This window comes from Dendropsophus ebraccatus, unplaced genomic scaffold, assembly GCF_027789765.1.
Source record: "Dendropsophus ebraccatus isolate aDenEbr1 unplaced genomic scaffold, aDenEbr1.pat pat_scaffold_590_ctg1, whole genome shotgun sequence".
In the NCBI taxonomy this organism is placed as follows: domain Eukaryota; kingdom Metazoa; phylum Chordata; class Amphibia; order Anura; family Hylidae; genus Dendropsophus; species Dendropsophus ebraccatus.
This window is the reverse complement of record NW_027210189.1, coordinates 23,952-96,040: the sequence shown is the minus strand read 5'-3', so window position 1 is coordinate 96,040 and position 72,089 is coordinate 23,952. Positions and strand designations below refer to the sequence as shown.

The window sequence follows — 72,089 nt, the reverse complement described above, 5'->3', positions numbered from 1 at the left end:
TGTAACACCATGCTTAGAGCTCTATAAATCATCAACATAGCCTCAAGCAAATGCATCTTCTCCCACCCAACCTATACCTAAGTAGGACATGTAGCAGTAACACATGGCTCAGCTTTATACACTTAAAGGGCTGTCTGGTTTACAAAACCCTTTGTGATACCTTTTTTCTGGAGGGCCCTATGTTAAAACGATTTTGTTTTCACCGATTAATGATAAGCAATTGCAAAACGAGCGCTTTTGGGAAGGAACTGAAATCGCTCAACAGAACAATAGTCGTTAGTTACGATCATTTGTATACTTGTAGTAGTAAGAGCGATCGTAATACTGAACGCACAATGTGTACATACACCAAATGATTAGCGAACGATTAACAATGATTTTATGGTCAGCTTAAAAGATGCGATCAGCAAAACACAACGATTTTTCCATCGTTGCCTGCACTCACATGGAAATATTATAGTTTAAATTTGATATAACGATAACGATTTTTCGAACGATAATCGTCCTGTGTAGTGGGCCCTTAGTAATTGTGAGTTAATAGAGGTGTTCCCTGTCCCAGATCCTCAGCTGAAGTGAAGAGCAGTTACACAGAGTGTCTCCCCCTGTGGAGGACCTATCCTGTCCTGCATTACATAAAAACAGAACGTTGGTTTTGAATAGGCACATTGTAATTCTCTCTTTCCCCTTTGGAGGCACTGCAGCGAAACTGAACGTTTACTGCTTGGTCTCCCCATGGATAACAGATTTTGAAGTAGGCCACATTGTGATCCACTTGTAAAATAAAAGCAGAAGTCCAGCTAAATGAAAAAGGATGGACACGGGGTGGGGGAACATGATAAAGAGCCTTTACTTAAGGCCCTATTCCCCAACAGATCTGACGACAGATTATCTGCAAAGATTTAAAGCCAAACCCAGGAGTGGATTTGAAAAGAGGAGAAATCCAGTCTTTACTTTATGACCTGTTTTCTGTTTATAGTCTGTTCCTGGTTTGGCTTCAAATCTTTGGCAGATAATCTGTCGTCAGATCTGTTGGTGGAATAGGGCCTTTACCTGTCCCTGACCCACCTCCCCTCCTGCTACATCACCACCTGACTGATGGATGCCCCACTCAGCCAGTCAGTGACTGGGGTGGGACATTGCTGCAGTCACGGACCAGCTGAGCGGGCTATCTCCCACTCTTTCCTGTCGTGCCATCACATAGTAAAACATCGAGAGATGACATCCAGCAGGATACGGGAGCTCAGTGATGCACCACTGCAAAGACATGGGAACTGGTAAGTAAAGGTTGTTTATTATGATCACCCCACCCCCCTGCCAGCCCTGTAGTTTAGAATTTTACTGGACTTCTCCTTTAAGGACTTTCCAAAGTGAAGAACCCCTTTAAACAGCTCTTAAAGGGGTTATCAAAAACTGGACAAAACATAGCTACTTTTTTGCAAAAAGAGCACCACCCCTGTCCTCAGGTTGTGTGTGTATTACATTTCAACGCCATTCACTTCAATGGAACTAGGCTGCAAAACCCACACCCCAAACAGAGGACAGGAGGTGCTGTTTCAGTAAGAAAGAAGCCATGTTTTTCTAAGGTTGGGCCAACTGTGGGTTGGATGGATTTCTTTAGTGCCACGACACCACATTATAATATCTGCAGGAAGTGGAAAGGGTGCATTGAGTAATGAACACGTAGGACTGGCCATCAACATGTGATCAATGGGGGTCCAACAGCTGGGACCCCCAAAGATCAGCAGAATGAAGGGGATCAGCCACAGCACCTTAACAGTGAGAGCCCAGGAGCTCGGATGTCCAAGCACTGACTGCCTATTCTTATTGCCCTCCAAAAGTTATACAAATCCCCAATATACACTTATTATGGGAAATGCTTATAAAGTGCTTTTTTCCCTGCACTTACTACTGCATCAAGGCGTCACTTCCTGGATAACATGGTGATGTCACTTCCTGGATACATGGTGATGTCACTTCCTGGAAAACAAGGCAATGTCACTTCCTAGATTACATGGTGATGTCACTTCCTGGATAACATGGTGATGTCACTTCCTAGATTACATGGTGATGTCACTTCCTGGATAACATGGTGATGTCATGACCCGACTCCCAGAGCTGTGCGGGCTGTGGCTGTTGGAGAGGATGATGACAGGGGGACACAGGGCACTGATGGGACACTGAGCATTCCTCTGCCATCATCCTCTCCAGCAGCCACAGCCCACACAGACTCTGGGAGTAAGGTCCTGACATCACCATATTATCCAGTAAGTGACATCACCATGTAATCTAGGAAGTGACATCGCCTTGTTATCCAGAAGTGACATCACCATGTTATCCAGAAGTGACATCACCATGTTATCCAGAAAGTGACATCACCATGTTATCCAGGAAGTGACATCCCCATGTTATCCAGTAAGTGACATCACCATGTAATCTAGGAAGTGACATCGCCTTGTTATCCAGAAAGTGACATCACCATGTTATCCAGGAAGTGACATCACCATGTTATCCAGAAAGTGACATCACCATGTTATCCAGGAAGTGAAGCCTTGATGCAGTAGTAAGTGCAGGGGAAAAAGCACTTTATAAGCATTTCCCATAATAAGTGTATATTGGTGATTTGTATAACTTTGGGAGGGCAATAAGAATAGGCCGTCAGTGCATGGACATCCGAGCTCCTGGGCTCTCACTGTTGAGGTGCTGTGGCTGATCCCCTTCATTCTGCTGATCTTTGGGGGTCCCAGCTGTTGGACCCCCACTGAGCACATGTTGATGGCCAGTCCTACGTGTTCATTACTCAACGCACCCTTTCCACTTCCTGCAGATATTATAATGTGGTGTCATGGCACTAAAGAAATCTATCCAACCCACAGGTGGCCCAACCTGTAGGTTGGTGATATATTGGTGTATATTGGTGATTTGTATAACTTTTGGGGCAATACAATACTTAATATAAATTTTCGCCAGATTTCTCCTTTAAGGCCGTGTTACACAATATAAGAGGGAAGCGAGAATTGACCTGTCAGCTCAGAGCTCACTTCGCCCCTCATTCCCCATTCACAGCCTGTGCTAGTACACGCACAAACAGCGAGAGGGGAACAGCGGGAGGGGTTGCCTAGATGATCCTTAGATCGTGTGTGCTGCCCATTGAAGTTAGTGGTGGTCTGCTGCTCCTATTACATGAAACGATGAGCAGCAGACAGTAGCTGACATGATCTGGATTTTTCAACAATTTTTCAACGTTGTGCATGTCAGCTGATCGTGGTCTTTTAACTTGAGCTATTACACCAAACGATTAACGGCCAGAACGGCTGGTGATCAGCCAAGTACAACCGATAACCGCTTGGAGTAATAGGGCCTTTAGTATAACATTCTGGAAAAGCCCTTTAAATTGGCACTGTCATGGGTAAGTGACAAGTGAAAGGAAGCGTAGGTGAACACACAAATGTTTTTTGGCGATGAAGTTGTCTTATGGAAGTAATCAATAAAATGTCCCTTTAAGTGACATATTCGTCACTGCTCCATCTGTATATACAAACACACGATATCCATAGACCGCGAACATGCCCAGACACTAATACACAGCAATAAATTGCCAATTCATCACTGAGAGAAAGATCTCCAGCACCAGTATATACACTGTATCCCAGCAGCGTATCCATCACTACCCATAATGCATTGCACATTCATAAATAAACATTAAAGCAAGGAGTCAGCCGTGTATGAAGCAACCATAAGAGTATACAGAGAAAGACAAGGAAATGCAGAGGCCAAGATGACTCCTAGATCCCAGAATGCATTGCAAAGGACAGGCCTTTATGACCCACAATGCATCTCTCCTGCATCCACATTATGATGCAATGGTTTCCTAGCAACAGCTACTAGAGAAAGTGTGTGTGATAGCCAGGCCTCTCGCCTCTCTAATCTCTCAGCCAATCAGAAGGGGTGGCCAGAGTCATGTGACATTCTTCCCTGAAACCCTGGATTCCTTAATAAAGAAAGAATGGCATTTTCAGGAGACTTTCTAAGGTCCCTGATAAGTATAAAGAGATATATCGCAGTCGACCACAAAAAATTTTTTATAAGCCACAATACAAATTCCAAAATGTTAACACAGATATGGTGACACCGTCTCTTTAATTAAAGGGGAGTTCCATAAGAGGGTTATATGACAAAATTAATAGATCAGTCTCTGCTGTGAATTGTGCTTGACATCAACTTCACAATACTATGTGGCAAAACCCCTTTAAGGGCTGCACAGATTTGACAACACTGTTTAACCCCTTTAAAGCTATGTTCACACTTTGTAAAAATACGGCCGTTGCTGCCATCGGCAACAACAGGCGTACTTTGTATGGGTGAACAATACCCTTTGTTCTATGGGATCCCAGCCGGAGCGCAAACACATCGTATACGCTCCGGCCTGGATCCTGCACGAGGCCGCAAATAACTGACATGTCGGTTTTCTGCGGCTGCAATTCAATGAATTGCGGCCATAGGAAACCCTGTCAGTTTACACAGTGAAGCGAGTGGCTCCGGCTTGCTTCACTGTGTGCTATGGGAGGTTCTGATGCGGGCGCGCGTTGATGCGCTCGCATCAGAACCCTGCGGCCGGAAAGATCATCCGGCTGGTACTTAAGTACCGGCCGGGATGATCCGGAAAGAGACCAGCCGTTCCGTGACCCGGCCGGGTCACGGAACGGCCGGTCTCTATACTTAGTGGGAACAAGCCTAAGACTGAAGGGTCGTTACAGAATCGTGAAAAGTTTTATGGTTCTAGAACAAAAAGATTGACAAAACCAATACTGTCAGGGCGACTCCTCCTAACAGTATTGCAATGGTGTACACAGCTATAGGACGTGAAGGAGGATATATGGAGTAATAGGAGGAGATATAGGGGGTTATATGGAGTAATAGGAGGAGATATAGCGAGGATATATGGAGTAATAGGAGGAGATATAGGGAGGTTATATGGAGTAATAGGAGGAGATATAGGGGATATATGGAGTAATAGGAGGAGATATAGGGGAGGATATATGGAGTAATAGGAGGAGATATAGGGGAGGATATATGGAGTAATAGGAGGAGATATAGGGAAGGTTATATGGAGTAATAGGAGGAGATATAGGGGAGGATATATGGAGTAATAGGAGGAGATATAGGGGAGGATATATGGAGTAATAGGAGGAGATATAGGGAGGATATATGGAGTAATAGGAGGAGATATAGGGAGGATATATGGAGTAATAGGAGGAGATATAGGGAGGATATATGGAGTAATAGGAGGAGATATAGGGAGGATATATGGAGTAATAGGAGGAGATATAGGGAGGTTATATGGAGTATTAGGAGGAGATATAGGGAGGATATATGGAGTAATAGGAGGAGATATAGGGAGGTTATATGGAGTAATAGGAGGAGATATAGGGAAGATATATGGACTAATAGGAGAAGATATAGGGAGGATATATGGATTATTAGGAGGAGATATAGGGGGATATATGGAGTAATAGGAGATATAGGGAGGATATATGGAGTAATAGGAGGAGATATAGGGAGGATATATGGAGTAATAGGAGGAGATATAGGGAGGATATATGGAGTAATAGGAGGAGATATAGGGAGGATATATGGAGAAATAGGAGGAGATATAGGGAGGATATATGGAGTAATAGGAGGAGATATAGGGAGGTTATATGGAGTAATAGGAGGAGATATAGGGAAGATATATGGACTAATAGGAGAAGATATAGGGAGGATATATGGATTATTAGGAGGAGATATAGGGAGGGTATATGGAGTAATAGGAGATATAGGAGGTATATGGAGTAATAGGAGGAGATATAGGGAGGATATATGGAGTAATAGGAGGAGATATAGGGGGTATATGGAGTAATAGGAGGAGATATAGGGGGTATATGGAGTAATAGGAGGAGATATAGGGAGGGTATATGGAGTAATAGGAGGAGATATAGGGGGTAAATGGAGTAATAGGAGGAGATATAGGGAGGATATATGGAGTAATAGGAGGAGATATAGGGAGGATATATAGAGTAATAGGAGGAGATATAGGGAGGATATATGGAGTAATAGGAGGAGATATAGGGGAGGATATATGGAGTAATAGGAGGAGATATAGGGAGGATATATGGAGTAATAGGAGGAGATATAGGGAGGATATATGGAGTAATAGGAGGAGATATAGGGGAGGGTATATGGAGTAATAGGAGGAGATATAGGGAGGATATATGAGTAATAGGAGGAGATATAGGGGGATATATGGAGTAATAGGAGGAGATATAGGGGGGATATGGAGTAATAGGAGGAGATATAGGGAGGTTATATGGAGTAATAGGACATATAGGAAGGTTATATGGAGTAATAGGAGGAGATATAGGGGAGGATATATGGAGTAAAAGGAGGAGATATGGGGAGGGTATATGGAGTAATAGGAGGAGATATAGGGAGAATATATGGAGTAATAGGAGGAGATATAGGGGGTATATGGAGTAATAGGAGGAGATATAGGGAGAATATATGGAGTAATAGGAGGAGATATAGGGAGGATATATGAAGTAATAGGAGGAGATATAGGGGATATATGAGTAATAGGAGGAGATATAGGGGGATATATGGAGTAATAGGAGGAGATATAGGGAGGATATATGGAGTAATAGGATGAGATATAGGAGATTATATGGAGTAATAGGAGATATAGGAAGGTTATATGGAGTAATAGAAGGTGATATAGGGGGGGATATATGGAGTAATAGGAGGAGATATAGGGAGGATATATGAGTAATAGGAGGAGATATAGGGAGGATATATGGAGTAAAAGGAGGAGATATAGGGAGGATATATGGAGTAATAGGAGGAGATATAGGGGGGTTATATGGAGTAATAGGAGGAGATATAGGGAGGTTATATGGAGTAATAGGAGGAGATATAGGGGGGATATATGGAGTAATAGGAGGAGATATAGGGAGGATATATGGAGTAATAGGAGAAGATATAGGGAGGATATATGGAGTAATAGGAGGAGATATAGGGAGGATATATGGAGTAATAGGAGGAGATATAGGGAGAATATATGGACTAATAGGAGGAGATATGGGGGAGGATATATGGAGTAATAGGAGGAGATATAGGGAGGATATATGGAGTAATAGGAGGAGATATAGGGAGGATATATGGAGTAATAGGAGGAGATATAGGAGGATATATGGAGTAATAGGAGGAGATATAGGGGAGTATATATGGAGTAATAGGAGGAGATATGGGGGAGGATATATGGAGTAATAGGAGGAGATATAGGGAGGATATATGGAGTAATAGGAGGAGATATAGGAGGATATATGGAGTAATAGGAGGAGATATGGGGGAGGATATATGGAGTAATAGGAGGAGATATAGGGAGGATATATGGAGTAATAGGAGGAGATATAGGGAGGATATATGGAGTAATAGGAGGAGATATAGGGAGGATATATGGAGTAATAGGAGGAGATATAGGAGGATATATGGAGTAATAGGAGGAGATATAGGGGAGTATATATTGGGTTAACATTAAGAGATATAGGTGAGACTTATGGAGAAATAGGAGGAGATATAGGTTATACAGTATTATAGGGAGACATATAGGGGAGATATATGGAATAATATAATGAGAAATAGGAGAGGATATATGAAGTAATAGGAAGAGATATAGGGATGATGCATTGTATTATAAGGGGAGATATAGGAAAGGATATATTGTTTTACAGGGGGACATATATGAGAGGATATAAGGCATAACAGAGGAAGATGTAGGGGAGGTTACAAGGAGTAATAGGAGGAGATACGGGAGAGGCTCTACTGAGTATTATAGGGATTGCAGGGAGGGGACGTGTTTATACCTATGACAGGTACATATTAAACACACATATGTGATACATGTAGGTACGGCCACGTAGAGGAGGGGGAGGGGAGGGGGAGTGAGCAGGATGGAGGGAGGAGTAGGGCTATAGGGTGGCAGTGAAGATATGCCAGCACAGGGAAATGATGGAGCATTACAGTAAATCCACCAGGAGATCTGAGACTTGCTCAGTAAAGTGATGGCCAACAATACCCACAGAGCAAAAAGTCTAAGAAAGGGAAGCCAGGGGCAAGCACTGTACCTGCAGCCTCCTGCGTCTGATGATGGCAGAATCATCCATGTCATATGGAGAGTGCGGAACAGAGAGAATGAGACAGGGAGGGGGAAGATACAGGCAGGAGAGAGGGAGAGAGAGCGAGGGAGGAGAAGAGAGGGGAGGGGGAGGAGGGAAGGAGGCTGGAGCAACGCTATACTAATACATCAACACAAAAGATCAGCTACCTTCTATGTCACTGAGGGAGGGGAGACCCCGGCTACTAACACTGAGCAAACCTACAGGCCACATACTGGAATATAGGACAGGTAGAGAGCAGAGAGAGGAGCCGCAGGGAGCTGTCCACAGTGCTGATCCCATATCCTCAGGACTGGCTGCACCGATGTCCGTGCTGCACTGGGGAACAATACCATGTACACCGATAGTACCCAAACTGCACCCATATACACTGACAGTAACCACACTGCACCCAATAATACCATGTACACCGATAGTAACCACACTGCACCCAATAATAATAATACCATATACACCGATAGTAACCAAACTGCACCCAATAATACCATGTACACCGATAGTAACCACACTGCACCCATATACACTGACAGTAACCACACTGCACCCAATAATACCATGTACACCGATAGTAACCACACTGCACCCAATAATAATACCATATACACTGACAGTAACCACACTGCACCCAATAATAATACCATATACACCGATAGTAACCACACTGCACCCAATAATACCATGTACACCGATAGTAACCACACTGCACCCAATAATACCATATACACTGATAGTAACCATACTGCACCCAATAATAATACCATGTACACCGATAGTAACCACACTGCACCCATATACACTGACAGTACCCACACTGCACCCAATAATAATACCATATACACTGACAGTAACCACACTGCACCCAATAATAATACCATATACACCGATAGTAACCACACTGCACCCAATAATACCATGTACACCGATAGTAACCACACTGCACCCAATAATACCATATACACTGATAGTAACCATACTGCACCCAATAATAATACCATATACACTGATAGTAACCACACTGCACCCAATAATACCATGTACACCGATAGTAACCACACTGCACCCATATACACTGACAGTAACCACACTGCACCCAATAATACCATGTACACCGATAGTAACCACACTGCACCCAATAATACCATGTACACCGATAGTAACCACACTGCACCCATATACACTGACAGTAACCACACTGCACCAAATAATACCATGTACACCGATAGTAACCACACTGCACCCAATAATAACATGTACACCGATAGTAACCACACTGCACCCAATATAACATGTACACCGATAGTAACCACACTGCACCCACATACACCGATAGTAACCACACTGCACCCAATAATAATACCATGTACACCCGATAGTAACCACACTGCACCCAATAATAATACCATGTACACCGATAGTAAACCACACTGCACCCAATAATAATACCATATACACTGATAGTAACCACACTGCACCAATAATAATACCATATACACTGATAGTAACCACACTGCACCCAATAATACCATATAAACTGATAGTAACCACACTGCACACAATAATACCATATACACTGATAGTAACCACACTGCACACAATAATACCATATACACTGATAGTAACCACACTGCACCCAATAATACCATATACACTGATAGTAACCACACTGCACCCAATAATAATAATACCATATACACTGATAGTAAACCACACTGACCCAATAATACCATATACACTGATAGTAACCCACACTGCACCCAATAATACCATATACACTGATAGTAACCACACTGCACCCAATAATACCATGTACACTGATAGTAACCACACTGCACCCAATATTAATACCATATACACTGAAGTAACCACACTGCACCCAATAATACCATATACACTGATAGTAACCACACCCTCACCCAATAATACCATATACACTGATAGTAACCACACTGCACCCATATACACTGACAGTAACCACACTGCACCCACATACACTGATAGTAACCACACTGCACCCAATAATACCATATACACTGATAGTAACCACACTGCACCCAATAATACCATATACACTGATAGTAACCACACTGCACCCAATAATACCATGTACACCGATAGTAACCACACTGCACCCATATACACTGACAGTAACCACACTGCACCCAATAATACCATGTACACTGACAGTAACCACACTGCACCCAACAATACCATGTACACCGATAGTAACCACACTGCACCCACATACACTGATAGTAACCACACTGCACCCAATAATAATACCATATACACTGACAGTAACCACACTGCACCCAATAATACCATGTACACCGATAGTAACCACACTGCACCCACATACACCGATAGTAACCACACTGCACCCAATAATATCATATACACTGATAGTAACCACACTGCACCCAATAATAATACCATATACACTGATAGTAACCACACTGCCCCCAATAATACCATATACACTGATAGTAACCACACTGCACCCATATACACTGACAGTAACCACACTGCACCCAATAATACCATGTACACTGATAGTAACCACACTGCACCCAATAATACCATATATACTGACAGTAACCACACTGCACCCAATAATACCATGTACACCGATAGTAACCACACTGCACCCATATACACTGACAGTAACCACACTGCACCCAATAATACCATGTACACCGATAGTAACCACACTGCACCCACATACACCGATAGTAACCACACTGCACCCAATAATATCATATACACTGATAGTAACCACACTGCACCCAATAATAATACCATATACACTGATAGTAACCACACTGCCCCCAATAATACCATGTACACTGATAGTAACCACACTGCACCCATATACACTGACAGTAACCACACTGCACCCAATAATACCATGTACACTGATAGTAACCACACTGCACCCAATAATACCATATATACTGACAGTAACCACACTGCACCCAATAATACCATGTACACCGATAGTAACCACACTGCACCCATATACACTGATAGTAAGCACACTGCACCCAATAATACCATATATACTGACAGTAACCACACTGCACCCAATAATACCATGTACACCGATAGTAACCACACTGCACCCATATACACTGATAGTAACCACACTGCACCCAATAATACCATATATACTGACAGTAACCACACTGCACCCAATAATACCATGTACACCGATAGTAACCACACTGCACCCATATACACTGATAGTAACCACACTGCACCCAATAATACCATATACACTGACAGTAACCACACTGCACCCAATAATACCATATACACTGATAGTAACCACACTGCACCCAATAATATCATATACACTGATAGTAACCACACTGCACCCAATAATAATACCATATACACTGATAGTAACCACACTGCCCCCAATAATACCATGTACACTGACAGTAACCACACTGCACCCAATAATACCATGTACACTGATAGTAACCACACTGCACCCAATAATACCATGTACACCGATAGTAACCACACTGCACCCAATAATACCATATACACTGATAGTAACCACACTGCACCCATATACACTGACAGTAACCACACTGCACCCAATAATACCATATATACTGACAGTAACCACACTGCACCCAATAATACCATGTACACCGATAGTAACCACACTGCACCCATATACACTGATAGTAACCACACTGCACCCAATAATACCATGTACACCGATAGTAACCACACTGCACCCACATACACCGATAGTAACCACACTGCACCCACATACACCGATAGTAACCACACTGCACCCAATAATACCATATAATCTGATAGTAACCACACTGCACCCAATAATAATACCATATACACTGATAGTAACCACACTGCACCCAATAATACCATATAAACTGATAGTAACCACACTGCACCCAATAATAATACCATATACACTGATAGTAACCACACTGCACCCAATAATACCATATACACTGATAGTAACCACACTGCACGCAATAATAATACCATATATACACTGATAGTAACCACACTGCCCCCAATTATACCATATACACTGATAGTAACCACACTGCACCCAATAATAATACCATATATATACTGATAGTAACCACACTGCACTCAGTAATACCATATACACTGATAGTAACCACACTGCACCCAATAATACCATATATACTGACAGTAACCACACTGCACCCAATGATACCATGTACACGATAGTAACCACACTGCACCAAATAATATCATATACACTGATAGTAACCACACTGCACCCAATAATACCATATACACTGATAGTAACCACACTGCACCCAATAATACCATATACACTGATAGTAACCACACTGCACCCAATAATACCATATACACTGATAGTAACCACACTGCACCCAATAATACTATATTTAAACTGATAGTAACCACACTGCACCCAATGGGTGCAGTGTGGTTACTATCAGTATATATGGTATAATTATTGGGTGCAGTGTGGTTACTATCATTGTATATGGTATTATTGGGTGCAGTGTGGTTACTATCAGTGTATATGGTATTATTGGGTGCAGTGTAGTTACTATCAGTATATATGGTATTATTGGGTGCAGTGTGGTTACTATCAGTGTATATGGTATTATTATTGAGTGCAGTGTGGTTACTATCAGTATATATGGTATTATTGAGTGCAGTGTGGTTACTATCAGTGTATATGGTATTATTGGGTGCAGTGTGGTTACTATCAGTATATATGGTATTATTATTGGGTGCAGTGTGGTTACTATCAGTATATATGATATTATTGTGTGCAGTGTGGTTACTATCAGTATATATGGTATTATTATTGGGTGCAGTGTAGTTACTATCAGTGTATATATGGTATTATTGGGTGCAGTGTGGTTACTATCAGTGTATATGGTACTATTATTGGGTGCAGTGTAGTTACTATCAGTGTATATATGGTACTATTATTGGGTGCAGTGTGGTTACTATCAGTGTATATATGGTATTATTGGGTGCAGTGTGCTTACTATCAGTGTATATGGTATTATTATTGGGTGCAGTGTGGTTACTATCAGTTTATATGGTATTATTGGGTGCAGTGTGGTTACTATCGGTGTATGTGGGTGCAGTGTGGTTACTATCGGTGTACATGGTATTATTGGGTGCAGTGTGGTTACTGTCAGTGTATATGGTATTATTGGGTGCAGTGTGGTTACTATCAGTGTATGTGGGTGCAGTGTGGTTACTATCAGTGTACATGGTATTATTGGGTGTAGTGTGGTTACTGTCAGTGTATATGGGTGCAGTGTGGTTACTATCAGTGTATATGGTATTATTGAATGCAGTGTGGTTACTATCAGTGTATATGGTATTATTGGGTGCAGTGTGGTTACTATCAGTATATATGGTATTATTAATATTGGGTGCAGTGTGGTTACTATCAGTGTACATGGTATTATTGGGTGCAGTATGGTTACTATCAGTGTATATGGTATTATTGGGTGCAGTGTGGTTACTATCAGTGTGTATGGTATTATTATTGGGTGCAGTATGGTTACCATCAGTGTATGTGGTATTATTGGGTGCAGTGTGGTTACTATCAGTATATATGGTATTATTATTGGGTGCAGTGTGGTTACCATCAGTGTATATGGTATTATTATTGGGTGCAGTGTGGTTACCATCAGTGTATATGGTATTATTATTGGGTGCAGTGTGGTTACCATCAGTGTATATGGTATTATTATTGGGTGCAGTGTGGTTACTATCAGTATATATATGATATTATTGTGTGCAGTGTGGTTACTATCAGTGTATATGGTATTATTGGGTGCAGTGTGGTTACTATCAGTGTATATATGGTATTATTGGGTGCAGTGTGGTTACTATCAGTGTATATGGTATTATTGGGTGCAGTGTGGTTACTATCAGTGTATATATGGTATTATTGGGTGCAGTGTGGTTACTATCAGTGTATATATGGTATTATTGGGTGCAGTGTGGTTACTATCAGTGTATATGGTATTATTGGGTGCAGTGTGGTTACTATCAGTGTATATATGGTATTATTGGGTGCAGTGTGGTTACTATCAGTGTATATGGTATTATTGGGTGCAGTGTGATTACTATCAGTGTATATATGGTATTATTGGGTGCAGTGTGGTTACTATCAGTGTATGTGAGTGCAGTGTGGTTACTATCAGATAATAAATATCCAGTGTGGTCGATAGTGGTACAACCAATATGTTTACATGTGCGTTTCCTGGACATGTTACTCTGCTTTAGAGAAAAAAACATACTCGTTTTGAGGATAAACTTCTCCTTCCTCATGTGTAAAGACGCAGAGAGTGGGTGCACCATATTTATATCCCCGCAAAAATTACCACTAAGGCCCAGATTTATCAAAGAGTGTAATATATAGGCTGGTGTAAACTGCCCACAGCAACCAATCACAGCTCAGCTTTCAGCTCTGGTAAAATGAAAGAGGAACTGTGATTGGTTGCTATGGGCAGTTTACATCGGTCTATATATTACACCCTTTGATAAATCTGGGCCTAAGTGCTACATTATATTATATACAAATACTTAATAATCCTAATACATTAACAATAATTTAGCAATAGAAGCAAGAACTATGTTACATATATCAGATGCATGATACAAAATAAGAGGAGAATACAAAAATGCCTTACAGGGAATGTACTGGTGGCGCAGTTCTTTTCTTGAATTGCCACCCAATTCTTGTTCTCAACACCAGTGTTTTCCCGAGCACCAGGGAAAGGCCCACCGGCCCCCATTGTGACGAAACCCCCTCCCCTCTGTGACGCAGCTCCATTAGAATCAATGGAGCCGCGTTACAGAGTGGAGGGGATATCGCCACATTGGAGACTGACGGGCCAACCCGCAGTGCTACGGGGCGGGCCGTTATTACGGCCGTTATTTGCCATTAAATGACAGCCATCTACTCAATTTCAACAGAGTGTGAACATAGCCTTTCTGTGTTTTCAATCCACTCCGGGTTTTGGTTGAAAAATACTGAGCAAAAATACTGTGGGGGAACATAACCTAAACTGTATACCTCATTGAGCCCCTTTGAGCTTAAAGGAGAAGTCCAGCAAAAAATTTTATTTCAGTATTTTATTGCCCCTCAAGGCTATGTTCACACTACGTAAGTTTCCGGCCGTATCGCGTTCCGTGAATAAGGGGCCGGAGATTTACGTAGTTTGCGTACAATGCAAAGTATACGATCTACGGCTGCACAGTTCACACTACGTAAGAACTTACGCCCGGATCGTACGCGGTGCCGTAAAAAAATGAACCAGACCATTGTTTCAGGACGGAAATGCTGTAACTTACGCCCGTAGCGTAACATGCGGTCCCGTACGGAGTGGTGATTTCTTCATTTTTGCACTTTGATTTGCCGATCCAAAAGGTTCTGTGGGGTGTCCGGGGCTAGCCGAAGATTTCCAAGTAAAAGACCGCTGTCAGATCGCTACGTACGCCGCTCGGGAAGTGTACGTACATTACGGGCGTAAGTTCGCGGACCGTACGTAGCCGGCCGCAACTTATGTAAATCCCCGGCCGGCGTTTCACACGTATATGTCCGGCTGCGTAAAATATGCGGCCGGACATATACGTAGTGTCAACATAGCCTAAAAGTTATACAAATCATCAATATACACTTATTACGGGAAATGCTTTGAAAGTGTTTTTCCTGGCACTTACTACTACATCAAGTCTTCACTTCCTGGCAGGAGGACACTGAGGGACACAGAGCACTGGGGGGACACTGAGCATAACCCTGCCATCATCCTCTCCAGCAGCCACAGCCCGCACAGCTCTGGGAGTCGGGTCATGATATAAACATTTTATCCAGGAAGTGACATCACCATGTTATCCAGGAAGTGACATTACCATGTTATCCAGAAAGTGACATCACCATGTTATCCAGGAAGTGACATCACCATGTTATCCAGGAAGTGACATCACCATGTTATCCAGGAAGTGACATCACCATGTTATCCAGGAGTGAAGCCTTGATGCAGTAGTAAGTGCAGGGAAAAATAATTTTTGGGGTACAATACAATACTTTAATAAAAATTTTCGCGGGAGAAATAGTTTCCGGTTCTCCTCAGCATCACCATATCCCTCAAGCTGCTTGATCACCTGCCACCTCAAATCACATTTATTATGCCGACATTCGTAAATATGTCTGACTACTGATGTTTCACCATACTCCTTCCCCTATTCTGTTTCCCTGACTCCACTGGATTTCCCGATAGCCCCTATATGCTTTTTGTCTGCTCGTCTGTCCGACATAACCTACCCCCACGTGGGCATTTCACTGGGTAAATTACATTTACATTTTGGTCCCTTTTGTTGGTCGGTGGATGTCAACCTGGTATCACCTTATTTCACCTCCATCAAAGAAATGGATGGCATTCTGATTACACAGGTCAACAGCATTTTTGGGGCCAAAGATATTTCAACGAATTTAGGGTAACTTTGGGGTGCTGATTCTGAATATGTCATCAGTTTTGCCAGATTGGCTCAAGTTTTTGAGAATTTTCGTGAAATGTGTAAAAAAAAAAAGACGTAATTTGCTACACACGCATTAATTTTATTGCTATTGTCATGAATACAATAAATTTTACAAAGTAAATGTTGATTTTAGTTTATTTTAACTAGTTTTAGAAAGTAATCTTCAAAAATGAACAAGACATGAAAAAAAACTTGAGCCAATCTGGCAAAACTGATAGCATATTCAGAATCAGCACCCCAAAAATACCCCAAAATCATTCAAATATTTTGGACACCAGTAAAAAAAATTTTTTTGTTGACCTGTTATATTCCAAGTAGAATATAATAGATGGAGGACACATATTCAGCTGATTAACGTAATGTAAGGGTGCGTTTATACAGAGACATTTATCTGACAGATTTTTTAAGTCAAAGCCAGAAACAGACTATATACAGAGACAGAGATTTCTCCTCTTATCAAATCCATTCCTGACTTTGGCTTCAAAAATTTGTCCGATAAATTTCTGGGTGTAAACGCACCATTAGATTTCCTTCTGTCTCTGTGCACAGCAGGCACACTCCGTCCATGTAGCGAAGCCATGTGGTCAACGTGAGCATGCCACCATTGAGAGAGGGTCCATGAAAGAGGAGGAGAAATCCCAGAGATGCAATTTGGGCTCGACTTCCTGGGGGTTCTACCCCCAGTAGACTCTTCAACATTGCGGTAGAACTGCTCATAAGGAAGCCATGATCCGGATTTGAAGCAGGGTTGCTGCTGCCACAACGCAGAGTACTAACCACGGCAGCAGTATCAAACCAGGTAGGCGTCGAACCTACAATCTTCTGATGCCTGGGGGGGGGGGGGGGGCGCGATTCATCTTTAGTTTCGCCAAAAAAGGCAGTCCTCCTCTACATAAATCTCTGTAGTGCCGGTAGGCGCGGTAGTAATCTGACATGTCAGTTTTCTGTGGCCACTATTCATTGATTAACGGCCGCAGAAGACCCTGTCAGTGCACACAATGGAGCGAGCAGCCACAGTGTGCTGGGGGAGCTCTGATGCGGTCGCGCAGGGATGCGCCCGCATGAGAACTCTGCGGCGCTAAAGATCATCCAACCAGTACTGCAGTACAGGCCCGGGATGATCTTTTCTGAGACCAGCCATTTCCTGACCCAGCCAGGTCACGGAAAGGCTGGTCTCATGCAGAATGTGAACATAGCCTTAAATCGGAAAGCGTTTTTAGTTAATATATGATCAAGAAGACTCATCAAATAAGTAATCAATCTGGAATTGCTACACAGTTGGGGTATGTTCACACTAAGGAATAGGCGAGGATTTAGAAGCGGAATCCCTGCCTAATTTCTCTCGGATTCCACTTAAAATTCCTTTTTGTTTGTTTTTTTTAATTTAGCTGGTGTTAACTCCTTCCTGACCGGCCTTTTCCAGCATATAAGGCGAACCCCTTACAATCTTCTTAAGAGTCAGGGGTCGCCTTATACGCCGGAAAATACCGTAAGTATATATCACTGGGTTCGGCTAGAAAAGATATTCATTCACCCTACACTGCCTCTTGACAGTATTTCAAAGTTTTTTTGTCCTCATTTTTATCACCCAGAAAACCAACACAAGTCCACGTATTACTTAATCTATTCCCTTATTAATAAAACCATGTGAGATCCGTCAACAGCAACTTATTTGTGGTGTTCAAATAGCAACAGAGTTCATTTCTATACAGCTTCGGACATACATTCTCATGAAAACGCCCTGTAATACCCAGAATTGTAATCTATAGCAGGGGTCGGGAACCTTGGCCCTCCAGCTGTTGCAAAACTACAACTCCCATCATGCCTGGACAGCCAAAGCTAAAGCTTTGGCTGTCCAGGCATGATGGGAGTTGTAGTTTTGCAACAGCTGGAGAGCCAAGGTTCCCTCCCCCTGATCTATATACTACTGTGCCCGGCATCAAATGCAACTTTCACTGACTATACTCAGAATACAAATACAGCTACAGTAAGATCCGTCACTTTCTGCTGGAAGATCTGCTTGTTGACGGTTTCCAAAGGGCAACAGATTATTTTCGACACAAAACTAGAACTTATACGTAATAGCGATGACAGCTGAATGGTTTTACAGCAAATACTGATCTGCAGAGCTAGCATGTACATAGAAGGAATAGGAGGCTGTTATCCCAGACACCTGCCCCCTCCATATAAACTGCAGGTGTCAGTGACAAGGACAGTGCGAGGGCCGGGGAGGGGGGATCCATGGCTGAGTGCTTCCGCTTATTCAGCCTTGTCATTTGCTGCCTAATCGCTTCTCTTAGCTGTGTAATCCTTCACATTGCAGCAAATCTCTCCTCTGTCTGCCCGAGCGTGCAGCGCTGCCCGAACCATTACTCCTCACCTGCCACTTATCTATCTGTGCTATCATGGATGACACCGTACCTGGATTTATATACCTGCAAACAATTACACACCTGATTATATAAACAACCTGATAATTCAATACAGGATCAGTAATGTATGTACACAGTGACCTCACTAGCAGAATAGTGAGTGCAGCTCTGGAGTATAATACAGGAGTAACTCAGGATCAGTAATGTAATGTATGTACCCCGTCCCATCTTTACAGCAGGCAAGAGAGTCTGAATCCTGACAGGGTCAGTGACATCACCAGCCCCCTCACTGCAATAGATCTGTCTGCCAATGGTGATAATACACTGGTAACAATCCATTACAATACAGGCTGTAAAATGCTGAAATTCTGTTCTGACTGTTCTGAAAAAATCTGACTGCACCATGTGAACAGACCCTTGGGATCTTATACAAAATGGATCCAATACAGATCCTTTAAAAGGGGCACTCCAGAGGATAACAAATGTTTTCAAATAAACTGGGACCAGAAAGTTATACTGATTTGTAAATGACTTCTAAAAATCTCCAGTCTTCCAGTACTTATCAGCTGCTGTATGCCCTGCAGGAAGTGGTGTATTGTTCCCAGTCTGACACCGTGCACTCTGCTGCCACTTCTGTCCATGTCAGGAACTGTCCAGAGCAGGAGAGGTTTTCTATGGGGATTTGCTACTGCTCTGGACAGTTCCTGACATGGACAGAAGTGGCAGCAGAGTGCACGGTGTCAGACTGGGAACAATACACCACTTCCTGCAGGGCATACAGCAGCTATTTTTAAAAATAGAAGTCAATTACAAATCTGTATAACTTTCTGGCACCAGTTTATTTGTAAGAATTTTTCTTTTACCGGAGTACCCCTTTAACTCAGTGTTCCCCAAGCTAAGGCCCCTCAGCTCTTGTCTGTCAGGCCTTGATGGGAGTTCTAGTTTTGCAACAGATGGAAGGCCACAACTTGGGAAACATTGTGTTAGGTAATAGAATATAGTCATAAGCATATCAGCATGTGCCCCATTGTTGCTCCCTAAGGGTATGTTCACACTGAGCAAATACGGCGGATATCCCCGCCGCAGAATCCCGCCATGCTCCGTGTCCTGATGCGACTGAATGAGGGGACGCACGCTCCTCCGCTGCCGCTGCTCTCCACTCTTTAAGCAGAGAGTGGCAGCTGCGGAGGAGCGCGCACCCTCCCATAGAAGGGCTATGGCATACTGAGACAGACGGGATTGCGCCTGTTTTACTTAGTGTGAACATACCCTTAGGCTGTATTCCACGGGGCGTCTGGAGGAGCAAACGAGCGCTGTCAGTGCTCATTTGCTCCTCCTCCCCCGCTCGCTGCCGCCACTATTACACACGGTGGCAGCGAGCGGGTGAGTCCGGGGGGGGGGGGGGTCGTGGTGGGGTGTGCGGGGACTGCCCAGATGTTTGCTAGATTATCTGGGCAGCCTATGGAGGATCGTGGCGGCTCCTATTGCTTGGTGCGGCGGTGGAAGATCGTTGCCATATGAGTCGTTTATCTTTCGACATGTTAAAAGACAAACGACTGCACCGATCAGCCAACATCGTTCATGTCCGTTGATCGTTGCCTTCTATTACACGGGACAATTATCGGCTGAATACGACCGATGATCGTTCCGTATAACAGGGCCTTTAGTTCCCCATTGTAGAGCTGCATGATCAAATGTCTCATCACATTGTGTTATGGCATAGAGAGAGGCTGCTATTCTGCACAAAAACACCAGATGGCAGTCTTGATCCATTACAAAGGAAAAAAAAAAACTCTTAATACATTATACATATAGCAACTTTCAATTAGAGCTAGCAATCTATAGGGGGGCTGACCGAAAGATCCCATATGGATGTAATGTATTGTATGTTATAAATAAGAAACTATCTATACTTACAAATATGGCTGCGAGGAGGAGTGCGGTAAGGGTTAATGTGTGGTCCATAGCAGCTCAACTAATACAGACCAAGGGCCTTGACATCTAAACGAAAAGACCCCTGTCCTAACCCCGTAAACGAATACAATTGCCTATCCACATCTAAACCACAGACTAGACCCCTAATACACAGATTCCAGACCTGACTCCCTAAACTACAGAACAGATACCATAAACTAATAGACCCCAGACCGGACCACAAGCAGACCCTATACGTACAGAACATAGAGCAAACATAAATAAATGGAGATACAGGCCAGACCCCTAATACAGAGACTCCAGACCTGACCCCTAATCTACTACAGAACAGATACCACTAATACAGACCTCAGACCAGACCTCCTGACCCAATACAGACCTCAGACCAGACCTCCTGACCCAATACAGACCTCAGACCTGACCTCCTGACCCAATACAGACCCCAGACCAGACCTATTGACCCAATACAGACCTCAGACCTGACCTCCTGACCTAATACAGACCTCAGACCAGACCTCCTGACCCAATACAGACCCCAGACCAGACCTCCTGACCTAATACAGACCTCAGACCAGACCTCCTGACCCAATACAGACCCCAGACCAGACCTCCTGACCCAATACAGACCCCAGACCAGACCTCCTGACCCAAAACAGACCTCAGACCTGACCTCCTGACCCAATACAGACCCCAGACCAGACCTCCTGACCCAATACAGACCTCAGACCTGACCTCCTGACCCAATACAGACCCCAGACCAGACCTCCTAACCCAATACAGACCTCAGACCAGACCTCCTGGACTAATACAGGCCTCAGACCAGACTTCCTAACCCAATACAGACCTCAGACCAGACCTCCTGGACTAATACAGACCCCAGACCAAACCTCCTGACCTAATACAGACCCCAGACCAGACCTCCTAACCCAATACAGACCTCAGACCAGACCTCCTGGACTAATACAGACCTCAGACCAGACCTCCTAACCCAATACAGACCTCAGACCAGACCTCCTGACCCAATACAGACCTCAGACCAGACCTCCTGACCCAATACAGACCCCAGACCAGACCTACTGACCCAATACAGACCTCAGACCTGACCTCCTGACCTAATACAGACCTCAGACCAGACCTCCTGACCCAATACAGACCCACTGACCCAATACAGACCTCAGACCTGACCTCCTGACCCAATACAGACCCCAGACCAGACCTACTGACCCAATACAGACCTCAGATCTGACCTCCTGACCTAATACAGACCTCAGACCAGACCTCCTGACCCAATACAGACCCCAGACCAGACCTCCTGACCTAATACAGACCTCAGACCTGACCTCCTGACCCAATACAGACCCCAGACCAGACCTCCTGACCCAATACAGACCCCAGACCAGACCTTCTGACCCAAAACAGACCTCAGACCTGACCTCCTGACCCAATACAGACCCCAGACCAGACCTCCTGACCCAATACAGACCTCAGACCTGACCTCCTGACCTAATACAGACCCCAGACCAGACCTCCTAACCCAATACAGACCTCAGACCAGACCTCCTGGACTAATACAGGCCTCAGACCAGACTTCCTAACCCAATACAGACCTCAGACCAGACCTCCTGGACTAATACAGACCTCAGACCAGACCTCCTAACCCAATACAGACCTCAGACCAGACCTCCTGACCCAATACAGACCTCAGACCAGACCTCCTGACCCAATACAGACCCCAGACCAGACCTACTGACCCAATACAGACCTCAGACCTGACCTCCTGACCTAATACAGACCTCAGACCAGACCTCCTGACCCAATACAGACCCACTGACCCAATACAGACCTCAGACCTGACCTCCTGACCCAATACAGACCCCAGACCAGACCTCCTGACCCAATACAGACCCCAGACCAGACCTCCTAACCCAATACAGACCTCAGACCAGACCTCCTGGACTAATACAGGCCTCAGACCAGACTTCCTAACCCAATACAGACCTCAGACCAGACCTCCTGGACTAATACAGACCCCAGACCAGACCTCCTGACCTAATACAGACCCCAGACCAGACCTCCTAACCCAATACAGACCTCAGACCAGACCTCCTGGACTAATACAGACCTCAGACCAGACCCCCTAACCCAATACAGACCTCAGACCAGACCTCCTGGACTAATACAGACCTCAGACCAGACCCCCTAACCCAATACAGACCTCAGACCAGACCTCCTGGACTAATACAGACCTCAGACCAGACCTCCTGGACTAATACAGACCTCAGACCAGACCTCCTAACCCAATACAGACCTCAGACCTGACCTCCTGACCTAATACAGACCCCAGACCAGACCTCCTAGTCCAATACAGACCTCAGACCAGACCTCCTGGACTAATACAGACCTCAGACCAGACCTCCTGACCTAATACAGACCTCAGACCTGACCTCCTGACCTAATACAGACCCCAGACCAGACCTCCTAATCCAATACAGACCTCAGACCAGAGCTACTAACCTAATACAGACCTCAGACCAGACCTCCTGACCCAAAACAGACCTCAGACCTGACCTCCTGACCCAATACAGACCTCAGACCTGACCTCCTGACCTAATACAGACCTCAGACCTGACCTCCTGGACTAATACAGACCTCAGACCTGACCTCCTGGACTAATACAGACCTCAGACCTGACCTCCTGACCCAATGCAGACCTCAGACCAGACCTCCTGACCTAATACAGACCCCAGACCAGACGTCCTGGACTAATACAGACCTCAGACCAGACCTCCTGACCCAATACAGACCTCAGACCAGACCTCCTAACCCAATACAGACCTCAGACCAGACCTCAGACCTGACTTCCTGACCTAATACAGACCCCAGGCCAGACCTCCTAACCCAATACAGACCTCAAACCAGACCTCCTGAACTAATACAGACCTCAGACCAGACGTCCTGGACTAATACAGACCCCAGACCAGACGTCCTGGACTAATACAGACATCACTAACACAGACCTCATACTTGACCGCTAAACTACTTCAGTCCTGAGACTAGACTTTGCTGATACTGCTCCTCATCTCAGCGGCAATTCCCCTTACCATTCTACCCCAAAACCGCTTCTCCAAGTGGTCTCTGTCAGTACAAATTTGCATAAACTCCACATCTTACGTGGTCCAAACAAAGGACTGGACTCTCGGCATTGTATGACAGGACTGGAAGGTGCTATGTAGCTTTTATTCTGACACCAGTTACTGTATACAGGGTATGGTAGTAAAAAATCCATTGTTATTTCCTTCTTCATACAAAGACTGTACCTAGTATTGCAGATCCTGGAGATGCAATACCAGGCATTACATAGAGACAGAGGTGGCGCTGTTTGAAATGGAAGCAGCCAGCTCTTTCTTGTCTCATATATAATACATTAGCTTCCCTATGCAGATGCCTTCCCCTTGGGGCTCGGTCCACATGACAGGCACATGGTGGGCACCAGCTGGGCACCACCGCCCTAATGTCTAGAAATAAGATGGCAAATGACAATGATGAGAAGCAGAAATGACTGGAGAAGAAGGGCGCTGCATAGGGATATGTCACAGCAGCACACATCTATCTCCAGCCCTGGGATACAGACTAATAGACTGGAGCCCTGAAGACCATGCTGCTGCTGCATCCCTGGTCAATGCACGGACATAGGGCGATGATAGATGAGTCTCTGTGGAGCAGGTGACACCAAGTGGCCGATCCAGCAGGGGAGGAGGAGGAGGAAGGAGGAGATAAGGGGATATGATGTAGGGAGAGGGGGGGGTTGCAGGAAATCTTTAGATACGGGAGGCAGAATCACTGCATAGGGAAGACACACGACAGCAACTGCGCCAGGTGCCAGCCTGCAGAACCGCAACACAGCATCAAGGTGAGAGCTGCATCACAAGGGGTGATGGGGAGATGGGCGAGGAGGCACAACAGGGACGCTACAAAGTGGTCAGCGGGCGGCAGCTGGAGATTATAGGACTCCGGTGTGAATATGCAGTAAGGTCTGCGGCTGCAGATGGGGGATCAGAGCAACAGGTGACAGTCTGGGATACTGCTATACAGAGATACAGCCATTCACTATATAAGAGGGGGCAGCCGAGCGGCAGGTACTGTACAGTGTGATGAGGGCAGGAAGGTGGTATATAAATAAATCCCAGGGCTAATCTGTAGGATAAAGTGCAGGCTGCCAGGAGGATGGAGACAGAAAGTGACATCAGAGTCATGGGTGATTCACCGACACATTATGAATGATGCTCTGGAGCTGGGTCACTGTTATAAATGGATACAGGGCAATAACAGGCTCAGGAGCCGGGTTACTGTAATAAGATGTTACAGGGGTAATAAGAGGATCAGGAGCCGGGTTACTGTAATAAGATGTTACAGGGGTAATAAGAAGATCAGGAGCCGGGTTACTGTAATAAGATGTTACTGGGGTAATAAGAGGATCAGGAGTCGGGTTACTGTAAAAAGATGTTACAGGGTAATAAGAGGATCAGGAGCCGGGTTACTGTAATAAGATGTTACAGGGGTAATAAGAAGATCAGGAGCCGGGTTACTGTAATAAGATGTTACAGGGGTAATAAGAGGAGCAGGAGCCGGGTTACTGTAATAAGATGTTACATGTGTAATAAGAGGATCAGGAGTCAGGTTACTGTAAAAAGATGTTACAGGGGTAATAAGAGGATCAGGAGCCGGGTTACTGTAATAAGATGTTACAGGGGTAATAAGAAGATCAGGAGCCGGGTTACTGTAATAAGATGTTACAGGTGTAATAAGAGGATCAGGAGTCGGGTACTGTAAAAAGATGTTACAGGGGTAATAAGAGGATCAGGAGCCGGGTTACTGTAATAAGATGTTACAGAGGTAATAAGAGGATCAGGAGCCGGGTTACTGTAATAAGATGTTACAGGGGTAATAAGAGGATCAGGAGCCGGGTTACTGTAATAAGATGTTACAGGGTAATAAGAGGATCAGGAGCCGGGTTACTGTAATAAGATGTTACAGGGTAATAAGAGGATCAGGAGCCGGGTTACTGTAATAAAATGTTACAGGGGTAATAAGAGGATCAGGAGCCGAGTTACTTTAATAAGATGTTACAGGGGTAATAAGAGGATCAGGAGCCGGGTTACTGTAATAAGATGTTACAGGGGTAATAGGAGGATCAGGAGCCGGGTTACTGTAATAAGATGTTACAGGGGTAATAAGAGGATTAGGAGCCGGGTTACTGTAATAAGATGTTACAGGGGTAATAAGAGGATCAGGAGCCGGGTTACTGTAATAAGATGTTACAGGGTAATAAGAGGATCAGGAGCCGGGTTACTGTAATAAGATGTTACTGGGGTAATAAGAGGATCAGGAGCCGGGTTACTGTAATAAGATGTTACAGGGTAATAAGAGGCTCAGGAGCCTGGTTACTGTAATAAGATGTTACAGGGGTAATAAGAGGATCAGGAGCCGGGTTACTGTAATAAGATGTTACAGGGGTTATAAGAGGACCAGGAGCCGGGTTACTGTAATAAGATGTTACAGGGTAATAAGGGGATCAGGAGCCGGGTTACTGTAATAAGATGTTACAGGGGTAATAAGAGGATCAGGAGCCGGGTTACTGTAATAGGATGTTACAGGGGTAATAAGAGGATCAGGAGCCGGGTTACTGTAATAAGATGTTACAGGGGTAATAAGAGGCTCAGGAGCCGGGTTACTGTAATAAGATGTTACAGGGGTAATAAGAGGATCAGGAGCCGGGTTACTGTAATAAGATGTGACTGGGTAAAAGGAGGATCAGGAGTCGGGTTACTGTAATAAGATGTTACAGGGTAATAAGAGGATCAGGAGCCGGGTTACTGTAATAAGATGTTACAGGGGTAATAAGAGGATCAGGAGCCGGGTTACTGTAATAAGATGTTACAGGGGTAATAAGAGGATTAGGAGCCGGGTTACTGTAATAAGATGTTACAGGGGTAATAAGAGGATCAGGAGCCGGGTTACTGTAATAAGATGTTACAGGGGTAATAGGAGGATCAGGAGCCGGGTTACTGTAATAAGATGTCACAGGGGTAATAGGTGGATCAGGAGCCGGGTTACTGTAATAAGATGTTACAGGGGTAATAAGAGGATCAGGAGACAGGTTACTGTAATAAGATGTTACTGGGGTAATAATTATTTTGTATTTAGTATGAATTCATATAATTTCTTTATCTTCCCCCTAGGAAAGAATGTCTCCATTGTTCCTCTGCCTCCTCTCTTCGTTCCTTATATTCTCCCAGTCTACTGGGTCTCCAGACACTTGTGCAGTAAAGAAGAGGCAGAAGCTGACAGCAGGTCCTGAGCCCGGGCTGACCAGGTGTCAGCAGTATTCAAGCCGTGAGTATAATAATATGGATCACAGAGACTTGGGGGTTGGAGTTCGAAAGGTTTCCAGAACAAACTCTTTACCATTTGGTCTGTCTGGACTGGACAAGCTGCCTCCATAATGCCCAGATCAGTCTTAGCACACCTATGTAGAATAGACTGAACCCTATACGGCTATACAGAAACGGCCAACATATGCCGCCCCACCAATGGTCATTGATCCCGGTTCTTCCGCCCATTACATTAATAGACTTTTTATCGGACTTCATCCTCCCAATTCACTTGTGTGAGGACTGAGACGCTCTGACGTATCGACATGTTGCCTGTCTGTAAGTGATGCATTGGGTTCTGTCACACGGCGCACAGTATAATGGAGCCTCCAGACCTAATAATAACGTAGTTTAATGACAGAACAATCCAGAAGCTCAGGCCTCGAAGGTAACCACCATCCTAAAAAGATGGGGCAATATGTACTCAAGCATGAGCGCATCCTGACCAAAATCAATGGCACCTGAATGACCCTTGTGTAAGGCTAAAAAGTGAGGATCGAGGATCTGAAAGGTGTGAGAGCGAGGACGGAGCGGCTGAAAGGTGTGAGAGCGAGGACCGAGAGGCTGAAAGGTGTGAGGGCGAGGACCAAGAGGCTGAAAGGTGTGAGGGCGAGGACCGAGAGGCTGAAAGGTGTGAGGGCGAGGACCGAGAGGCTGAAAGGTGTGAGAGCGAGGACCAAGAGGCTGAAAGGTGTGAGGGCGAGGACCGAGAGGCTGAAAGGTGTGAGAGCGAGGACCGAGAGGCTGAAAGGTGTGAGGGCGAGGACCGAGAGGCTGAAAGGTGTGAGAGCGAGGACCGAGAGGCTGAAAGGTGTGAGAGCGAGGACCGAGAGGCTGAAAGGTGTGAGAGCGAGGACCGAGAGGCTGAAAGGTGTGAGAGCGAGGACCGAGAGGCTGAAAGGTGTGAGAGCGAGGACCGAGAGGCTGAAAGGTGTGAGAGCGAGGACCCAGCGGCTGAAAGGTGTGAGGGCGAGGACCGAGAGGCTGAAAGGTGTGAGAGCGAGGACCGAGAGGCTGAAAGGTGTGAGAGCGAGGACCGAGAGGCTGAAAGGTGTGAGAGCGAGGACCGAGCGGCTGAAAGGTGTGAGGGCGAGGACCGAGTAAAGGCTAAAAGGACGAGGACCGAGAGGCTGAAAGGTGGATAGTGAGAAAGGAGGCTCCAAAAGGATGGAGGAACTGAAAGTTGGAAAGGCCAAATGCTGGAGGGCAAGGATGGAGAGGCCGAAAGGTGGAGGGCGAGGATGGAGAGGCTGAAAGGTGGAGAGTGAGAAAGGATGAGCCTAAATGTGGAGGGCGAGGATGGAGGGGGTAAAAGGTGGAGGGCAATGACAGATGCCAAAGGGTGGAGGGTGAGGATGGACGGGGTGAAAGGATGAGGATATGGGCCCTATTACACCAAACAACTATGTGCCATACTTGGCTGATAATCTTTTGGTGTAATAGGTCATAATAAAAGGCAAAGATCAGCCGGCATGCCCGAGGTCAGCTGATCGTTGTCTTAAAACATGACCTATCAAAACGACAGATAGGCTAGCAGATGTGTAATAGGAGCGGTAGCAGCAGACCGTCGCTATCATCTATGGGCCACTGGGACGATCCCGCAGCTCCCCATGCTGCCCTCCCCCCGACATACGAGTGCTGACCTGGCAGGGACATGGAATAGGGCCCTAAGGATGAAGGGGCTAAAGGTGGAGGGCAAAGACAGAGGGACAGAAAGGGCGAGCGTGAGGATGGAAGCGCAGAGATTCCAGCTGTTTAGTGTAAGGAGGTACCAGACCTGAATGGTTCTGGATGTAGAACAAGCAGCACAATAACCTAACCAATAACATTTCACCTCTGGGGGTTGAGGGAGTTTAGTGCAAGAGATAGATTTACTTATATAATTTAAAAAAACATTGATGGCCACACTCCATATTTTCTTAGACATTTCCAAAGATAGGGATGAGCGGATTTACAGTAAAAACGAAGCGAGGCCGCTCTTAGGATCAGCCGGCAGCTTGTCAGGTCCATGCTGCTCCGGGTGCTGGAAAAATCTGTATCCAGTCCTAGGAAACGGAGAGAAGTTTTCCCTGAGTCAGTGCCCCATCCACAGACCCCAGGACCCTGACATCTCTATATATTACTCCAGTGACATTAACCCATTCTTCTTCCTCCTAGATTCATGCTGTGCCCAGGAACACCTAGACACTGCTTCCTCCATCCCCTTCCCCTGGACAGGCTGCAGATCCCTCAGTCCTAGGTAACTGTATGTCCATGTTCTTTCTGTTAGTGGTTGGTGTAACTTTCTATAAATGACCTTAATGCTTATGTTCTGTAGGTGTGAGGAATATGTCAGCCGAGTGCAATGTATGTATCTCTGCTCCCCACACATCTCCAAGTGGGGTCTCCCTGGATCTGTAGCTGGAATCCATGAGCTGCCCCTCTGTGATACATTCTGTGGTGAATGGTAAGAGAACATGATATACTGTATATGATAAAAAATCTCCTCCCATCCACGCCTTCTACCCCCATAAAAGAGCAGTATCATAGTAGTTATAATAGCAACGGTAGAGTGTAATAGGCAGCACCACTAGACCAGAGTGCCAAAGATGAGAGGATCTGACAGCAAGCAGTGAAACCAGGCTTTGAAGTTTCGGACTGAATAGCTTAAGGGAAGATACGGCTGAAGACTGATAGAATGTGCAATATGAGAAATAAAGCGCTAAGCACTCACCCGAATCTGCTGTATAACCCTTCTTCCAGTCATCCACTGACCAGAAGGCCATAGACCCAAGACAGTCGTCAGTGGGTACACACCTGCTATAGACTCCCTATTTTCCTGCACCTATGAAATATTGAATTAAAAGGATTCTATATACAGCAGATTCAGGTGAGTGCCCTTCAGCCCTTTATTCTTCGTATTGCACATTATGTTAGTAGTGCTAGAGTAGTTATGTGTGACCATCTGCTTCTCAGCACTATATACTGTTCTGTGTTTATTGGTCTCCGTTGAAGTTTTTATCTTTATGTAAGCTGAGACTCGTGCTGTATACAAGAATATAACTACTATAATACGGTCCAGGAGAGAAAAGAGCGCTGCACCTCACACCTATGGCTGACACTAGGGCCTCTCGGCTGCATAAAAAAACATCAGAAGTCTGTATGTGAATTGGCCAAGCCACACTGCCCCATGTACCAACGTGCAGGTCTCTGATACACATGGGTCCTTACACTAAGTCCACACTGTGCCGGTCAGTGACCACCACGCCCGCCGGGCGTGCACAGGCCGGGAGGGGAGACTATGGAACAGCCCTGCAATCCCCATGTCACAGGACCAGACCCAAAAATCCCCCCAAAAAATGCCCAGCCAGCACCACCTGAGTGCATGTGCTTTTATCCCTCCTGCTTGTCCCATTCTATCTGTAGTAGCAATGGTAAGCGTAATACCTTATCCAGACTTGTGCTGTTTGGGGGCAGCTTCCTCCTCCGGCGGTGCTGGCTGGGAGTTTTTTTTTTGGGGGGGGGGGCATTTTGGGTCTGGTCCTGTGGCATGGGGGTTGCAGAGCCATTCCATGGCCTCCCTTCCCTGACTGTGCACGCCTGGCGGGGGTGGTGGTCACTAACCAGCACAGTGTGGACTTAGTGTAGGGACCCATGTGTATCAGATACCTGCACGAGGTACATGGGGCAGTGTGGCTTGATCAATTCATACACAAGATTCTGATGTTTTTTTATGCAGCCGAGAGGCACTAGTATCAGCCATAGGTGTGAGGTGCAGCACTCTGTTTCTTCCCTGAACCATAACTACTATAATACTGCTCCTATATACAGGAGTATAGTTATATTCTTGTATATAGGATCAGTATTATAGTAGTTATATTCTTGTATATAGGAGCAGTATTATAGTAGTTTTATTCTTGTATATAGAGAGCAGTATTAAAGGGAAACTAAGAGCAGGTTAGTTTCTGTTGCTGTTATGAGCCTACAGCGCACGGGGGAATGAGGATGAACATTATTTTTCTTTCCTTGATCCTTAGCGCAATTTTTAGGAAATTGTAGATGCAAATGAGGCGCTTTGGCACACTGGGGGCAGGACTACCACCCTCAGCGCACCAAAACACCCGGAACGGCTCACCCTGCTAATGAATATTCATCCGGCACTGTACAGGGATGAGCGCCGGAGTAACATCACGGCAGAGGTGAGCCTCTAAGAGTAAAGCTACACCTCTATAATCTCTTATAAAGGTCTCTTATTACAGGTTTGACGCATGTAAACAAGACTTAATATGCTCAGAAACTACGGACCTCAAAACAAACTGCAGTAAAGGCTGCATCACATACAAACAGGTGAGTATATAACCCAGTATACAGATACATCCCCATCACACTCAGAGCTGCTACAAACCATTGTGAGTGGTGACACATTCATCCATAGGAATGCTTACAATAATCCGGACCATACTGCACCGCATCATCCTAAAACAATCCCCTGTGTGAGTGGCACTTATCCCAATGTGAGGGGGTGGAGATCCTCTTACCATAGAAAAGCCCTTTCTATCCCATCAATGTGAAAGGTCACTGCCCACCTCTCCTTCTGGTCAGTCTGGATCTGGGTATTGATCATGAACCCCTTTATAAAAGGAAAACTCCAGGTAAAACTGACACACTGTCCCATACATAGTGAATAGAGCGGTGGTCACACAGATATCTGGCCACCATACATTTGGTTGGTTTAAAAGGGATACTCCAGCGAAAGAAAATTCTTTCAAATCAACTGGTGTCAGAAAGTTATATAGATTTGTAATTTACTTCTGTTAAAAAACCTCCAGTTTTTCAGTACTTATCAGCTGCTGTATGTCCTGCAGGAAGTGTTGTATTCAATCCAGTCTGACACAGTGCTCTCTGCTGCCACCTCTGTCCATGTCAGGAACTGTCCAGAGCATTAGCAAATCCCCATAGAAAACCTCTCCGGCTCTCCAGACTGAAAGGAATACACCACTTCATGCAGGACATACAGCAGCTGCTAAGTACTAAAAACCTTAAGATTTTTTTAATAGAAGTAAATGACAAATCTCTGGCACCAGTTGATTTGAAAGAAATGTTTTTTTGCTGAAGTTCCTCTTTAAGGCAGGGTTAGGAACCTTGGCTCTTCAGCTGTTGCAAAACTACTGCTCCCATCATGCCTGGACAGCCAAAGCTAAGGCTTTGGCTGTCCAGGCATGATGGGAGTTGCAGTTTTGCAATAGTTGGAGAGCCAAGGTTCCCTACCCCTGGTTTAAGGAATAGTAATAAATAACTAATTGCTTGTTCTTCATTTAACAAACTAAACGCCATTTCCTTACAGAAATTTGGTTCAGGAGAAAACATGTGTGACACCATCTGGAAACATTCATTCGTAGCCATGACCGAGCAGTGCTTCTGTATCACTCCACCACAAGAGGGAGCCGATGCTACACAGCTAGACTCCGCCCATGCAGAGCTAGACCGCACCCAGGAGGGCTCATCGGGATATTCAGAGATTTGCTTCCAGGACCCTCACAGTATTCCAAAACGGGTGAGGAGAGCATTGCGCAAGAGAAGTATCCAACTAGACGTGGATGGTAGCGGCAGCGGTAATGGCGTCTAAAAGAAACCAAGTCTTTTGTTACCTCTCACTCCCTCCCCTCCATTTCCAGCTCCTTAAAACTGCTTCCTGTTACTTAAAGTGTTACCAAAGTTCAAGACGGGTCGGACTTGACCAGACTCCAGCATACATCTCTGCAAGCACAATCTAAGCCAAAGAGCTTTACCCATACATGTCTCTGTGTGCCCCCTCCTCTCCACATTCAGACACCCCACCCCCTCCCTAACAAAAAATAAAATCAAATAAAAAAAAATAAAAAAAAGCAGGGGTGGCCTAAAAAAATGTGTTTGGTTGGAAGAACATACTTTTAAAGCAGAAAATATTAATAAAGTATATAAGGAATTCTCTCTCCGGATTTTTTGTAGAAACTAGTAACGATGGTAGAAGATTTAGCACATAATAAAGAATGTTATTGAGCGTTCCATTATGAATGAATGGCCGTGCTCTCTACTGCCACCTCTGTCCAGAGCAGGAGAAGTTTTCTATGGGTATTTGCTGCTGCTCTGGACAGTTTCTGACATCGACAGAGGTGGCGGCAGAGAGCACTGTGTCAAACGGAAAAGAATACACCACTTCCTACAGGACATACAGCAGCTGATAAGTACTGGAAGACTGGTGATTTTTAAATAGAAGTAAAGTAAAAAGCTATATAACTTTCTGACACCAGCTGACTTGAAAGAAAAAAAAGCCACCAGTCTAAAAAAACAAAACATTTTTACCCATTTTGGTAAATCCCATTAACCTTGTCTTACCTGTAAATTAATCAGTCCAGAAATTGAGGGATAAAAGGATTTAACGCATAGATTATACAGCCATACAGGAAAGTATCCAAAAAGTACAAACAATACTGTTTATTTAGTTATATTATTGACTGCAATGGGCGAGTATACAGATACATGAAAGGTATCACAGACACGTCGTATACTGCGGCTGTATCCACCAGGGAGCCTATAGAAGATGGCGTCACATGCTCTATCACACATACTAAATATCACTTCATCAAACATCCCCACCTTCATCTTCTCTTACATTAATAACTTTAAAGGGGTTATACAGGAATAGAATACACATGGCTGCTTCACCCCTGACCTCAAATAATATGTGGTATAACAACTCAATCCATGTCAATGGAACTGAGCGGCAATACCACACACCACCTGAGGACAAGAGTGGCGCTGTTTCTTCTAACGCTAGATAACCACTTTAATGGAGCTGAGCAGAATTAACAGAGGCAACCTGCAGACAGGCATAGCACTGCTTCAGGAAGAAAGCAGCCATGTCTGTGCAATCCGAGAGAGGACGTTATAAAATACAGAAAACATCAGAAGACAGTCTGAACAGCAACAGCAAAGGGGTCAAACTTAGACCACTACAGCAGATGCAAAAATACAATTCCCCATCATCCCTGGACAACCAAAGATTTGGCTGTTCAGGGATGATGGGAATTTTATTTTTGCCTCTGCCTTTGCCTTAAGTGAAGGCATTTATAATAAAAGCTTATGTCTCAGGTGCTTTTATAGAAGTGCCCAGAAGGTGGAGCCTATGTTTTATACTGACTATAGACAAGCCCAGGAGGAGGAGCCTTCATTTTATTTTGACTATAGAAGTGCCCAGGAGGTGGAGCCTTTGTTTTTAGGGCTATGTACTGAAACGCCTCTAGGACCTTTGTAATCAGGAGACAGCCAAATACAGAGATAAGAGAAACCAAGTAGGGCAGTCACACACAAGGCACTCTGGATAGTAGACACCAAGGGTCGTTCACCTCCTGGGTACTTGTAAAGCAGCAGCAAGTTATGTATTCAGCATTATTGTAACCCAGGATTTGTTTACACTGCTCCCCTATATACGGATATCAGCAGTGTGATGGCTGACAGTAGTGACATACCTTTGTTATAGCTGAGGACACAAAGAGCAATCCTTAAAGGGTACTCCAGCTGGGAGAAAAAAATTCTTTCAAATTAATTGGTGTCAGAAAGTGAAAGATATGTTATTTACTTCTATTAAAAGATCTCAAGTTTTCCAGTACTTATCAGCTGCTGTCTGACGTGTATATCTATGTCTATGACATACAGCAGCTGATAAGTAATGGAAGACTACAGATTTTTTTTTCTTTAACCGAAGTAAATGACAAATCTGTCACCCGCTGATTTAAAAGATTTTTTTTTTTTGCTGGAGTTCCCCTTTAAATTAAGTGCCTGTACTTACACTAACAATGGGGTTATGACACTTGAAAATATTTTCCCCCTTGATATAAGGTGTGTAGTACTAATAGTATTTCAACATTACATACAAATGTCAAACCCAAGACCCTCCAGCTGGTGCAAAACTACAATCCCCATTTTGGCTGTCCAGGCATGATGGGAATTGTAGTTCTGCATAAGCGCTTGGCACCACTGCTGTACTGTATATGCAGACGTATAAGGTCTCTGGGATACTTCACAGTAACTCTCTCCTACAAAAAAGCCAGAGGCTCCAGCTGCCGCTCCATGAAGAACCTGTGACTTTGACGCTTTGAAGGATCCTTTGAGGCAGTGAAAAAGGAAAGGAGAGAATGTGAGGAAGATTTACCTGCATCCTCTTCATCATCGCCCCTGAAATAGATAGGTATATGTGTTAGACGTTATCATACACTGAGGATATACAAAGGTGCATCCAAGGTTCTGCACCTCATCTCACAGGCACTTAGATGCGTGGTTAGGATGGGGGAGGAGAAGGAAGAGACTGTACACCCAAATCCTCTTTACTAGAACACAAGGTCTGTGTGACCTCCCCTCCCTCCATCACCCGGTATAATCTGACACAGCTAATCAGTGCAAATGTTACCAACAAGGCCATCGCTGGCTGAGCAGGAAACCCCTGCCCCTCTGCTACAGCAAGTGTGGGAGAGGAGCAGCTGTTCCTGTACATGACAACAGGCAGGAACGTGGACTTTGCTGCCCTCTGCTGGTCCTGTACAGATATGACTATTAATACAGCTGGTGCAGTTTAAGTGAATAAGGGGGAGAAAGCATTATACAGAAATATATTCATGATGCTTGATCTATAGGGATTTACTCATGGCCGTTTCTAGGGGCGCCGACAGCTAGGGACAGCGGCCGGCCCCAGCACACTCACATCATCACTCGCCGGAGGGATCCACCAGCAGGTGCAATAACGTCAATGCTGCGCATGCTGGAGGATCCCTCAGATCTGAATCTGTGCCGTGCGGCAGCCACAGCCACGACAGCCTCAGGGTCCGCGGTCCATTACACCCACGCCCCTCCCACTCTCACTCTCCCGGCGGAGGGCGGTGTAACGGACCGCGGACCCAGGAGCTGTCTCGGCGGTGGGTGTAGCCGTCTCACTCACATGTCTGCGCCACCCTTCCTCCTCGGCGCCGCACGGCATGCGCAGTTTCGATGTTATTGCACCTGCTGGTGGATCCCTCCGGCAACAGACAGGCTGAAGAGGCCAAAAGAGGACGACCAACTCCATTTAGGTGAGTATTATTGTTTATTTTGATTTCTTTTTTTTTTTTGGGGGGGGGGGGGGGGGTTCGAAATTATAAAGGATATGGGAGACAATGCAGGGGGAAATTATAAGTATATGGGACAATGCAGGGGGGAAATGATACATATATGGGGGACAATGCAGGGGGAAATTATACGTATATGGGGGACAATGCAGGGGGAATTTATACATATATGAGGAACAATGCAGGGGACATAATAAGTATATCGCACAATGCAGGGGAAATTATAAGTATATGGGACAATGCAGGGGGAAATTATACGTATATGGGGAACAATGCCGGGGGACATTATACGTATATGGGGAACAATGCCGGGGGACATTATAAGTATATGGGGCAATGCAGGGGGACATTTTTATTAGTATATGAGCAGAGGGGATCTCTACTATGTGATGTGACGGCACCAACTTTGCAGAGAACTGAACACTCCATTCTGTAGTAAGTGCAGGGAAAATGCAGTATAGGTGCGTTTCCCATAATAAGTGTTAGTCATTTTCATAATTTTTGTTGGGCAATAACATTTCTTAACATTGATTTTGCCCGGAATTCTGTACAGCACCACTCTTATACTCCGTTTTTGTTTGGTATTACAGCTCAGTTCCATTCATTAAATGGAGCAGAGATGTAATACCACACAGACACAACCTGAGGGGGGGCACTGTTTTTGGAAGAAAGAAGCTTGCTTCGTTCTGCCTACTGTCTCCATATACCAATTATACCCATTACACCAGTACCACCTTCATCCTCCCCTATATCCATACATGTTTCTTTCCACATGCCACTACACCAGTACATCTTTCACACATACTAAACCTGAACTTTTCTCCAGCATTCTTACCAAACCGGATACAACAGTACCAACATCTCCCGAGATTACTGTGCCCACCATAATAGTAAGGCCCAGCCACTACATCTGCACTCACCATAGCACTGGGGCAGCTTTGCTCTCCAGAATGGTCTGTGCGGTGCTCCAGCTGAACCGAACAAACTGAGGATATCCAAAGACAGGATCTAGATACTTAGCCAGCCATTCCTTAGTCTTTGGGTCTGTTGAGAACAATGGTAAGGCAATAGAGAAGCTTAAAGGGGAACTCTGGTGAAAATTTTTCTTTCAAATCAACTGGCGTCAGAAAGTTATATAGATTAGTAATTTACTTCTATTAGAAAATCTCCAGTCTGCCAGTACTTATCAGCTGCAGTATGGAGAAAAGTTCAGGTTTAGTATGTGTGAAAGATGTACTGGTGTAGTGGCAGGAAGTGGTGTATTCTTTCCAGTCTAACACCGTGTTCTCTGCCGCCACCTCTGTCCATGTCAGGAACTGTCCAGAGCAGGAGAGGTTTTCTATGGGGATTTACTACTACTCTGGACAGTTCCTCTGTGGCGGCAGAGAGCACTGTGTCAGACTGAAAAGAATACACTACTTCCTGCAGGACATACAGGAGCTGATAAGTTCTAGAAGACTGGAGATTTCTGAACAAAACTAAATTACAAATCTGTATACTTTTTGCACTAGGATGACCATCTATCTATCTCTATTTCTATATCTATCCAAAGAGAAGATGGAGACCGCACTTCCAAAAAGAATTCACACTTTATTCACACCAGATGCAACGTTTCGGCTCAATGTGTAGCCTTTCTGCTTGAGAAAGGCTACACATTGAGCCGAAACGTTGCATCTGGTGTGAATAAAGTGTGAATTCTTTTTGGAAGTGCGGTCTCCATCTTCTCTTTGGATACTCTATACGAACCCGGGTCCGGTTTGGTGAGACGTGCACCCGCACATTGCAATTTTTTTCTAGTGCTGCTGAACATATTCTTTGAATTGACTATTTCTATACACACTCACCGGCCACTTTATTAGGTACACCATACTAGTAACGGGTTGGACCCCCTTTTGCCTTCAGAACTGCCTCAATTCTTTGTGGCATAGATACAACAAGGTGCTGGAAGCTTCCTCAGAGATTTTGGTCCATATTGACATGATGGCATCACACAGTTGCCGCAGATTTGTCGGCTGCACATCCATGATGCGAATCTCCCGTTCCACCACATCCCAAAGATGCTCTATTGGATTGAGATCTGGTGACTGTGGAGGCCATTTGAGTACAGTGAACTCATTGTCATGTTCAAGCAGAAATCAAGACTCATCAGACCAGGCAACGTTTTTCCAATCTTCTACTGTCCAATTTCGATGAACTTGTGCAAATTGTAGCCTCAGTTTCCTGTTCTTAGCTGAAAGGAGTGGCACCCGGTGTGGTCTTCTGCTGCTGTAGCCCATCTGCCTCAAAGTTGGACGTACTGTGCGTTCAGAGATGCTCTTCTGCCTACCTTGGTTGTAACGGTTGGCTATTTCTATCACTGTTGCCTTTCTATCAGCTCGAACCAGTCTGCCCATTCTCCTCTGACCTCTGGCATCAACAAGGCATTTCCGCCCACAGAACTGCCGCTCACTGGATGTTTTTTCTTTTTCGGACCATTCTTTGTAAACCCTAGAGATGGTTGTGCGTGAAAATCCCAGTAGATCAGCAGTTTCTGAAATACTCAGACCAGCCCTTCTGGCACCAACAACCATGCCACGTTCAAAGGCACTCAAATCACCTTTCTTCCCCATACTGATGCTCGGTTTGAACTGCAGGAGATTGTCTTGACCATGTCTACATGCCTAAATGCAGAGTTGCCGCCATGTGATTGGCTGATTAGAAATTAAGTGGTTACGTGCAGTTGGACAGGTGTACCTAATAAAGTGGCCGGTGAGTATGTGATATACACACACACACACACTCACCGGCCACTTTATTAGGTACACCTGTCCAACTGCACGTTTCCGAAAAAGAAAAAACATCCAGTGAGCGGCAGTTCTGTGGGCGGAAATGCCTTGTTGATGCCAGAGGTCCGAGGAGAATGGGCAGACTGGTTCTAGCTGATAGAAAGGCAACAGTGACTCAAATAGCCAACCGTTACAGCCAAGGTAGGCAGAAAAGCATCTCTGAACGCACAGTACATCCAACTTTGAGGCAGATGGGCTACAGCAGCAGAAGACCACACCGGTTGCCACTCCTTTCAGCTAAGAACAGGAAACTGAGGCTACAATTTGCACAAGCTCATCGAAATTGGACAGTAGAAGATTGGAAAAATGTTGCCTGGTCTGATGAGTCTCGATTTCTGCTGCGACATTTGGATGGTAGGGTCAGAATTTGGCGTCAACAACATGAAAGCATGGATCCATCCTGCCTTGTATCAACGGTTCAGGCTGGTGGTGGTGGTGTCATGGTGTGGGGAATAGTTTCTTGGCACCAATTGAGCATCGTTGCAACGCCACAGCCTACCTGAGTATTGTTGCTGACCATGTCCATCCCTTTATGACCACAATGTACCCAACATCTGATGGCTACTTTCAGCAGGATAATGCGCCATGTCATAAAGCTAGAATCATCTCGGACTGGTTTCTTGAACATGACAATGAGTTCACTGTACTCAAATGGCCTCCACAGTCACCAGATCTCAATCCAATAGAGCATCTTTGGGATGTGGTGGAACGGGAGATTCGCATCATGGATGTGCAGCCGACAAATCTGCAGCAACTGTGTGATGTCATCATGTCAATATGGACCAAAATCTCTGAGGAAGCTTCCAGCACCTTGTTGTATCTATGCCACGAAGAATTGAGGCAGTTCTGAAGGCAAAAGGGGGTCCAACCCGTTACTAGCATGGTGTACCTAATAAAGTAGCCGGTGAGTGTATAATATATAATATAATATATTCAGCATTCTTACAATTCACCTCACGTGTTGTTTTCAATTCTAAAAAGTGGGAGATACTGAAACAGCACAGATAAATGTAACAAACTCTGCAGGGTCAGAGTCACACGCCGTGCCCTCATCCAGTGATGGAACATGCTGGTGCCTCATGTAATGCTCCAAGATCACACTCAAAACTAAGAAAAACTACAAAAGTCCTGTCCTATTTACAGATGTTAAAGCAAGACAAGTGGTATCACACCTGGGGGCCCCCCTTCTGTTCCAAAAATACTATTTCCATCATGCTTTCGCTATCCAAGCAGGATGGGAATTGTAGTTTAGCCACAGCAGCAGAGAGCAGTGCGTTCCAGTCATTGTAAAACGTCAACCTTATGGTTTTACTATGGACTGGAAAGTTGCTAAAAAAATGTGCATGGTTACCAGGAAAGCTACAATCAGTACTTATGAAGCCCTGTATCATCCTTTGTACCATCACATGACAGGGTAAAGCACTGACAAGATGATGACTTCCTTCTAGCGTGTTACCAGGATAAGCTCCTTACTCTGTGTAACCTACGGGTTTCCCAGGGGAGGATAAAGCCTCTGGCCTCAGACACTAAAGAAGATTTAGGTCTTTAGATAACTGACCATTTGGGTATCCAGAGCCGTAATCTGTATCAATTTCACCCAAATCCTCCAGGAACTTCCAGCCTTTTACCACTCTATCCCTGGCAACCTGAAATATAGAAAATGGGAATGTGAACTTGCATTATATCCACTCATCATCATGTGTTAGTACTAAAGGTAGCGGAGAGCAGAGGCGGATGATGGAAGAGATACTGGCAGAGAGGAGAGACAGTCCCATAGAATTGCATTGGGATTCAGTGTGAAAGCCACTGTTCTCCAAACTATATCTAATGATTTTAAGTCAAAAGTGACAGTACCCATTTACCTTTACACAATGCTGAAAGAATAAAGCAATGTGCAAGATACAAGAGGATATGTCACCCCCTATTGTACAGGACTAGAACTACATAAAGGACAGGTAGTCTTAAGTAGAGCTATGTCAGTTGCAACTTTTATACTTTCCTTACATTAAAAATGAGCTTTGTTTCAGAAACATCCCTGCCCCCATGATGAGTTTTATACCAAGTATCAGTGGTGGAACTTGTTGTCCCTCCAGCTGCTGCAAAACTACAATCCCCATCATGCCTGGACAGCCAAAGCTTTTGTCTTACCTTAGCGCAGATACTCGCTGCACTGACTACAGGAAAAAGGGAATCAGCTTTGGGTTTCACTGTCACATCCACACCAGGGAAAAGTTTCTTCAGTTTTTCTTGATATTTATCAGCAGGACCCACTGTATCCACAAATACCTGTAGGGGGCAGCAGACATGGGTAATGGTGTGTAAGTAAGAAGAAAGGGGGCAGTCAAGAATATAACTACTATAATATTGCTCCTATATACAAGAATATAACTACTATAATACTGCTCCTATATATACACAAGAATATACCTACTATAATACTGCTCCTATATACAAGAATATAACTACTATAATACTGCTCCTATATATACAAGAATATACCTACTATAATGCGGTTCAGGGAAGAAACAGAGTGCTGCACCTCACACCTATGGCTGATACTAGTACCCCTAGGCTAAATAAAAAACACATCAGAATTTTGTGTATGAATTGATCAAGCCATACTGCCCCATGTACCTCGTGCCGGTATCTGATACACATGGGTCCCTACACTAAGTCCACACCGTGCCAGTCAGTGGCCACCAACCCCACAGGCGTGCACAGTCAGGGAACGGGGGCCATGGGACGGCCCTGCGACCCCCATGCCACAGGACCAGACCCAAAAACACCACACCAGAACCCGGCCAGCACCGCCGGCGGAGAAGGTTGCCCCCAAACAGCACAAGTCTGGATGAGGTATTGCACTCACCATAGCTGCTACAGACAGAATGGGAAAAAACAGGAGGGATTAAAACCATGTGCACTCAGGTGTCTCCTGCTAATTGCGGTCATGTGGGTCTCACCAGGAGGAGTGCAATACACGGAGAAAAGAGAGAAACAAAATGCGGTTCAGGGAAGAAACAGAGTGCTGCACCTCACACCTATGGCTGATACTAGTACCCCTAGGCTAAATAAAAAACACATCAGAATTTTGTGTATGAAATGATCAAGCCATACTGCCCCATGTACCTCGTGCCGGTATCTGATACACATGGGTCCCTACACTAAGTCCACACCGTGCCAGTCAGTGGCCACCAACCCCGCAGGCGTGCACAGCCAGGGAACGGGGGCCATGGGACGGCCCTGCGACCCCCATGCCACAGGACCAGACCCAAAAACACCACACCAGAACCCGGCCAGCACCGCCGGCGGAGAAGGTCGCCCCCAAACAGCACAAGTCTGAATGAGGTATTGCACTCACCATAGCTCATCCCATGGCCCCCATTCCCTGACTGTGCACGCCTGCGGGGTTGGTGGCCACTGACTGGCACGGTGTGGAATTAGTGTAGGGACCCATGTGTATCAGATACACAGATGCACGAGGTACATGGGGCAGTATGGCTTGATCAATTCATACACAAAATTCTGATGTGTTTTTTATTTAGCCTAGCGGCACTAGTATCAGCCATAGGTGTGAGGTGCAGTGCTCTTTTTCTTCCCTGAACCGCATAACTGCTATAATACTGCTCATATATACAAGACTATAAGTGTACTCACTGTATATACCGACAGCAGTTCCCCGTGTACTCACTGTATATACCGACAGCAGTTCCCCGTGTACTCACTGTATATACCGACAGCAGTTCCCCGTGTACTCACTGTATATACCGACAGCAGTTCCCCGTGTACTCACTGTATATACCGACAGCAGTTCCCCGTGTACTCACTGTATATACCGACAGCAGTTCCCCGTGTACTCACTGTATATACCGACAGCAGTTCCCCGTGTACTCACTGTATATACCGACAGCAGTTCCCCGTGTACTCACTGTATATACCGACAGCAGTTCCCCGTGTACTCACTGTATATACCGACAGCAGTTCCCCGTGTACTCACTGTATATACCGACAGCAGTTCCCCGTGTACTCACTGTATATACCGACAGCAGTTCCCCGTGTACTCACTGTATATACCGACAGCAGTTCCCCGTGTACTCACTGTATATACCGACAGCAGTTCCCCGTGTACTCACTGTATATACCGACAGCAGTTCCCCGTGTACTCACTGTATATACCGACAGCAGTTCCCCGTGTACTCACTGTATATACCGACAGCAGTTCCCCGTGTACTCACTGTATATACCGACAGCAGTTCCCCGTGTACTCACTGTATATACCGACAGCAGTTCCCCGTGTACTCACTGTATATACCGACAGCAGTTCCCCGTGTACTCACTGTATATACCGACAGCAGTTCCCCGTGTACTCACTGTATATACCGACAGCAGTTCCCCGTGTACTCACTGTATATACCGACAGCAGTTCCCCGTGTACTCACTGTATATACCGACAGCAGTTCCCCGTGTACTCACTGTATATACCGACAGCAGTTCCCCGTGTACTCACTGTATATACCGACAGCAGTTCCCCGTGTACTCACTGTATATACCGACAGCAGTTCCCCGTGTACTCACTGTATATACCGACAGCAGTTCCCCGTGTACTCACTGTATATACCGACAGCAGTTCCCCGTGTACTCACTGTATATACCGACAGCAGTTCCCCGTGTACTCACTGTATATACCGACAGCAGTTCCCCGTGTACTCACTGTATATACCGACAGCAGTTCCCCGTGTACTCACTGTATATACCGACAGCAGTTCCCCGTGTACTCACTGTATATACCGACAGCAGTTCCCCGTGTACTCACTGTATATACCGACAGCAGTTCCCCGTGTACTCACTGTATATACCGACAGCAGTTCCCCGTGTACTCACTGTATATACCGACAGCAGTTCCCCGTGTACTCACTGTATATACCGACAGCAGTTCCCCGTGTACTCACTGTATATACCGACAGCAGTTCCCCGTGTACTCACTGTATATACCGACAGCAGTTCCCTGTGTACTCACTGTATATACCGACAGCAGTTCCCTGTGTACTCACTGTATATACCGACAGCAGTTCCCTGTGTACTCACTGTATATACCGACAGCAGTTCCCTGTGTACTCACTGTATATACCGACAGCAGTTCCCTGTGTACTCACTGTATATACCGACAGCAGTTCCCTGTGTACTCACTGTATATACCGACAGCAGTTCCCTGTGTACTCACTGTATATACCGACAGCAGTTCCCTGTGTACTCACTGTATATACCGACAGCAGTTCCCTGTGTACTCACTGTATATACCGACAGCAGTTCCCTGTGTACTCACTGTATATACCGACAGCAGTTCCCTGTGTACTCACTGTATATACCGACAGCAGTTCCCTGTGTACTCACTGTATATACCGACAGCAGTTCCCTGTGTACTCACTGTATATACCGACAGCAGTTCCCTGTGTACTCACTGTATATACCGACAGCAGTTCCCTGTGTACTCACTGTATATACCGACAGCAGTTCCCTGTGTACTCACTGTATATACCGACAGCAGTTCCCTGTGTACTCACTGTATATACCGACAGCAGTTCCCTGTGTACTCACTGTATATACCGACAGCAGTTCCCTGTGTACTCACTGTATATACCGACAGCAGTTCCCTGTGTACTCACTGTATATACCGACAGCAGTTCCCTGTGTACTCACTGTATATACCGACAGCAGTTCCCTGTGTACTCACTGTATATACTGACAGCAGCTCCCTGTGTACTCACTGTATATACTGATAGCAGCTCCCTGTGTACTCACTGTATATACTGATAGCAGCTCCCTGTGTACTCACTGTATATACTGCCAGCAGCTCCCTGTGTACTCACTGTATATACTGACAGCAGCTCCCTGTGTACTCACTGTATATACTGGCAGCAGCTCCCTGTGTACTCACTGTATATACTGACAGCAGCTCCCTGTGTACTCACCGTATATGAGGGGCTGATGGGCCCTGGTGCAAAATGTTAGCTTTGGGCCCCCCATCTCACCCGATCAGGCAAAGTCATATCTAACGTTATATCCAATTACTCTAATGTGCCACCATGTTCTAATGCATTGTCACTGCCTCCACCTAATGTACTGCACTACTGCCCCCTATAATTAATGGACTGTACTGTGTCATTGTCTAATCATTGTATTCCAATCTTTGACTCTCCAGCTGAAAAACTACAACTCTCATCATAAACTGCCAGTTGGAAAAGATGGGGGTTGTAGTGCTGCAACCTGAAGAGCCACATGCTGCAAAACTACAACTCCCATAATAAACTGTCAGCAGGGCACGATGAAGTTTGAACTTCTGCAACCTGGAGAAGTCACCTGATATCACCTGCAATCCTATGTAACACCACAGATAACAGTGATATCCCTCTGAGTACAGATAATGTAGTAGTCACCTGCAGTCCTATGTAACACCACATAACACAGTGATATCTCTGAGTACAGATAATGTAGTAGCTGTCACCTCGGGGCACCCCTACTAAATGATGTTCTACAAAATAAGAAAAGTGTCATACAGTGACTCACAGGTGACGTTTTCTTTGATCTGAGGCCTCACTTTCCCTTTTCCTCTCCATCCGGCCCAGACCTCCATGATGATTTCTTCCAGATACGTTTCATCTTTTCAGAATCTGAGAGACAAACAATTTAGGCTCCGCACATTTCTAGCAGCTTCCTTTCCTTTCTCCCTCCTGTCGGCTCCCAAAGTAACTGCGCTGTTTGGTGTTATGTGCAGTAAAGCGAGTAGGAATGTGGGATGCCCCCTGTATGTAGCATCCCCTGCTGTGCCCCCTGTATGTAGGATCCCCTGCTGTGCCCCCTGTATGTAGGATCCCCTGCTGTGCCCCCCATGAGCTAATAATGCCCCTAGAGGTGCCCCCCATGAGCTAATAATGCCCCCAGAGGTGCCCCCCATGAGCTAATAATGCCCCCAGAGGTGCCCCCCATGAACTAATAATGCCCCCAGGAGGTGCCCCCCATGAACTAATAATGCCCCCAGGAGGTGCCCCCCATGAACTAATAATGCCCCCAGGAGGTGCCCCCCATGAACTAATAATGCCCCCAGGAGGTGCCCCCCATGAACTAATAATTCCCCCAGAGATGCCCCCATATACTAATAATGCCCCCAGAGGTGCCCCCATATACTAATAATGCCCCCAGAGGTGCCCCCATATACTAATAATGTCCCCAGAAGTGCCCCCATGAACTAATAATGCCCCCATGAACTAATAATGCCCCAGAGGTGCCCCCATATACTAATAATGCCCCCAGAGGTGCCCCCCATGAACTAATAATGCCCCCAGAGGTGCCCCCCATGAACTAATAATGCCCCCAGAGGTGCCCCCATATACTTATAATGCCCCAGAGGTGCCCCCATATACTAATAATGCCCCCAGAGGTACCCCCCCCCATGAACTAATAATGCCCCCAGACGTGCCCCCATATACTAATAATGCCCCCAGAGGTGCCCCTAAAAAAACAAACATCCTACTCACCTAACCCGCGCTGTGGCTGCAGGCAGCCGCTCTTCCTCCTCTTCAGGCTCCATCTTGTGAGCCGCAGGGACGGGACTTCCGGCAGGCGTGATGACGTCACATGATCACATCCCGGCCTCCCATAGGCTGCTGGTATGAAGTGCCGGCAGCCTATGGAAGGAAATACAGGAGGAGGGCGCTGACAGGTCCTGCTCCTGTATTCTGATCGCTTTAATGTTCCGCCCGCTCACTGTGCGGGCGGAACATCAAAGCGATCTGTGCATCCCGAGAAGCTGCGCGGCCGCAGCTTCTCGGGATGCTCAGAGACAAGGGGCAAGGGGGGCCGTGCGGGCCCCCCCTAGCGTATGGGCCCGGTCGCCATGGCGACCGCTGCGACCCCTATAGCTACGCCACTGCCGTATATACTGACAGCAGCTCCCTGTGTACTCACCGTATATACTGACAACAGGGGGCTCTCACATGCTCCTTGGGGGCAGGGCATGGTCACATGCTCCTCCATCTTATGGAAAAAATCACCACAGAGAAGGGCAGCACGGCCTGGAGGAGGGGAGCCTGATATTAGCTCTATGACTTACACAGGGAGCTGCTGGCAGTATATACAGTCAGTACACAGGGAGCTGCAGTCAGTATATACAGTGAGTACACAGGGAGCTGCAGTCAGTATAGACAGTGAGTCCACAGGGAGCTGCCGTCAGTATAGACAGTGAGTCCACAGGGAGCTGCCGTCAGTATAGACAGTGAGTCCACAGGGAGCTGCCGTCAGTATAGACAGTGAGTCCACAGGGAGCTGCCGTCAGTATAGACAGTGAGTCCACAGGGAGCTGCCGTCAGTATAGACAGTGAGTCCACAGGGAGCTGCCGTCAGTATAGACAGTGAGTCCACAGGGAGCTGCCGTCAGTATAGACAGTGAGTCCACAGGGAGCTGCCGTCAGTATAGACAGTGAGTCCACAGGGAGCTGCCGTCAGTATAGACAGTGAGTCCACAGGGAGCTGCCGTCAGTATAGACAGTGAGTCCACAGGGAGCTGCCGTCAGTATAGACAGTGAGTCCACAGGGAGCTGCCGTCAGTATAGACAGTGAGTCCACAGGGAGCTGCCGTCAGTATAGACAGTGAGTCCACAGGGAGCTGCCGTCAGTATAGACAGTGAGTCCACAGGGAGCTGCCGTCAGTATAGACAGTGAGTCCACAGGGAGCTGCCGTCAGTATAGACAGTGAGTCCACAGGGAGCTGCTGGCAGTCTAGACAGTGAGTACAGGGAGCTGCTGTCAGTATATACAGTGAGTACACAGGGAGCTGCTGTCAGTATAGACAGTGAGTACACAGGGAGCTGCCATCAGTATAGACAGTGAGTACACAGGGAGCTGCCATCAGTATAGACAGTGAGTACACAGGGAGCTGCTATCAGTATATACAGTGAGTACACAGGGAGCTGCTGGCAGTATATACAGTGAGAACACAGGGAGCTGCTGGCAGTATATACAGTGAGTACAGGGAGCTGCTGTCAGTATATACAGTGAGTACACAGGGAGCTGCTGGCAGTATATACAGTGAGTACACTTACTAATACTCTACACTGAACTATTTTACTCTAAAGTGGCCAACCCCTTAAACACCATCTAGTGACTAGAGCTCTTTATACGCACCTCAGTAACCTGTACTCCGTTGTCTAGGGCATGCTGAACAAGGCCTATGGCAGTGTCATGGGATAAGGCATTAAGATTATATTTTGCCCTGAAAATGAAAAATAGAAGTCAGTAATGGATAAAACAGGACTATAACTCTATAAAGCAGCTGTCATAGGAACTGTGAACGCATCCTAAAGGGAACATGTTTTGCTTCTAGTCCTTCATATAGGTGACAGCTGTACTCACTGACGTGCCCTGCCCTGCCCTAGCTCTCCTAGCAGTGGTCATCACAGACTACTCTGCTCTGAGAGAGCACAGCAGCTGCCACAATGGTGGGAGAGGCTACATGCAGGAGCTTGCTATAGGCTGCATGGGTTTTGGAAAGCCCTCACCATGAGTAAATGTTGCGTATAACTCTGTGCGGATTCCACCGATTGTCTCCGCGCACTGACGCTTGGCTCTCCATCCGTCACTTAGGCCCCATTTTATGGTCAGGCGGATTCCACTGTCCGACAGAGTCCAGCCGAGCATAGAATGGAACGTATGTGACGGCTTGAAGTTCAAATGGAAGCGTGGGGGAAGATGAGCAACGGAATTTGTTATCAGCGACATTTACCCTATACCCTACCAGAGAAAGTCCAGGGGATGCCAGTTGTTGCTGGCTCCTAAACATAGCATGTATGATGTTAAATGAATTAGGTTATAAGACTTTATACACAGACTACGATGTACACAGGATAGATAGAGGCGTCACCACTGACTACAACCTACACAGGATAGATAGAGGCGTCACCACTGACTACAACCTACACAGGATAGATAGAGGCGTCACCACTGACTACAACCTACACAGGATAGATAGAGGCGTCACCACTGACTACAACCTACACAGGATAGATAGAGGCGTCACCTCTGACTACAACCTACACAGGATAGATAGAGGCGTCACCACTGACTACAACCTACACAGGATAGATAGAGGCGTCACCACTGACTACAACCTACACAGGATAGATAGAGGCGTCACCACTGACTACAACCTACACAGGATAGATAGAGGCGTCACCTCTGACTACAACCTACACAGGATAGATAGAGGCGTCACCTCTGACTACAACCTACACAGGATAGATAGAGGCGTCACCTCTGACTACAACCTACACAGGATAGATAGAGGCGTCACCTCTGACTACAACCTACACAGGATAGATAGAGGCGTCACCTCTGACTACAACCTACACAGGATAGATAGAGGCGTCACCTCTGACTACAACCTACACAGGATAGATAGAGGCGTCACCACTGACTACAACCTACACAGGATAGATAGAGGCGTCACCTCTGACTACAACCTACACAGGATAGATAGAGGCGTCACCTCTGACTACAACCTACACAGGATAGATAGAGGCGTCACCACTGACTACAACCTACACAGGACAGATAGAGGCGTCACCACTGACTATGATCTACACAGGACATATAGAAGCGTCACCTCTGCTGCATGCTGGTGGAGATGACATTGGGTGACAATATATGTAGAGTCCAGCCAATAAACTCTGGTGCTCCATCCAACTTCTCAAAGAGCCGCTCCCTCTCCGCTTCACTTAAAGTTTTGGAGTCTAATATAAAAGAGGAGAGAGAGATAGAGAGAGAGGGTAAAATACATTCCATAACTCTGTGTATGCACACTGTATAGGTGAGCTGACTACAGGGCGGCAACACTCATCTTTGGCTGCATTGGCTTTAACTGGGGGCCACCATATTGCCTCATGTACCGGAAAATGCAATGTAGCCCATTTGAAGAAGCAACACAACTTTGTTCTGGTCCTACAGCGCCGCTCCTATCCCAATGGAGCCTACGTGACCTCTTCCGCTTCAGCTTGGCAGCTCAGGTGGTCAAAATTCAGGGTCTCAAATGCATCTCAATGAGTGCTCTCACAGAGATGCATTGGAGACACTGGGGGAGATTTATCAAAGGGTGTAAAATTTAGACTGGTGCAAACTGCCCACAGCAACTGCTGTGGGCAGTTTGCACCAGTCTAAATTTTACACCCTTTGATAAATCTCCCCCGACTTCTGGCCTTCAATAGACCTTTAGAAAAGTGAGGAGTCAAAAGAGCCGTGACGTCACCACCCATGGGATCAGAGTGACACGTAGGACTGAAGCCGCACTACGGGAAACCGATCATCATTGGTAAGTATATGGGCCAGCCCGCAGCCTGAAAGAATTAAAAATAAATAAATAAAAAATACACGAGTGAAAAAAAATGTCACCTGCAACTTTCAGGCCCTCCAAGTCTTTCTTCCGGGATACAGGACAATAACAGATGCCGTATACCATGGGACCTGCACAGGAAGTAAACAGGACAGTGTGAATGAGGAGCTAGATAAAAACTTCCACCACCAGCTAAAAGTCTCTATATAATATAATAAGTGGCATAACCACACATCCCTACAACTCTGCCTTCTACTGGATTGTGGCTCCCCTGATCACCAGAACACCGACAGCCCAATTGTCATTCACTTCTGACCTGTCAAATAAAACTATGGGCTGTGAGCTGCCCATCTCTCCGTGTAATACGTGATGTGCAGGTGACGTATGGGTATTATAGTTATTGTACATGATGTGCAGGCGACGTGACGCATAGGTATTATAGCTATTGTATGTGCAGCACAGGCCACACCATACAGCTGTTAAAAGGGGTTGTTCAAAAAGACAGGTACAGGGTGGTGGCGTGTACCAGAGCGAGGAGAGCACAGGGTGGCGGGGTGAATGAGGGCGAGGAGAGCACAGGGTGGCGGGGTGAATGAGGGCGAGGAGAGCACAGGGTGGCGGGGTGAAGGAGGGCGAGGAGAGCACAGGGTGGCGGGGTGAATGAGGGCGAGGAGAGCACAGGGTGGCGGGGTGAATGAGGGCGAGGAGAGCACAGGGTGGCGGGGTGAATGAGGGCGAGGAGAGCACAGGGTGGCGGGGTGAATGAGGGCGAGGAGAGCACAGGGTGGCGGGGTGAATGAGGGCGAGGAGAGCACAGGGTGGCGGGGTGAATGAGGGCGAGGAGAGCACAGGGTGGCGGGGTGAATGAGGGCGAGGAGAGCACAGGGTGGCGGGGTGAATGAGGGCGAGGAGAGTACAGGGTGGCAGGGGGGGAGGAGAGTACAGGGTGGCAGGGGGGGGAGGAGAGTACAGGGTGGCGGGGGGGGGGGAGGAGAGTACAGGGTGGCGGGGGGGGGGGGAGGAGAGTACAGGGTGGCGGGGGGGGGGGAGGAGAGTACAGGGTGTCAGGGGGGGGAGGAGAGTACAGGGTGTCAGGGGGGGGAGGAGAGTACAGGGTGTCAGGGGGGGGGGGGGAGAGTACAGGGTGTCAGGGGGGGGAGGAGAGTACAGGGTGTCAGGGGGGGGAGGAGAGTACAGGGTGTCAGGGGGGGGAGGAGAGTACAGGGTGTCAGGGGGGGGAGGAGAGTACAGGGTGTCAGGGGGGGGAGGAGAGTACAGGGTGTCAGGGGGGGGAGGAGAGTACAGGGTGTCAGGGGGGGGAGGAGAGTACAGGGTGTCAGGGGGGGGAGGAGAGTACAGGGTGTCAGGGGGGGAGGAGAGTACAGGGTGTCAGGGGGGGGGGGAGAGTACAGGGTGTCAGGGGGGGGAGGAGAGTACAGGGTGTCAGGGGGGGGGGGAGAGTACAGGGTGTCAGGGGGGGGGAGGAGAGTACAGGGTGTCAGGGGGGGGGGGAGAGTACAGGGTGTCAGGGGGGGGGAGGAGAGTACAGGGTGTCAGGGGGGGGAGGAGAGTACAGGGTGTCAGGGGGGGGAGGAGAGTACAGGGTGTCGGGGGGGAGGAGAGTACAGGGTGGCAGGGGGGGAGGAGAGTACAGGGTGGCAGGGGGGGAGGAGAGTACAGGGTGGCAGGGGGGGGGGGAGAGTACAGGGTGGCAGGGGGGGAGGAGAGTACAGGGTGGCAGGGGGGGGAGGAGAGTACAGGGTGGCAGGGGGGGGAGGAGAGTACAGGGTGGCAGGGGGGGGAGGAGAGTACAGGGTGGCAGGGGGGGAGGAGAGTACAGGGTGGCAGGGGGGGGAGGAGAGTACAGGGTGGCAGGGGGGGGAGGAGAGTACAGGGTGGCAGGGGGGGAGGAGAGTACAGGGTGGCAGGGGGGGAGGAGAGTACAGGGTGGCAGGGGGGGGAGAGTACAGGGTGGCAGGGGGGGAGGAGAGTACAGGGTGGCAGGGGGGGGGGGAGAGTACAGGGTGGCAGGGGGGAGGAGGAGAGTACAGGGTGGCAGGGGGGAGGAGGAGAGTACAGGGTGGCAGGGGGGAGGAGGAGAGTACAGGGTGGCAGGGGGGAGGAGGAGAGTACAGGGTGGCGGGGGGGAGGAGAGTACAGGGTGGCAGGGGGGGAGGAGAGTACAGGGTGGCAGGGGGGGAGGAGAGTACAGGGTGGCAGGGGGGGGAGGAGAGTACAGGGTGGCAGGGGGGGAGGAGAGTACAGGGTGGCGGGGGGGGGGGGAGAGTACAGGGTGGCGGGGGGGGGAGGAGAGTACAGGGTGGCAGGGGGGGGAGGAGAGTACAGGGTGGCAGGGGGGGGAGGAGAGTACAGGGTGGCAGGGGGGGAATAGTACAGGGTGGCAGGGGGGAATAGTACAGGGTGGCAGGGGGGAATAGTACAGGGTGGCAGGGGGGGAGGAGAGTACAGGGTGGCAGGGGGGGGAGGAGAGTACAGGGTGGCAGGGGGGGGAGGAGAGTACAGGGTGGCAGGGGGGGGAGGAGAGTACAGGGTGGCAGGGGGGGGAGGAGAGTACAGGGTGGCAGGGGGGGGGAGGAGAGTACAGGGTGGCAGGGGGGGGAGGAGAGTACAGGGTGGCAGGGGGGGAGGAGAGTACAGGGTGGCAGGGGGGGGAGGAGAGTACAGGGTGGCAGGGGGGGGGAGGAGAGTACAGGGTGGCAGGGGGGGGGAGGAGAGTACAGGGTGGCAGGGGGGAGGAGGAGAGTACAGGGTGGCAGGGGGGAGGAGGAGAGTACAGGGTGGCAGGGGGGGAGGAGAGTACAGGGTGGCAGGGGGGGAGGAGAGTACAGGGTGGCAGGGGGGGAGGAGAGTACAGGGTGGCAGGGGGGGGAGGAGAGTACAGGGTGGCAGGGGGGGAGGAGAGTACAGGGTGGCAGGGGGGGAGGAGAGTACAGGGTGGCGGGGGGGGGGAGGAGAGTACAGGGTGGCGGGGGGGGGAGGAGAGTACAGGGTGGCAGGGGGGGGGAGGAGAGTACAGGGTGGCAGGGGGGAATAGTACAGGGTGGCAGGGGGGAATAGTACAGGGTGGCAGGGGGGAATAGTACAGGGTGGCAGGGGGGGGAGGAGAGTACAGGGTGGCAGGGGGGGGGAGGAGAGTACAGGGGTGGCAGGGGGGGGAGGAGAGTACAGGGTGGCAGGGGGGAGGAGAGTACAGGGTGGCAGGGGGGGAGGAGAGTACAGGGTGGCAGGGGGGGGAGGAGATTACAGGGTGGCAGGGGGGGAAATAGTACAGGGTGGCAGGGGGGAATAGTACAGGGTGGCAGGGGGGAATAGTACAGGGTGGCAGGGGGGGAGGAGAGTACAGGGGGGGGAATAGTACAGGGTGGCAGGGGGGAATAGTACAGGGTGGCAGGGGGGAATAGTACAGGGTGGCAGGGGGGGGAGGAGAGTACAGGGTGGCAGGGGGGGGGGAGAGTACAGGGTGGCAGGGGGGGGGGGAGAGTACAGGGTGGCAGGGGGGGGGGGAGAGTACAGGGTGGCAGGGGGGGAGGAGAGTACAGGGTGGCAGGGGGGGAGGAGAGTACAGGGTGGCAGGGGGGGGAGGAGATTACAGGGTGGCAGGGGGGGAGGAGAGTACAGGGTGGCAGGGGGGAATAGTACAGGGTGGCAAGGGGGGAATAGTACAGGGTGGCAGGGGGGGGAGGAGAGTACAGGGGGGGGAATAGTACAGGGTGGCAGGAGGGGGGGGGGGAGTACAGGGTGGCGGGGGGGGGAGGAGAGTACAGGGTGGCAGGGGGGGGAGGAGAGTACAGGGGGGGAGAGTACAGGTGGCAGGGGGGGGGAGGAGAGTACAGGGTGGCAGGGGGGGGGAGTACAGGGTGGCAGGGGGGGGGGAGTACAGGGGGGGCAGGGGGGGGGGGGGAGTACAGGGTGGGGGGGGGGAGTACAGGGTGGGGGGGGGAGTACAGGGTGGGGGGGGGAGAGTACAGGGTGGCGGGGTATCAGAGTGAGGTGAGTTTTGATAAACAAGCACCCTTGTATTGTATCACGGGGCCATGTCCACCATAGTGGGAGCAGCCTTAGTAGTGACCCCAGCTCTGGCACATATAACGGGCCCCATGTCAGACGTCATTAGACCATAACCTCAGCCAGGACAGGCGAGCTGAATGAAGCCGCTCACCCAGGACGGGCCCCCGGCCGGCCTCATCTATCCCCAGGCAGCACGGCTCCTCCCGGCACTGCTCCGGTACCGGAGACGCCAGCACACAGCTCTGAGAATTGTCCCGCTCGAACTTCTGGAGATCCATGCTGACGGCACCACTTCCGGCAACAACGCTGTTTGGCGCCCAATCTGCGTCGAGACGTCAACCAATCAGAGCTGCCCGCCTTTCAACAAGCTTTATTAACACGCGCAGGAACACACATATCAGTAGGCAGCTTGGAGTTCTGTATTTAGGCGGGCTGGCGGCTTCTTACTTGACATATAGTAATACCCCATAGAATTACACCAATAAATCAAAGACCATTACTGACAGACACGAGGATGTCCTCCATTGTAGCAGAACCATCACAGCATAGTAACAACTCTCTAAGTGTTGCAAAACTACAACTCCCAGCATCCCCTGACAGCCTGCAGCTGCTGTACTATTGTATTGCATATAAGATGATTGTGGGATAAATGCTTTAGGGGGATTTAGTTAACCCTTAGTAAACATTCAGCTGTGCAACATGTGAGGTAGTGAGACACCAAGTGGTGGAAAAATAGATAGCAGCCTTCAGCCCAGAGTGCAGTACACACATAGAGATACCTCATGATAGGTTGTGTTAGAACAGGGATGGGGAACCTTCGGCCCTCCAGCTGTTGCAAAACTACAATTCCCATCATGCCTGGACAGCCAAAGCTTCGCTTTGGCTGTCCAGGCATGATGGGAATTGTAGTTTTGCAACAGCTGGAGGGCCGAAGGTTCTCCATCCCTGTGTTAGAAGGTAGTGGCACGCCTTCTCTGGGAAACTACACGTTCGGTATTTGATTAGTGGCGGCTGCTGAAGTTGGATAAAGCTCTAAGGGCCCTATTCCACCGGACGATTATCGTTTGCATAATCATTAACGACCGCTACTGCGAAAGACCTGAAAACGTTCACTCATTTCCATGGAACGATAATCGTTACTTATGATAATTGCGATCGTTTTTCTTCGCTATTTATTTGCTTTTGCGTTCGTATCTATTGCTAACGACCGAACAACGTCTTATTCAATGTGAACGATTTGCGAACGTTTTGCGAACGAGCAACGATAAAAATAGGTCCAGGTCTTATAAAGCGATCAACTATTTCTCGTTCGGTCGTTAATCGTTAACTGCATTTCAACCGAATGATTATCCTTTAGATTCGAACGATTTAACGATAATCTGAACGATAATCGTCTGGTGGAATAGGGCCCTAAGGTTGTCTGGAAAACATGGTACAGCCAATGACTATATCCATGATTTCCACATAGCCTTAGGGCTTTATCCAAGTTCAGCAGCCACCGCTAATCAAATGCCGAAAGTTCGGGTTCGGATCGACTCGAGAATGCTCCAGGATCGCTCATCTCTATTTATTTTCATTCAGACACAGTGCTCTCTGCTGACATCCCTGGACGAGACAGGAACTGTCCAGAGCAGGAGAGGTTTTCTATGGGGATTCATAAAAAAATGAGAGTTCCTGTCTCAGCCAGAGATGGCAGCAGAGAGCACTGTGCCAGACTGAAAATAAAACATTTCCTGCAGGACATACAGCAGCTGATAAGTACGGGAAGACTTGAGATTTTTTAATAGAAGTAAATTACAAATCTATATAACTTTCTGATACCAGTTGATTTGAAAGAAAAAGATTTTCGCTGAACAACCCCGTTAATGATTGTACTAAGTAAAAGAAAAGTATAAAATAGGATATGTTCTGGAAGTACACTGCTCCTTCTGTCCCACCTAGTGAGGGGGAAGGCTTAGCCTCCATGAGGGCCCTGATGGTTTGGAGGTATTTGCCCAAAATGAACATTACAGTGACGTAGCTACTATGGAGGCAGACCGCAGCTGCTATGGGGCCCGGATGACAGCGCCTAAGAACGTCCCGCACCAACACTGTGTTAGATTTGTGCTGTACCCCCAGAGTGATGTTATATCAGAGGAACGGCCGGTCACTTGCTAGGTGTTGTAGTGTGACACCACTCTAGTGGGGGATGGCCGAGATACAGACGGACCTTTGGATGTTGTCACGTGATGCCAGTGCCTGGTGGGCACACAGGTGTGATGGTACGCCTGCTTTATTTTATAAGGCCGGTTGTACCCTTTTCCCCTGTGGTCAGTGTCCTGCCGGGTTGCTACTAGGTCCCTTGGGATAATAGCACGGATGGCCAGAGTGGTATAGTGACCCTCCCGGATGATAGGACCCGCCACCCACAGAAAGGGGAGAATTGCCCAAGGTTGCGGTGTGTGCTGTGTCGGTGGTGGCGAATAATCACAGAGTCTTTGGATATAGTTGAGTCGGTTTAGTATCTGTAAATGTGCAGCAGGTAATACAGGTTCAACAGCATAAGGTTCTTTTAGATAAAGTAGTTGAAACACACTTGACAAAGTTCCCAATAAACACTTGACAATAGAACGACTAGATCTGTAGTATAAGTGCAATGTAGGATTTAGTCGTGTTGGTTGAGTTGTGCTGAGTGATACAAGAATTAGAGTAGCAGAGAGGAGGATGCTGTAAGAGTCTCAACCCATGTAGTACTGTGCTCTGCCGGGAGGTTGGAGAATGAGGTAGAATACTTGTAAGAAGAATAGAAGAAGAAGAACACCCGTGCCCATGTATTGACCTTGACTTTAGTCTTCACACCACCTTATGCCCACTAGACTCGGCTGAACCTTCCTAAGGGGTGACACGGGCCCCAGACCTTGTTACCTGGGATGAGCGGAATGCTGAGGGTTCCCTGCTGACACCCACGCTGCAAGACAGAGTTCATAGGCTACTGCAACTTTGCTCTGTCCGGATCAGTTCCTGGCTCTTTGGCTCTGTTGTGGATACTGTCCTGCTCTGTGACTTCTCCTTGTCCACGGCGTGGGTTGAGGTTGTCTCTGTCTAGTCCTCTCCTGTAAGAGATGTGCTGTCTTGCGTTCTTCCCATGTGGGGTACTGACTAAGACTGATTTTGGGGTATGGGGACCTGGCAGAGGGCAAGGGCCTAGATAGGACCACTGTGGAGAGCTATCTGGCTCGTGTCCTTCCTCCACAAACAATGTCCAGAATGAAAAATACTTAGCTCCTCCTCCACCCATGTGACTTACTTCCTCCCCAGCGTGTAAGGTGCCCTGCGAGTGGGTGAAAAAGGGCACCAGAAGAAGAAAGGAGGGAGATGATAGGAAAGAAGAACTTCTACTGGTCTACAGATTCAGGTGACACATAGAAAACAATAACCCTTTGCAATCCTTCAGCTGTGCAGTGTCCATATACACATTCACATACATAATATAGCGACATCTAGTGGCAAACTTTAGTACTACTTTCATCACTATAATAACACAATAAGTGCAGACTTTTGCAAAGGGTGTATATATACGCAACGCCCCTAGTGGGACAACACACATTGTCGTAGGAAGGTAAATGAGCACCACCAGTATATACACAACGTCATACACTGTATACAACACAGTGTGACTCAGAACACACTACATACACAACACAATGTAACATATTATACCAGAGATGTCAACCTCAGACCCTCCAGCTGTTGCAAAACTACAACTCCCATCATGCCTGGACTGCCAGAGCTTTAGCTAAGGTAAAGCCGCTGTTACTACCCCCCCCCCCCCCCCCCCCTTTCCTTCAAAGCAACACCCCCACCCCTGTTCACAGTTGTGGCCATAAGTTTTGTGCTCAAACTACACTCACAGACTAAGTGTATAGATGTTATATGTGGTATTAGGAATATCTGTCCGAGAAAATAAGAAGTGAGATAAGTTGCATCATATCAACAAACATGACGATTATCAGAAACAACATCAATGTTCTCACCTCCTGCCTGGTCACTGAGGGAACACTTAGATTTCTTATCAACCTGTCAGTATCAGAACAAAGACTAGTGCTACCTATTCAAATCATAACATTGTTCAAGTTACAAGAAAAAGTAAGTGACCCCTCTGGAATTGTGTGGATTTCGGCACCGATCAGACTCAGTTTAATGGTGCGTTTAACTTGAACATTAAGGGTGCGTTCACACCTACAGGATCTGCAGCTGATTTTCTGCAGCAGATTTCATTTAAATAACCGAACACAGCATCAAATCTGCTGCAGATCCTGTAGGTGTGAACGCACCCTTAAGGTTCAAGTTTTTAATTGCAGTAATTGAATATAAAGCCAGAAACGTATCGTAATACATAGTAGGGAAAGACTGAGGGTTCACCTCTTTTCATATACATATGTATTCAATAATTGCTATTTAAAACCTGATTGTGTGAAAGCATACTTATAAGATGTGGTCTGATTGTCATCTAGGTAACAATTATACTCCTTTTATTATAGAGAAACACAATGGGGCACATTAACTATTGTGTCACCCCAGGCGTATGCCGGGGAGAAGGTGCAGATTCATCCCTTCTCCCTGGCGTACACCTGCCATATCCCCCACTCGCCCGATGGGTGGGCAGGAGAGGGGCGTGGCTAGGCGGAGAGGAGGCGGGGCCTCTTAGTTAATATAGTGGGAAAATAGGATGTGGGGCCTAATTTAAGACCACCGTACGAGTACGCCAGTCTTCATAAATGTCCCCCAACTAATAACACTAAGGGGGAGATTTATCAAACATGGTGTAAAGTGAGACTGGCTCAGTTGCCCCTAGCAACCAATCAGATTCCACTTTTCATTTTCCTCTTTGGAAAATAAAAGGAGGAATCTGATATATTGTAAGCCCTCGCGGGCAGGGTCCTCTTCCCCCATGTACCATTCTGCCATTTGTCTTCATGTAATGTGTTTTTTGATCTTGTAATGTTCCTGCTTGTTACCCCTATCGTTTGTATAGCACTCTGGAATTTAAGGAGCTTTATAAATAAATAATAATAATACCAATTACAGGTATATGGGTGATCATGTGCATTAGGCCTCAGACAGTTGTATCGTTCATGTCTTCCATTGAGCACATTGAGTAAACATCCACAATGCAAGGAGAGAAAGTATGGTAAACCTCAGGTATTATCTGGATTTCTGCACTGATCACTAATAAAACATGGCCTGGTTGTTCTCTAGGTCATAATTATAAATAATCTAAATTAATCAATGACCATGGAGTACTTCGGCTTAAGATGCACTTTGCTCTCCTGCAGATGGACCTATACTTTCTTGGAATGTCCTGACTTGTGTAAAGAATTTTACTGTAAACATCCACAGGACAGGGAGAAAAAGTAAAGTGCATATGTGAGATAGAGATACTACTGTACATAAAGAGTGCCCACTATGGATATAAAATGATGTAAGGAATATGGACAGCCCTGTCCTTATTCATGAATATGTAAAGTGGTTTTAGGTGTGGTGTGGTTTATATGTATTCATGCAGTAGATATTTTATAGATTGTGATTGATATTTTATAGATTTAGTCTAATGGCAATAACCCATAGCTGACGCAAGTTAATCATATGGACTTATTGATTAGCTTGGAGTCAGGCCGTCTGATTACCTTGTGTAAAAGACCAAAAGTCTCTCTGCATGGGGGAATAAGCATGGAGCTGTAAAGAAGATGGTGGAGTAGATTGTGACTAGAGTGTTGACTTCGCACCTCTGAGGCAGGCTCACTGACTCCATGCCAGCAGGGAGTGAACTCTCTTTGAGGAAAGGAATAGGAATATGAAATCTTCCATAACTTTCTTCAGATAAAACATAGAGCCACAGAACCAATTTCCTAGTGTCGGTTATGATGAGGACATCGCGGGGAGTCCAAACATGGCCTGTCTACCTGTCCTCATCATGCCATAAGGGGTATCTCACCTTCTGAGTGTCCGAGGCATATGATGTTTGATATGCCAGGAATCAGGATGACGAGATATAAATTATGAACAAGGGCTGGGGCCCGTACCATTGATATGGTGCCTGGGAAAGTATCTTTTTTGATATGTCCAAGTGTGTTCCCTTGAGGGCTGAGGGGGGCAGCTGAAGCGCTGCCCAAAGGGGCTGAGTTACAGATGTCAGGTGACGCCCTCAGCCCAACCCTTTCAGGTCTTACATAAAAGTGAGACCTAGGGAACATGTAAGGGTCACAAAGTTGGGGATCCAATCGAATTGGTTTGTGCACCACTTTCTAAGCCCATATCCCCTGGGAAGGAAGAACCTATGCAACGCATCCTGTGCTAAGTATTAGAACTTTCTTATTTTATCCTTTTTGTTTTCTTTGTTTGCAGTGTCTGTATGTCTTTTTGTAACCATCTTTTTGTAACCAAGTACTGTCCATTTTAATGCATTAAACCTAACAGTTTGATGGTTTGTCTTGTAGCCTAAACGAACCTAGTTAGCTCCAGGAAGAGTGCATGTGCGGTGTGTGACCGTATAGTGTATGACCGGGTGGCTTACTCTACCGTGTGGGTGTGTCTGCTTGCGAGTGGAACACTCTTGGGTTCCCTGTCTCCCCAGTAAGGTAATAGATAGGGTGGTGGCAGCAAAGTTGTGTATGTATGTTGTGTTTGGGTGTCTGGCAGCGGCTGGAAGGTTACGTGTATGACAACAGCCGGTGGGTCCCAACATAGCAAGGTTCTGTGTGCGTGCTTCGTGGATGTGTGTCTGGCTGCGGTCAGTGGGTCACGTGTATGACAGCGACTGGTGGGTCCAGATACAGCGAAGTGTCGTGTTTGTGTTGGCCAACGAGCAGGCAGTGTTCGTGGTCAAGTGGGTGTCTGGTGTCAGGGTGTGCGGAAGGCGGCAGGGGGCGATTTACGCTCGAGTTACGGCCCGGGAGCAGGGCGTAAAGCGTGAGTGCGTAAGGTGAATCGACCTGTAGGGCTAGAGCAACCCAGGGGAGTCCAGAGCCCCAAGTTCCTTTGATTCCCTTGTCTTGTCCTTCTCCCCCCCCTTTTGGTCCTTGTTTTAGATCCTTTCCGCCTGGCGTGGTTAGGACTCCCCTCCCCCTTGTCAGGGCCGGCGCAGGTTGGCGCGCGTGGTCGTGACAAATTGGTTAGCAGCGGTGGGATATCACCTTTTTGTGTGATTAGGCTTTAGTGTCTGGTTTACGGAATTATTCCTAACACTAAAGGCTGGTAGATACCTTGCGAGGTGGACCAGCATACAAGACAAACACAGTGCTTGATTTTTGTTCTATAGACATACGTGCAAACAATTCCCCTCCCCTATCTTGTTTTTCTTTTCTATCTTTTTATTTTTAAACCATGAGGATCATGGATATCTGCCTGCGAAAGTACCTGCGGAATCTAAGTATATATGAGCCCCTGATACGCCTGAAATACGTCCAACCCGAGATAGAAGCTATGAGAGAATTCCAGAGGAAGTTGGCACAACTGCTTGGGAGCCGTGTGGGGGCAATGCTGTATGGGCCCGATCCTGACTATTTGCCCATCATGGAGACAGATGAGGACCTACACACCCTGGGGCCTCTGTTTGAAGAGATTTGTCTACAATTCTATGTGCCGGCGGAAAAATGGGCACACAACTTCATCTGCTGCCTTAGGGGAAACCTTCTGGAAACTTTGGTTTGCTTACCTGTGGAGGCTTACCAGGACTATAACACCATTAAACGTGCACTCATCCAAGAGTGTGGAAAAAGGAGTGCCAAGATGCTAAACCCCAAGGACACTGTTATTACAAGGACTGGGCCAGAACAAGAGGTGGCTACTAGTGTGTGGCTGGGAACCAATGTGGAGCCGAGGACACTCCAGCATGTGGAGACCCCAGTTATGGAAAACACAGCAGCACCTGAGGAGGAGATCAGCAGAACCAGCCAGGTACTGTGTGATACCGATGGCAAGGACTGTAATATTACAACATGTGGGCCTGTGGGAAATGGTGGAGGATTGTTGGACTGTTCCAAGGACCTGGGAAGTGCTGCAACCACTAGCATCTGGTGTAACCCCTCCCTGGAGACACCACTTTATCTAAATGGACTGTCGAAGGAGGATATTGCTTGTGAACCCACTGATGCTGAGGTGGTGGGTACCCAAGAGGCTGACTGTCCTTTTGAGATGTTTTGCATGGTGGAGGTGGTGCAAGGAACCCTGATGTCTGTAACAGGAGATGGGGTGGTCAGCCCGGAAGCCCCCATAAGTTTGAAAATGGACTGTGTTCCTGCCACTATGGATTCTGTGTCTCAGCAGTGTGAAGAGTCCAAATCTGTGCAAGGGACAGCCTCCCACCCTGGGATTAGGGAGCTGTCCCCAAAAAGCTGTGTGGAGTCGGAGGACTCCAATGTCCAGGAACCTGGTGGAGGTATGGACATTAGCGTGGAGTATCCCATTGATAAAGCAGATACTGATGTGGGAGACTGTGATATATGTAAAGGGCCCTGTGATGCCGGGGCTGAAGATTTTTCTTGTGTTGCCATACAGGAGGGACATCCTGCAGCGGAGGCTGTTGTCCATAAGCCAACTGAGGAAGGCATGGACGGTGTTCCTATAGCTAAATGCAGCCTGAAGTACAAGAACATTTCTAAAGAGTTCCCAGATGCAGAGACTAGGAACTGTGTGGAGGAAACCATGGAGGTGATGGGAACCGTTGGAGTCCTTATTAAAATGGACTATCCAAGTGGATTACAAGGTGGAAAAAGTTCAGTGGATCCATCTGGATCATTGGGGTCCTTGGACAATGAAATTGTTGTCTATCTAACTACGAGAGGAGTCAAAGATGAGAGGCCCTTCAACATCAAAACTGACCCCCCAGATATCAACAGTTTGTGGGTGGCCAGGACGAGACCTCTTCATGAGATGCCTTGGGATTCTAGGAAGGTAGAGGACTTTCTTAAGATTGGAGGATGTTTCCTGTACCATTGCTATGTAAACTCTGTAATTGTGGCCACCAGTGGTTATGATATACTTGAAATCTGTGTGAGAGGTCGGCTGACCTCCACTCATAATTCTGGGACTTGGTCAGAAAGGATGTGCTTCCCCCTGCTAATGGGTTGTCCCATCAGAGAAAAGGAGCATGGGGATGGCCGGGAGATGATCTGTGAATCGATCTCCCTTGCCATCTCATAAAAGGGGGAGGTGTAAGGAATATGGACAGCCCTGTCCTTATTCATGAATATGTAAAGTGGTTTTAGGTGTGGTGTGGTTTATATGTATTCATGCAGTAGATATTTTATAGATTGTGATTGATATTTTATAGATTTAGTCTAATGGCAATAACCCATAGCTGACGCCAGTTAATCATATGGACTTATTGATTAGCTTGGAGTCAGGCCGTCTGATTACCTTGTGTAAAAGACCAAAAGTCTCTCTGCATGGGGGAATAAGCATGGAGCTGTAAAGAAGATGGTGGAGTAGATTGTGACTAGAGTGTTGACTTCGCACCTCTGAGGCAGGCTCACTGACTCCATGCCAGCAGGGAGTGAACTCTCTTTGAGGAAAGGAATAGGAATATGAAATCTTCCATAACTTTCTTCAGATAAAACATAGAGCCACAGAACCAATTTCCTAGTGTCGGTTATGATGAGGACATCGCGGGGAGTCCAAACATGGCCTGTCTACCTGTCCTCATCATGCCATAAGGGGTATCTCACCTTCTGAGTGTCCGAGGCATATGATGTTTGATATGCCAGGAATCAGGATGACGAGATATAAATTATGAACAAGGGCTGGGGCCCGTACCATTGATATGGTGCCTGGGAAAGTATCTTTTTTGATATGTCCAAGTGTGTTCCCTTGAGGGCTGAGGGGGGCAGCTGAAGCGCTGCCCAAAGGGGCTGAGTTACAGATGTCAGGTGACGCCCTCAGCCCAACCCTTTCAGGTCTTACATAAAAGTGAGACCTAGGGAACATGTAATTGTCACAAAGTTGGGGATCCAATCGAATTGGTTTGTGCACCACTTTCTAAGCCCATATCCCCTGGGAAGGAAGAACCTATGCAACGCATCCTGTGCTAAGTATTAGAACTTTCTTATTTTATCCTTTTTGTTTTCTTTGTTTGCAGTGTCTGTATGTCTTTTGTAACCATCTTTTTGTAACCAAGTACTGTCCATTTTAATGCATTAAACCTAACAGTTTGATGGTTTGTCTTGTAGCCTAAACGAACCTAGTTAGCTCCAGGAAGAGTGCATGTGCGGTGTGTGACCGTATAGTGTATGACCGGGTGGCTTACTCTACCGTGTGGGTGTGTCTGCTTGCGAGTGGAACACTCTTGGGGTTCCCTGTCTCCCCAGTAAGGTAATAGATAGGGTGGTGGCAGCAAAGTTGTGTATGTATGTTGTGTTTGGGTGTCTGGCAGCGGCTGGAAGGTTACGTGTATGACAACAGCCGGTGGGTCCCAACATAGCAAGGTTCTGTGTGCGTGCTTCGTGGATGTGTGTCTGGCTGCGGTCAGTGGGTCACGTGTATGACAGCGACTGGTGGGTCCAGATACAGCGAAGTGTCGTGTTTGTGTTGGCCAACGAGCAGGCAGTGTTCGTGGTCAAGTGGGTGTCTGGTGTCAGGGTGTGCGGAAGGCGGCAGGGGGCGATTTACGCTCGAGTTACGGCCCGGGAGCAGGGCGTAAAGCGTGAGTGCTGTTAAGGTTAAATTTATATGTTGACCTCTCTCTATGGAGAGAAGCCGAAAACCCAGGTAAAGGATGGTTTTTAAATTATATCTAGAGTTGGAATCCTGCAGTATTACCAGCTCGTTACTTATACGTCATGGACACAGATAAGACAATGTATCATGATTATAAGCCTGGAGAAAATGGCCCAAGTTTTATTATGGTAATCACATTTTATAGACAGATAAAATATAGGGTGGTAACAAATGCTAATAAGGCATAGATGAGGCGGTGCTAGTGATTTAGATATTCAGTCATGCGCAATGGCATCTATATTAGTATTCATTATTATTATTCAAAAAGGTTAGAACAATACATTCTCTGCAATGATACTTTCACATTATTCCCACTGTAACAGACAGGCAACTTTCCTCTGAGAACGGCCTTGGACGCTGATAACATGTCTCTGAGGGAAATAGTTCTTGAGACAAAACATTCTTTCTAGTGTCCATATCAGAAGTTTTCCAAGGTAAGAAATGGTCCAACTATAAGTTAACCCTATCAGGGACTCTCTAATGTGCTGGAGCTTCTGAGCAAGAGGCCTATATATATGTGTAGTCATATAGGTACGGTGCAGGTAGGTAAAATCGTATGGCTGGCCTTATCATTCCCCATTTGACATCCGTGGAGCATGGATATGGTTCATCACTGGTGGTTGGGTCGTAGCCGGAGGTTTTAAGGACTCCACCCTCAGCCGCAGGTTGATCAAGGGACCACAGGTGAAAACATCCTCCAAGTACTAGTACAGCATCCAACCTCCAGAAATGTCCAGGCGGCACAGATTCAAGAGAACCGATAAGAGAAAGAAAGCATAGTAACGTTAGTCTCTTATATGAGGGTGAAGCTTCTTCCTGTTTGTCGAGGTTTTATATGAGAGAAAATACACATGAACACTTTTACTGAAAAACAGATCAGTATTATGCATAAGACCACTTGGAAGAGACCCTGAAGGACTCCCATTAGTTTATGGGCATCACCATAGGATAGACAAAAATAGTACCATACGTTTTATTGAAAGTTATAGATGGCGGAACAAACTTACAGCAGATGTGGTAGTAGATCTGCAATAACCGAAAGAAAATACTAAACAATGGGTGAGTCTGTACAGTATACATCAATATACAGCTTAGTTACAACAAACAAATAAAAGCTTATTATCAATACCCAAACTAATATATGTATATGACAAATACCTCTCCGGATTTTATCAAAATAACCAAACCTTATTGTCTCATCACTCCTGTCCCTAAGATTTGTCCCTAATCTTGACTACAGATGTAGCCCCCTTCTCTAGGTCCTTTACCGTAGGACTGCTTTAAAGGTAAGACAATCCTCCGTCCCGAACCTAACTAGTCTCCTGTCACTCCTACGTCTCCCTGTGACACTGAGTGATCAGACAATAAGTTCTTCACTGTATATAACAGATGTGACTCTATCACAAAAACTCTACCACTTAGGCATCATGTGGATATTGGAAAATCACAACTAACTTTAAAAAATTTCTGAAAAAGAAAAGTTAAGATGTGAACAAATCTTATCTCATGGCAAAAGCAAAAAATAAAAATTCATTGATACATAAACCAAAAACAGCATAACAGGTAAATGCAATAAAATCTCCACAATGTGACCTACTATGTAACCACTAGATTCACTTATAATAACCAATTAGTGAATTCACAATCTTTAGTACCGGATTCTCAAAATTTCCACTTCTTTTTAGTCTTTTTACGTAATTTTGTACCTAGAAAACATCTTTATGATTAGATCACACAGGAGTAATGACTGGTCGCATGGTCACATCTGTTCCTGTAAGTAATCATATAATATAATACATAGACCAATAATATGGAGTAACTGGGCGCTTATTACCTACATAATATTTGGATCCTACTGAATTGTCTCTTGTCTGACTGAGATCATCATATATTACACATAAAATAACCACCATAGAAATAACAGCAAAGTGTAAACGATACATCACCTAAGGTTTCAAAGCCTTTTTATGAGAATAATATCATATGATCCTTTTTGTAATAGTAGCATTGGTATGGATCCTTTATCCTTAAACCCATCTTTTGACTGACAGGCCTCTTTACAGACACTTGGACTCTTGGCCTCAGTTATATATAGGCCACTCGTATAACCTCAGACATTGGCTTTGTTGTCTCCCATAGTTTTGGCTTGACCTGTAAAGAAGACACCAGTACAGACAAGGACATACCTATATAGGCCACCTGTGGCAGCTGGATGACGTCCACTTACATTCCCTGAAACAGGCAGGAAGATGACAGACTATGCAGACAGGCACTTTACGGTGTTACTTACAGTAGGTTATGACAGGTGTAGACAATATAGCCGTACACAACCTCTCTGCTATATTTGTTGACCCCTGGGCCGCCCAATGTGAGGATACTACACCACATTACACATGGCTTCCTTCTGCTGGTTTTGTCAGATAACTTACAGTGGGATACAAGGCAGGCGGCAAACACAGTTACTTACTGTCTGACTGCCATCTTTACCCAGTACCTCTTCTCCATCCGCTGGTCTCTCAGCTTGTTGCTGATTGTCTCTGGAAAAGACTTAAAAACAAACAGATCCACATCTCCCCCTCCACCTGTACACTATGTACAGTTACCTCAGGAAGGGACTGGAAACATCTCCCCATTCCCTTGTACGCTTTGTACAGTTACCTTGGGAAGAGCACAGAAACAACAGCATCACCAGCTTCATCCATCATCCATCACCCTTTAGGCTTCAGGGTTTGTCTGCGTGAACGTTGCGTCAGCCGCTCTATGGCATCTTTTCTTCTTCTTTTTTGAACAGTGTTTTTGGTAAGCCCAGGGACCAAACAAATCTCTAATTTGCCAATTAACCCATAATGGTGGGCTTCATATAGACATCTGCACAGTTACCTTCAACCATCCTACATGTCTCAGTGATTGTCCTCACCTCCAGCTTATGGCAGGAGCGGTTTCTGCAGTGGAACGTCACGCTGCATGGCGGTCACCATATATCCTTGCGTCTTGTGTCATCCATCTTTGAAAAGTCTGAGATAATCTACAATAAAAAACTTTTAAACTTTCATTAATATTTGGGCTTTCAATTACATTTTCATCTTTCACAATTTAAAATATCAAACACAATAAGTAATAAAAACATCCTTATTCAAAAATAAAAAATTTGTACGGTGTTTAAAAAAAATTTAAAACATCAAAATTGGCTACTCCATCAAAATGGCTGCTCCCATTTCCATTCACCTCCATCCCCTCCCCCATTTGAATCTACATCAATAGGCAACAGAGATGCTGGATTCAATGCACTTAACACAAAATATATATATACTGGGGGGGCATAAGGAGTGCAGACTGGAGCCATGGACATGGGTTTGGTTTTTACTAGGGATAAAAGTACATATATATATTCATGAGCTAAGTTTGCTATAATCATCACAAAACTGTTACCCCTAAAAATAAAAACATTAAAAAAAATTAAATAAATCAGCTGAAATGAATATTCCTTCAATACGCTGCTCTTATCAGTAAACAGAACGCTCTGTACCTCACTTCTAACCTTGAGCAGTGAGCAGTAAAATCATAGATACAAGAGTTAAAATTTCTTGGAAGTTTTTTTTTTTTTTTTTCTTTTTTTTTCTAACATCCTTGAAGTTACAGAAGATATCAGCGCTGTGCTCTTATGCACCAGACTGTAACCTTGGACAGTGGCACACATACTTATAACTTAGTAGGAAAAAAAAAAAACAATTTGCATAGAACTTATTAGGATAGTTGTGTACACATATATACACATATATATATATATATATTTTACTGTAGTAAACTACTTCTTCTTTGAAATATCATACGTTGGGGACACACACTTAAAGAAAATCTGCTTACAATATATATTGGGATACATATATATACCTACAACATACTTTTTAAAAACAAATGTGTAAGTTACAGTAATAAGTTACTACAGGCTCCTTATACCATTGGGTTCTTAATAAGTGCACAAAATTCTGCGTTTGATCTTTACCAATTATCACTTTTCTCTTGACATTCCTAATAAAACGTACTTTTTCTCTCTGACTCCTACTGACACTTCCGTATAACAATCTTATACACTAATAGGTCTAATAGACCCAGCTCCTTCAAACAGTCTCATTGCTTTTCCCTCCAACAAACCTTTGTCTAACTTTCTTCACCATCAGGTAATAATATTCATTAATAAATGTGCAAAACAGTTGTTAGACTCTATCGGAATGTCGTGTGCCCGCCCCCTCAGTGACACTAAGCAGTATGGGCGGAGGACAGAAATGCCAGGAGTTAAAATGGCCACCGGACTAGATAACCGGATATAGGGGTGTTGGCTTAGGGCATGGTTTTGAGACGTCACAATTATAATACAGACGTGGATGATATGGGGAGTGGTTGGCTTTCAGTCGCCATCTTTGAGGGCTGATTACAGAAAAGTGGCGTAGCTAAATAAGCAAATGTTCCACGGTCGGGACAACAGAAAATGATCAACATTTTTTAACACGTAACATACTTCTAGAGGGGAACACCAGCTTAGTAAGACTGGCTGAAATACAGTATAATGTAGGAGCGTACATTACATTACACTAACAGCTCTGATTCTTTTTTTTTTTCTTCTAATGCTGCTTGCATGTGATCTGCAGCCCTCAGAGCTGGTTGATGGCCTTGTACAAAACATAACAAATAACACACAAAAAAAAACTTTGTATGCTGCTTCACTACGCAGCATTAATTAACCTCTTCAGCTCTCTCAGTACTGTATCTAGCAATGAGCTGGACTGTTCTCCTTGTCTGAGTACGTGGCTTTGTACTTAGACACTTACATGGCAATGTACACTATTTGAGGTTAGGCTGCCCACCTCCACAAAGGCATTGGTCTTACTATCAGGTAAGGGGCACTTTAAATCAAAGTAACTACTTCAACAGCCGACCAAGGGGAAGATTCCTGCAGAACAAAGGGTCTATACGCCACCATTGGACGTAGGTTGGCTTTTTTTGCAGGATCTGGGGTTTGTATACAGATATAAACTGGGTACAATGGTGTAACATAATGATGTGGCTTGGGTCTGCCACACACACTACAATATTCTGTCTTATCTAGATATTGTTGGTCACCGGCACATGACATGTCCACCCAGCTGGACCTGTGCTTCCCACCCATTATCCTAAATGTTTTCCTTCTGTCTGACCCTCTGGCTCTCATCTATCTACTCCACACCCTCCCCTCTTAGAACTCTAATCCTTGATTCCCCCTTAGGGATAGTACTTCGATTAACCCCTAAGATTCCTGGAAATTTCAAGGACCCATTTGCCCTGCATGTTACATGTAGGTCTGGTTACCTACCCACAAGGCAAAAATAAGTGTGCACAGGAGTGTAAGGGGGTTTCCCAAGTGTTGGTCAGAGAGCCAGAGGTTGGTGGGGCTAAGGCATGTATCTGCCTTCATATCAAGCCTCCTAAAGATCTGTTCTAGATCTTGCACTGCATCTTTACATGCCCATCGCTATCTTCCTTAGCTTCACATCAGCTTCACATAAACTTCTTGTGGAGACTGGGGATCCCTTTTTTTTTTAGAGAATAACTGTCTCATCCTTGCTCAGCTAATCCCTAGGTAGCGTATTGGGGAACGAAACCTAAACCTTAGGTTTTAACAAGCACAGCCGCTATAGGCCCAGCCGTCACAGTGACACACTATGGCGACGCACTACAGCAACCTACTGTCCCTCGTTGCTAATTCCTCCTAGGGGGCAAGGGGGTAAGTCACAGATCTTCTGACCTGCTCTCTACCACAGTACAAGCACAAATAATGGGATCAATACAAGTATTGTTCCCGCTGCTCGAGACAGATATCACTTATCAGGAACCCGTTCACTCCAAAAGTTATGTGCCTGCTGTCTGTGACCTCGCAGCTGTTCTCGATGCCATGCTGTATTACAAGGGTTAAGCATTAATCACAGCCTCCCCGTAAGGACGCAGAAGTGAATAAGTTCGGCAATCCCTTTCCTTAATTCAGCATAAATACAGCAACAGCTTATCTCAATCACACAACAGTTTGCGACGGCAATGCAGCACTTTAACCTTGTCCTATCCTGGGTTACAGAGTTCTTTGTCTAACAATTAGACTCAGCTTTACAAACATATAGAGAACACAGGTGACGGGAATCTCATTAGATCCGTTCCCCTGAGGCACAGATAGTACGTAAGAAAGGAAAGTCTTTCTTACCTGGCCAGTTATATCTGCGCGTCCGATGACGGATAAATCACCACATCCCGTCTGTCTGCGTTCTAGTTTGCAAGAGGCTGAGTCCCTGTTCGGGCGCCAAATGTTAAGGTTAAATTTATATGTTGACCTCTCTCTATGGAGAGAAGCCGAAAACCCAGGTAAAGGATGGTTTTTAAATTATATCTAGAGTTGGAATCCTGCAGTATTACCAGCTCGTTACTTATACGTCATGGACACAGATAAGACAATGTATCATGATTATAAGC

General features: G+C 46.4%; 2 protein-coding genes across 3 annotated transcripts; one reads left to right on the top strand and one right to left on the bottom strand.

Moving 5' to 3' along the window:
- Window positions 1-24,863: 24,863 nt before the first annotated feature.
- Window positions 24,864-33,445, top strand: LOC138777652 (riboflavin-binding protein-like). The gene is made up of 6 exons (XM_069956318.1): window positions 24,864-24,980; window positions 27,310-27,463; window positions 29,659-29,740; window positions 29,819-29,947; window positions 31,740-31,827; window positions 32,825-33,445. Exons 2-6 carry the CDS (start codon window positions 27,316-27,318, stop codon window positions 33,104-33,106), a joined length of 729 nt encoding a protein of 242 aa, XP_069812419.1. The 5' UTR covers window positions 24,864-24,980; window positions 27,310-27,315; the 3' UTR covers window positions 33,107-33,445.
- A 483-nt stretch (window positions 33,446-33,928) lies between these two features.
- Window positions 33,929-55,175, bottom strand: LOC138777651 (ribonuclease H2 subunit A-like). Of its 2 annotated transcripts, XM_069956316.1 has the most exons (8): window positions 54,997-55,175; window positions 50,876-50,947; window positions 50,094-50,220; window positions 48,617-48,704; window positions 41,591-41,728; window positions 41,001-41,088; window positions 37,538-37,661; window positions 33,929-35,694 (listed from the first exon to the last, which is right to left on the bottom strand). In XM_069956316.1, exons 1-8 carry the CDS (start codon window positions 55,121-55,123, stop codon window positions 35,556-35,558), a joined length of 903 nt encoding a protein of 300 aa, XP_069812417.1. In that variant the 5' UTR covers window positions 55,124-55,175; the 3' UTR covers window positions 33,929-35,555. The 2 variants fall into 2 exon arrangements, with proteins under 2 accessions (XP_069812417.1, XP_069812418.1); XM_069956317.1 differs by lacking the exon at window positions 37,538-37,661.
- Between the last annotated feature and the right edge of the window lie 16,914 nt (window positions 55,176-72,089).

Excerpts from the sequence above, each read along its gene's own strand:
- LOC138777652 (XM_069956318.1), top strand. The coding sequence starts at position 27,316 with ATGTCTCCATTGTTCCTCTGCCTCCTCTCTTCGTTCCTTATATTCTCC. Across the intron at positions 27,464-29,658 it reads GTGTCAGCAGTATTCAAGCC|ATTCATGCTGTGCCCAGGAA; the intron begins GTGAGTATAATA and ends TCTTCCTCCTAG. Across the intron at positions 29,948-31,739 it reads GATACATTCTGTGGTGAATG|GTTTGACGCATGTAAACAAG; the intron begins GTAAGAGAACAT and ends CTCTTATTACAG.
- LOC138777651 (XM_069956316.1), bottom strand. The coding sequence starts at position 55,123 with ATGGATCTCCAGAAGTTCGAGCGGGACAATTCTCAGAGCTGTGTGCTG. Across the intron at positions 41,089-41,590 it reads CAGCGAGTATCTGCGCTAAG|GTTGCCAGGGATAGAGTGGT; the intron begins GTAAGACAAAAG and ends TCTATATTTCAG. Across the intron at positions 35,695-37,537 it reads AAAGCTGCCCCAGTGCTATG|GGGCGATGATGAAGAGGATG; the intron begins GTGAGTGCAGAT and ends TATCTATTTCAG.